This window comes from Talpa occidentalis, unplaced genomic scaffold (genome assembly GCF_014898055.3).
Source record: "Talpa occidentalis isolate TD23 unplaced genomic scaffold, MPIMG_talOcc4v2.1 talOcc4.9, whole genome shotgun sequence".
NCBI classification, from domain to species: domain Eukaryota; kingdom Metazoa; phylum Chordata; class Mammalia; order Eulipotyphla; family Talpidae; genus Talpa; species Talpa occidentalis.
Genome location: NW_023605305.1, coordinates 71,062,151 through 71,115,040, shown reverse-complemented (window position 1 = coordinate 71,115,040; position 52,890 = coordinate 71,062,151). Strand labels below are relative to the sequence as shown.

Here is a 52,890-nt window from a genome sequence, read left to right as displayed (position 1 = left end):
TGGGGGCTGCGGGCCAGCGGAGCGGCCCCTCCCCACCCCGCGATCCCCGGCGCCCCCACAGCCCCCCGCAGCCCGGTGCCGCCGCCCCGTCCTGGCCGCGGCTGTCCTGTCCCCGCAGACGGAGCCGGGAGGCGGAGGCGGCGGGACAGGGGCGCGGGGGACAGGCGGGCTCGGGCGGGGAAGCCGCCGACTCCTCCCGCGTAGCCCTAAACGTGGCGGCCCCCACCGGTGCCCCGCGGCCTCCTCAGACCCGGGAAACGCCGCCGGCGCCGCCTCCGACCAGGCCTCGGGCTTCCGACCCCGCGGCGCCCAGGCCTCCTGCGCGCCCCCCCCCCACGTCTGTCTTGGGGCGCCTTCGGACACCCCGTTCCCTTCCCGAGAGCTCGCGCCCCAACGCCCGGTCTCCCGACGGCCGCGGGCCTGGCCCTGGGGGGGCCGCGGGGAGCGCTGGTCTCGGGGGTCGCGGCCCTTTCGCGCCCACGGAGCCTCGTCCGGGGAGCGCGTCCTGCCCAGCGCGGCCCTCGGTGTCCAGGACCCCGCGCCAGGGCTGGGCTCCGGGAGGGGCTCCCCTGCCTTCCGGGCTGGGGGGAGCATGAGCCTCCCAGCCCCCACTATTGGCCCCGGAAAACTGTGCTGAGGGCGCGGCTGCCCCTTGTCCCCGTCGCAGCGCCCGCCTGGCCGAGGAGCCTGACCCGCCCGCCCGCCCCTGGCGCGTCTGGGGCGCGAGCTGCGCAGTTTATCAGGCCCCTGCGCCCCTCCGCGCCCCAACATGATCTGGTGACTGTGCCGAGAGCCCGCACGCGCCAGCGGCCCTTCCCTGCACCCCTCACCCTTCCCTGCCCGCCCTCCTGAGCCTGGGGGGGTCCCGCCCGGGGCCCTTCCCTGCTCTCCTCGCCCCCTCCTGAGCCTGGGGGGTCCCGCGTACTTGCTCAGGCTCCGGCCCCACTAGTGGACTCGGTCTGGGCGGCAGCGGCGGCTGCGCTCGTGTCCGTCAGTCCGTCTCGAGGGCGACCCCGGCCCGCCGGTGGCCTCGTCCCGTCAGTGGAGGCCCGCGGGGACCCTGGGACTCGCAGGGGAAGACGTTTCCCGGCGCAGACGCCGCGCTCCCCGCGTGGGCCAGTCCCTGATGGCGCCGCCCCGTCCCCAGGACAAACCCCGCGGCGGGGGCGGCGGGGCGAGAGCTCGCTGCGCATCAGGTCGGTTCCCGGGCACCCCTATTCTGCCCCCTCGGGGTCCCGCTGGCAGGGAGACAAGCGTGCAGGGCCACGGGCATCGGGGCACGGTCGGGGCTGTCATCGTCACCCGTGCTCGAACTAGGGAGCCCCCGACGTCTGCGGGGAAATCGCTCGGCCCTGCGGTGGGGGATCGGCCGAGCCCGCGAGGTGACCGGCGAGGGGTGGACGCGCGCGCGGTCCGCGTGTGTCGGGCTGAGGGTGCCCAGGGCCGCGATGTGGCCGGGGGTCGGCGCCTCCGCCTCTCTGGTGCTCGCGCCGGCCCCGCCCCGCGGGCACGCCCCGCCCCCAGCGTTGTAGTTCCCGGGCCAGGGCGCCTCCTGCATGCATCGCCCCGACCCCCCACCCCACCACATACCTCCACCCCCCACCCCCCACCCCCGCCCCGCGCCGAGGAGAAGCGGCCCGAACTCTCCGCGACCCGCGGAGGCCGCCCCTAGGCCCCGGACGGGGAGAGCGCGGCTGTGCGAGTGTGCCTCTGTTCCCTCGGGGTGCAGAGGCGGGGCGACCCCCGCGCCAGCCCCTTCCTCCCCTACCCCGCCCGCCCATCCTCTCCCGGACGCCCGCTGCATCCCCCGGGGGTGGAGGGGTGCAGCCCGAGGGCGCGGGGACCCCCAGCACTGGAGGGGGGGCCCACACCGGCCCGCGCCCGCAATGCCCGGGGCCCTGCACGATCTGACCCTCGCCCGCGTGGGCGGCGCCGGGTCTGGGCTCGCTCCCCTCGCCGCCCAGTCCCGCCTCGGCCAGGGCCCCGTCGCCCTGCGTGCGCCACCCCCCTCCGCCAGCTCCCCAGGAAGCCACTGCTCCTGGGACGAAGGGCACCGGCTCGGGTTTCCCTTTTCTGCCCTGCAGGTCCGGAACCGAGACTGCAGCGGAGCCGCCGAGAGCAGGACGCAGGGGCGGCGGCCCCGCCGCGGAGCGACTGGCCGCGCCGGCACCTCCCGCGGGCTGGAGGGCTGAGACAGCGCGGCGGCGGAGTCGGGGAGCCCTGGAGGCGCGGGGGGGCGGGCGGTCGGCCCTCCAGGCTCAGCGGCACCACGTACAGAAGGACCCCCTTCCAGAAGCCGCTGCCTTCAGGGCGCCCCGCTGCCGCAGCACCTGGTGGCCCACTGGGCGCCTCCCTCGGAGCCATAATCCCAGCAGGACCCCAACATCATCTCACCGGTCATGGCCCCGTGGTGGGCAACTTGTGCAGTCAAAAAATAACCAGCCACCCCTTTCCCGGGCACCAAGACCCCACCAGGCAGTAAGTCCCCCTCAGAGGCACCGTCCCCCTCAGAGGCACCGAGTACCCCCAGAGTCCTCCCAGGGGCCCCGCAGGGACCATTGTCTGTGGTCCCCTGGTCGCCTGTGCCCTATTTCCCCGTAAGTCCGGATAAAGGAGGGTTCTTGTGAATATTCGCTCATTTGCCTGAATGCGCCCCCACAGGGGCAGCCCCTGGGGATCCCGTTCATTCTCTTACACCCTACACATGGGGCACCCCGAGGTGCCCACAGTCTGGGTACAACGTCAAATAACGAACTGCCTGTGTCTAGGACAACAGGTCTACACAAAAATCCCACGTTTAAAAAAACGAGATTTTCCAATTATACTGAAAAGTGTAAAGTGTGGTGCATTCCCTAATCCAACACCTTTGAAATTTTAAACATCACCCAGAAAAACAAGAGTTTAGTAGGCTTTATAACAGATAACTGATTTTAAAATAGGTCATGGAAATGTCTGTTTCCAAATTTATTTTGAAATAAATTATAAGACCTGACCTCGCTTCGATGGTAAATACCTTTGCTTGCGTGTCTAAGCAAAATCAACTCCTAAACAACCGCAACATCATCCCCACAGAATGAATCTCTTCTTATCCCTGTACAATCCATACTCAGGTTCCCTTGTTCCACCCCTAAAAGTTTGAAAAACATGATTTATTTGAAAATAATTTAAGCACCAGGGATCTGCGGGTGTATAACTGGAGGAGGAGAGTCCAGACCGGGGAGGCTGCTCAGCTCAGCTCAGCTCTGCTCAGCCAAGGAACCAGGGACTGTTGGGCTTTTGGCTTCCGTTCTAGCATCACCTGCACTGGCTCTGGCACACAGTAGGTCCTCAGAAAACATCAGGGGAAATGAGTAAGTGGGGAAAGCCCTGGCCTGGCCCTTGTGCCCAGGGCCTGAATCTCCCCTGTACTCTGGATGTCACCCGGGCTTCAGCACACAGTAGGCCCTCAGGAAGAACGAGTCCTGGGGTGAAAGGATGCAGGTGAGCAGCCACAGCACTAGCCCTGGGGGCCCTCCAAGTCAGAAGGCAAGCGTTCCGGTTCTTTCCTGCGCCCAGCCATTGGCACACAGTAGCCCGCTGGGAGGGCCCCAAGGAGCTGCCCCGCCGCGGAGCCGCCCCAGGACGGTGCGCGCAGCGTCAGAAGAGGGTCCTGGTACCCCCAGCCGAGCCGAGCCTAGAGGACACCCGCGGGCGCAGAGGGCGTCCCTGTCCCCAGAGGCGCGCGCGCAAAGGTGGCCGCGCAGGCAGAGCGACCCTGGGGGAGGGCCCGAGGCCACCGCTGGCAGGAGGCCTGACCTTGGGGCCACCCCTGCACCCCCAGCCCCGAGGCGGGCGCTGGACACCCGCTCCCCAATTCCTGCCGACGGGGAAGGGACTCCCCGCTGCCTCCGCCCCCGCTTCCCAGGCCTGAGGCCATTGGGTCGTGTCACGCGTCCCGCGTCCCCGCGTGGCTCGTGCTGGTGCGCGCCGACCCCACCGCCTCGCCTCGGCCGCCGGGTCTCAGCGTCTCCCCGGAGCGCGGCCGCTGGGACCGGCTAGAGCCACGCGCGAGGCGGAGCCGGGTGGGGGGAGCGTGGGCGCCCCCTGACGGCCGCGTAGACGGCGCCTGCCCACCCACCACACCCACCCGCGAAGGGGGTGGGTTCCCGAAGGCCTGTGGTTCCCGGAGACGGGGCGCGCGGGCGGGCCGGGCGGGTCAGGCCGGCTGTGCGCGAGGCGTCCGACGCCCGGAGATTGTGAGCGCAGCTGTACAGGGGGCGGGCAGCGAGCTCGCAGCTGGGAGGGGGGGCAGGGGGCGGGCAGGGGCTACGCACAGCGCGGGTCGACCAGCTCTCCGCGGGGGCCACGCCTCCTCCCGCAGCCCGCCGGGACCTGCGCAGCGCGGGGCGCACCTCTGCGGGCGGGTACCGGGGAGGCAGCGGCTGTCCCGAGCCCGGGGCTGCATCTCCGTCCGCCCGACTGCCGCGTCCTGCCCCGGGAGAGCACCCCAGGGGTGCTCAGGGGGTGTAAGGGACCTCCGGGGTCCAGCCCCGCTGCCGCGCCAGGAGGTCGGAGATGCCGCCGCTGTTCACCCCAAGTCTCCCGCAGGAGCTGCGGGGTCGGGGGCCGCGAATCAAGCGGGATCCGTGACCCCGGGGTCGGGCCGGGGCTGGGGGCCGAGTGCTGCGGGTGGGGGGTGGCGCCTGAAAGGGGGCCGCGTGCCGCGAGCCTGGGGTGTCTGAAGCGGGAGCCGGCACAGCATCTGCGAGTGAGGGGGTCGGGGGGGCCGAGCCCCACCGTGAACTCGGCGCAGCCGGCCGGGCCAGGGCGGCTGAGCCCGGCCGAGGACATGGGGCAGGCGCTGTCGCGGGGGGCGGGGCGGGAGGCGGGCGCTGTCGCTGGGGGCTGGCGCCGGGGTCGCGGGGGGACCGGGCGAGACCCGCGAGATGCGGGCTTCGCGCCTAAGCCCGCGGAAAGGCCGAGGCCGGGGCCGCGAATCTGGGCCGGCGCATGGGCTGAAGCCTGGGGCCCGGGGCCGGATCCCAAGATCCCGGAGCCGCAGGACGCGGGTCTCCGGCGGGGTCAGGCCGGAGCTGCCCTCGGGGAGAGCCGCGGGGCAGCCGGGCCGGCAGCGCCCCAAGTGCGGAGAGGCCCCCCAGACGGCTGAGGCTGGGTGGCCCCGTCGCGGGGCCCCGGCTCGTTTTCTCGCCCGAGGTCGACCAGAAGCCCCGGCGCGCACCCGGGCGATGGAAAAGGGGTTGGGTGGGGGGTCGGGGTTCGTGCCGCAGCTCCAGGGGCCCGCGGGGACCTGTGGCTCAGCCCCGCCCCTGGGCGCTGCGGTTTTTCTGACCCAAAATCGGCGCTTTTTGCCGCCAGAGTATTGGCGGCTGCTCTCTCGGGGCAGAACCCCGCGAGCGCCCTCGCCCGTGTCTGCGTTTTCGGGCGTCTCCGCAAACCCGCGCCCTCGCTGTGGCGCCTCAGAGCTGCTCATCGCGCGCCGCCGCAGCAGCAGCAACAGCCCACCGCGGTGTACGCCGGCTGCCACACATGGTCTCCCAATGGGTGCTGCCTCTGTCCAAAGGCGCGCTGAGTGTGCCAAGAGGGCAACAGACGCCGTGGCTAGACCGGTGCTCAGCCTCTGAGAAGCCTCCGAGTCTGCAATAAGCGTCTCCGTCTTGGAGGAGCTGGGGGTGCTGCCCGGCAGGGCTGTGAGTTTCCTGCAGGTTCCCCAAGACCTGATCAGGGTAGTGGTGCCTCACACAGAATGCAAACACTGGACCCACAATGCACCCCACACCTCGAGCTGGTGAGGGGGGCACTCCCAGTGGGGTTGGACGTCTTGTTTCAAGACTAGGATAACACTTAGCACCCCAACCACTATGGTGAGCGCTGTGGCCTGCGCCAGCCCTTCCTGTGAGGGGCGCCCCGTCAGATGTGGACCCCTGTGCCCACAAGGTGGGCTCAAGCACAAACGGACATGTAGAGAAAATGCCCCTGGCCTGAGGGTGCTACTGGGTCAGATCCTGCGCCAACACCCAGGCTGGTGGCTGCTCCCCATGCTGTGAATGTGCAGCTCTGGGGCTGGGAGGAGGCAGGTGTCCTGGTGGGTGCATGTTTTCTGTGGCGATGCCTCCATGTGCTCCAGGGCCCTCAGCCCCTGCCTGTGGCCTCCGCTGTGTGCCTCAATGGCTCAGGACTTGCTCCTCTTCTGTGCTGCTGTTTGCTTGTCTACAGAGCCTGGCCCCCAGTGTGCCTTGCTGTCCTGATGCCCTGAAAGGAGCAGCAGGTGCTGCCCTGCCCTTGTGTCCCTGTGGCCCCCCCTGCTGTGGTGCTGGCCCCAGACCAAGTTGGGGTTGACCGTGTGTCCACAGCTGCACACCTCAGTGGTGTGTGTGTCTCCTTAGGGAGCTTGTCCTCCCCTCCTGGAGGGTCAGTCATGCAGTTGCCAGTGTCATGAGCTGACCCCACTGTGCACAGACACCCTCAGAGTTGGGCTCTCCGGGCCTCTGTGGCCTTTCTTGTCTCGGTCTTCTCTGGCCGTGCTCTGTGCTGCCCTGGCCACCACCAGACACCTGGCTCTTGGCTTACACTGTGCCAGGGTCTCTGGGCTCTCTCACAAGGCCACTACCCACCTGGGATGCAGTGACAGGGCCCTTGTGTTCTACAACTGATGTTCACCGAGCACTCAAGCTGTAGGGGGACCTGAGGTGAGTCTTGTGGTCAGTCTTTTTGGCCCTCAGGCTGTGGGTACCTGTGGCTGCTAGCTGGGCAGCTTATGGTTGGTGTGGCTGGTGGATACTGCCTAGTACCCTCAGTGGGGTGTCCTGCTACCTGGAGCCTTCACTTTGGAAAGAGCCAGTGTGTTGAGCCACCTGGGCCCATGGGGCTGTTTTGGGGCTAGAGGGCAGCCTTTGTGTGGTGCTGCTGGAGGAGGAGATGCCAGAGAAAGGAGGAGCCCCATGTTGCCAGCTCCAGTGTGCAAGAGAGGCCTGTGGGGGCAGCTGGTGCTAGTGGGGCTCTAGGAGTGCCTGCCTGTGAGCAGTGCCCAGGCCACCACAGCCCCATGGGGGTTATAATATCACAGTAGATCCAGCAAAGGTAGTAATTGGAGGTCCATGGGGGCCTGGGGTTGGCTGTCCCTGTGTTGCCTGCAAGTGTCAGAGGCCTGGAGTTCTGGGTGGTGGCCAGCAGCACCCCTCTCCCACATGGTACTGCTTGCCCCAGGAGCTGGGGCCCTTTGGTCCTATGTGGCTGGTTGTAGAGTGGAGCCCTCCAGGTGGGCCCTATAGGGGAGGTGCACCTGGTGGGCAGGTGGAGATCCAGCTCATGGTGACTGAGTGATGTGTTGCCTGATGGGTCACTGCCCCCATTACTGAGGTTTGCAGCCTCCCTGAGTTTGGGTGGGCAGTGGGGGTGCTTGAACTGCCAAAGGCTGTTGTCCAAGCAGTTGGCTGTGTGCTGAGCCCTGCCTTGTGTGCATGGGTCAGTGCTGCTGTCATGTGGTGGGGGCTGTTTGGTAAAGAGGAAGAGAAAGCTCTGAGCCCCCACATGGCTCTTCCTCCTCCCTGATGCACATCAAGTGCTGGCTGAGCCCTGTGTACAAGGGCCCCTGGGGTGGCATCTTCACCCCTGTGAGTGCTGCAGCTTGGACATGGGATTCCAGCTCTCAAGACAGTGGAGGGCCATGACAGGCAATGCCCCAGAGGTGCTGGGGCCAGCTTCAGGCTCCAACTGCCTTTAGAGTCTGGCCATCCAGGGGGTGGCTGTGGGAGCCCTTGCTTGTGCCTGCAGGGCTGGTGTTGCTGCAGCCTCCACAAGAGGACACCTGGGGTCATGGAGGGCTGATGCCCGGGCTTGACTCCATCCAGCTCAGTGGCTCTGTCCCCTGGTGCTGTGTACCCCAGGGGTTGTGCTGCCCTTACTGGACTGCCCCTGGAAGAGTGTTTAGCTTCAGCCCAATTGCAGTGGTGGCAGGGGTGCCTTGCCCATGTTGAGGGGGGCTGGGGGCCATGGCCTGGGCTGTCAGTGGTGGGCTCTGAGGGGTGGTGGTTCCTCTCTGCAGGCCCTTGCATCTCCTCTGGCACCTTAGAAAGTGTCCTTTTTGGAACTCTCCTGCACTGTTGGTGGGAGTGCAAACTGGTCCAACCACTATGGAGAGCTGTGTGGAGATTTCTGGACCTACTAAACATAGAGCTTCCATATGATCCAGCAATTCCACTCCTAGGTATTTACCCAAAGGACACAGAAACATCAATTCCAAAGAACACCTGCACCCCTATGTCTATAGCAGCACTGTTTACAATAGCTAAGCTTTGGAAACAACCCAAATGCCCAAAAATAGATGACTGGATCAAGAAGATGTGGTACATATACACCATGGAATATTATTCAGCATTCAAAAAAGATAAACACATGCAATTTGCAGCAACATGGATTGCGCTGGAAGGGATCATGCTCAGCGAAATAAGCCAGAAAAATAAAAAGAAAAAAACCAGATGGTCTCAGTCATAGCAGGAATCTAGAAAACTTAAATAAGGGACCAGGAAAATGAATAACTATAAGAAAGTGAAAATCAAAATCAACAAAAAACTATGAACCAGAGACAGTCTATGGGGGGTGGGGAGTGAGGAGTGGGGGGCGGGGAGGGGAGGGATTGGGGTCAAAATAAGGGGGGTGCAAGTGTATGGGGAATATAAAATAAAATTTATTTTAAAAAAATAAATAAAATACCACTTCAAAAAAAAAAAAAAAGAAAGAAAGTGTCCTTTTTTCTCACTATGATAACCCTGACCTCAACCAACGGTGTGGGCTGGGCTGACTCTGCTATGCCTGTGTGCTCCCTGTGGGGGTTGCCTCTGCTCATCAGTGGGGTGAGATTGTGCCAGGGCAGATGGACTCGTGGCAAGTGGGGAACAAGCACCGCGGCAAGCGTGGTCCAGGTGGCTCTGAGAGGCCACGGGGGCTGTGGGTGAGTGCTTTGGTCTGGGAGCAGCACTGGGGGCGGGTGCTTACGGGACAGCTCTCCATGTTACCTGCAGGCTCCCCAAGACCTGGTTGCGGGTGCAGTGGGTTGTGCCTACACTGTGCCCCACAGGTGGGGGGCCTGGTCAATACTAAGTGAGCCATGGGCTCCTGCCTGGAATGTAGCAAAGGGGCCTCGTGTTGTCCCAAGCTGCTGGGGCCTGAGCTGCAGCCCATACCACCACCCCTCTTAAGAGGGTGTGCTGTCTGGGGTGACCCCTGTGGGGCTACATGGTGTTCTCAAGCACAAATGCAGGTGCAGAACTGGCTCCCCTGAGCCCCGAGCTGTGGTGAGGCCAGGCCTCGTACCCAAGCCCATGGTGGGGGAGGGGGGGCTGTTCCCTGGGCTATGACTGTGGTGTAGCAGGGCTGGGAAGAGATGGGGGCTTGGGCTATCTGGGGTTAGAGGGGGGGCTTCCATGCCTCTGAGCTCCTGCCTGTGGCCTCCATGGCATTGCCCCAGTGGCTTGGGGCCTGGTCCCCTCATGTGTTCCTGTTGAGGGGGCCTGACTCCCTAGGTTCCCCCTGTCCTGATGCCTCCCTCCAAAGAGCAACATGTGGTTGGGGGTTGCTGACTGTGCCTATGCTACCAGGGGGCTTTGGCTGTACCTCCTGTTGGCGAGGTGCCCCACCACACTTGGCAGAGTGGGCCCTGGACTTGTCTGTTGTGGCCAAGGTGTGTGTGTGCCTGGAGCGCTCTGGACCCGCAGGCGATGCCTTAGGTCTACGCTGGGACACACGCTGCTCTTGTGAGTTGGCTGTTAAACCCTGGAGCCCCCAAAGCTGGGGTGGGGGGGGGTAACCCTGATCAGTGTGAGGGGAGCCTGTGCCCAGGTGCCCATGAGGAAACAAGGATCCACCCCAGTGTGGCGAGGGCTTGCCTTCAGTCAGGCCAGCAGCCCACTCGCCCCCTGGCCGGGGCTGCTCGCTAGGAACGCCCCCATCCTGCCGCTGCAGCTCTGGGGTGTCTTTGCCCCTTCCTGGATGGCAGGAGATGCCCCCGAGGGAGTGGGGTGTGGGCGCAGGCGGCCAGGTGTGTCGGTTCCTGAGGGAACCTACACGCAGCCGCTTGGGTCCCTGGCCCCTCCTCCTCCCTGGGTTGCTGGTGGGAAGGGGGCCGTGGCTGCTGCTGCGCCCTGCTGAGGTCGACCGGTTGGCCGGCCCGGGCCCTGCAGGTTTTCAGGTGGGTCGAATGATGGCCCGTTCCTGCCCGCCACCAGTTGGCGCTGCGGATGAGGCGGAGCCAACGGGGCACCCGGCAGGGCTCAGGGCTGGACGCATGCTGCAGGGCACCGCCACACGGGGCGGGGGCGGGGCGGGGCACGGCAGGGTTGGGGGATGGGCGACGCGATAGGGCGGGGCGGGGTGCAGCGGGAGCTACAGGACAAGGGGGCAGGACGCCGGGACGGGAGGGGGCGGGGTGGGACAGGACGCTATGCCACGCAGATACAGTGACCCTATTCAGATCTGTGTCCTTTCCCTTCAGATGCCCCTTTTTATTGGAGTGACTGCACCCCAGTAGCACGATGGGGAGAGACCCCCCCTTTCAAACCTGCATGTCTTCATTCCTCTAGCATAGCATTAAAAGGCCTTGGAATCCCTGTCAAGTGACATGAAGGGACTCACTTTCATCATTATTTGGGGTTTCTTGCGTGAATCCCATATTCTCAGCAGAGCGACACTCTATTTCCATGTCCAGTCACAGCTGCTGCGCTCAGAGAGCAAAAATTAGAAAAATAGACTCATCCTCACAGGTTTTCCCCATAATCTTCATGGGCTTGGGACAGGGGCGGGCCAAAATAAGGTGTGCGCAGTGTCATAAGCCAACTTTGGGATTCTACAAATGGAAAATCAGCCTCAAATGTCCACGACACACACACACACACACACACACACACACACACAGAGGTTGTGATCCAGGCAGGCCGCAGCCAAGACTTCCAGAAAGCTCGGGAAAGCGGCAGAGAGGCCACATTCCCTCACAGAGCCGGAAATCAAGAAAATGACTTTTTGAGTCAGTCCAGCCATTATGAGTTAGAAACAGGACGGTGTGACATAAAAAATACGGGGCATCCAACTTCAGGAAGCTGCCGAGGCTGCTTCTACCACAGGATAATTTGTAGTCAGAGAACACAAAGGATTCAACCTCTACATTGACACGAGGAGTAGAAACCCATTTTTTCAAACCCAAGAACTAATAATGGGAAACATCGCAAAACTGGATGGAAATGGACATAAATCCATCCTGATGCTGTTTCTTTGGAGAAGCGAGAATCAACTAATCCAACACTTAAAATCGACCAAAAATGGAAGGGTAACATGGTAAAATGAAGGAAAACATGGGAACAGCTGAGTGGGAGGATTTTCTAGCAACAAAATCCATCATGAGGATGAATAAAAAACAACGGATGCACGGGAGCCAAGAGTCGGCCCTCCCTGGCTCCAGGACATGATCCCTCAACGGAGGCCTCTTTCCAAATGTCAAGGAACCCACTCTTTACAAGCAGATAAAAGGGTGAGTGAGTCCTCACATGACCCCGAACTCAACAGACAAGAGACTCCTCCGGAAACAAGACGGGGGTTCAGTATCTGGAGAAATATCCTACGCCCCAAGGACATGGGTCAGGAAGCTACTAGCACTGTCCACCCCCAGAGCTACCTCCGTCTACCTTCTGTGCCGTCCGGCTGCACCTCCAGCTGGGGGCACAGGCGAATCCCTGGCCCCCTCCCGGTGGGATAGAAAACATCTGCATCGAGGATGACTTCGTTCAGGTTCACGGGTGCAAAGCCTCCCCAAAAGGTTAAACGCAACAAAAGTAATGTCCCGGGTGTTGGGAGGGCACTTGGTCAGCCTCAGTGGCCTGTCCTGCTGCCAGCTGGGTCACTTCCTCCCGGACACACAGAACCCTTGGCGGCAGTGGCACTATGGTCAGAGGAAAAGTGCCATGGGCATCCAGGTCAACACCAGAACAGAGAGAGCACACACACCACCAGGACGATGGCCGTCTGCTGGGGTGCTCTGGGCCACTCCAAGAAGCCCTGAGACAGAAGAGGGGGTGACAACGGCTGGGGGGGCCCCCAGCTTGCAGGACCGGATTAGGCCCAGGGATGGCTCGGTCTGGCACGTGCTGAGCTGTTGCGATTTCAGGGGGACGCGACCGGGTGACAGATAAATACACAAGCCTTGTCCAGGGTGCCTGGCCACACGGTCCTGCCACACCCACGCTGCCTGGGGGGGCCGAGGGTCACCCTATCGCCGGCGCCCTGGCAGAGGGAAGGGGAGACTGTCCCTGAGAGGCGTGTTTCCCCACTAGCAAGGGTTGTGGGGATAGAGGCAGTTCTGACCCCAAGTTTCTCCACCCAACCCTCTCCTGAGCTCCCTCTGGCTCCGCCTCTCCCTCTCCCCAGGGATGGCATGGGCCTCTTGCCATTTATGGAGCCCTACTAGCTCCAAATCCCTCCACCCCACACCAAATGCTCCCCGCAACTTCCCATCATCTCTGATTCGGGCCCTTCCAGGCTGCGCTCCACCTGTCGCTGCCCCCCCAACACACACCAGCCGAGGCTGCCCAGCTCCCCCACTCTCAATTCGGTGTTCTGCTCCCCGCCCTAAGGCCTCTCCCCAGTCACCGGGGTGCAGGAAACTCGCTTGTGCTCCGTGCGGCCTCGGCTGGGGGCGGGTGGGGAGAGAGGGGTCCGCCTTTCCCGCCACTGGCGTCGTGGCCCTGCGCCCCCCGCCTCGCCCCCCGCCCCGTCCCGGCCCCTCCCGCCGGCCGCGCGTCCCCGGGAAGACTCACCCTCCCCAGCCAGACCCAGGCCGGGTTCTGCGGAGCCGGTGCCACGGCCACCGCGGGTGCGCAGGCGCGGGGGAGGCGCGGGGCGGCAGGGGAGAGAGAGGCCGCGGCAGGGGAGGGGCGCCGTCCCCGCCCGGTCCCGGGGAGCGCGCGCTGGGACTGCAGGGCCTTCCGGTCCGCGGCTCCGCTTGGGGGACTGTGGTCCCAGCGCGCGGGCGCTGGGCCACGCTGGGGCGTGGCGCCAGGACCGCGCGCGCATGGACGCCCGCAGGGGCCGCCCGGGGCGGCTCTGGGGTCCGCTGCTGGGGCGGGGAGGGGGCGGGAGCAGGGGTGTGGCAGGCGGGCCCGCGAGGGAGGCGCAGACCGCCAGGTCAGGGGCCGGCTTCACCCATTGTTACTACTGCGCCCTCCCCTGGCATGTAGTCCCTCCGTGCCTCAGTTTCCCGTTCTGATGGCGGGGTGGGGGCAGGGGGCATCACACCCACCGCGCGCCCGGGCCAGGAAAGCCAGAGCCGCGGAGCCAGGACCTGAAGCGCGCCCGTCACTGCCCTTCCTTCTCCTAGCAGGGTCAGAGTCCCACAAAGCCATCTGTGGGGGGAAAGCCCCCCTTTCCTCCTGACGAGGAAGTGGAGCACGCGCTCCCTCCCGTGTCCCCACCCCTCACGCCCCCTCCCCCCGCGAGCCCAGGGGTTTCCACAGGGGCTTCCCTGGCCTGCTGCCCCCACAGGGCTTGGGTCTGGGGCCTTGGCAGAGGCCAAGGTCTGATTTCTTGTGCTCCCCCACCCCCCCATGTGCTCCGTTCCCATGCCGCCGCCTGTGTCCCAGCCTTGCGTTTAGGGGCTTGGCCCTTCCAGACGTTTTTGAATAGTTTGAGGCGAGGATGTAACTTTTTTTCGCAAATGGATAATTACTTGAGCCGTCCCAGTGATTCAGACAAGCAGCAAAACTGACCCACCGGCAGGGTCCAGCGCACGGCCCCTGTGGGCATCTCGGGGAACCCTAACAGCCGAAGGGCAGATGCCGCGGAAGGAGAAGGGAACGAGGCCTAAAGGACATCACTGTCCTGCCTGGGGGACACGTGCCAGGAAAGTGGGAGCCCTTGACGGGAGCTTACTGTTGGGGGCCAAACCCCTTTGTTGACAGGCATTTCCATACCTGGACCTGCCGGGTCGGCGTGGTGTGGAGCCAGGAGGAGCCTCCAGGAATGCTGTATCCGGAATGTTCTAGGAGGGACAGATAAAATAAGAAGATCTGTTAGGAGGCTGCTGCAACAAGCCAGGTGAGAAAGGACACGCCTGCAACGAGGAGGTGGTGGCGAGGATGCAGCTCAGGGGACAAATTCGGACTGGCCTTGGAGACGAAGCTGAGGACGCCCTCGTGGAGGACATGGCAGTGGGGAGTGGAGGGCAGGGGCTGTGGGAAGCGTTTGCACTTTTGAGTCCCAGCATCTGCGTGTCCTGTAGGGCCCTGTGTGGGGTAGAGATATATTTTTTAAAGATTTATTTATGCATCCAAGAGCTGGGGTGCAGGCTAGAGGTGTGGGGGTGAGAGGATTCACTGGAGACAGAGTAAGGAACAGAACAGCCAGACTGACTGAAATGCACTGCTGAGGGGAACAGTGGGCGGCTCAGGAGAGGTCTGCAGCGCCATGTGGATTACCTCCCTGGCCAGCCGGGGGATGGAACTTGTGCTGCTGAGGCTGCAGATTGCCTCATAGTGCTTAACCCCTGGCACCACAGGGAGGCCCTTCCATTGTCTTAATATTGACAGTCACATGAACATATCGGAAGGAGTGTGAGTGACTGCACGGTGCAGGACGCAGCCCTGACACGGAGCCTGCTGAGCAGGCCTCTGCCATGAGCCACTCCCTGGGCTGCGCATGTAGCCCCTGGCTCTGTCCCCCCACCCCTGGCTCTGCCCCCCCACCCCACTGTGGCCCAAAGGGCAGGGTTCTGAAACACCACCCTGGAATCCCATCAGTGAGCAGTAGCCCACAAAGGAAGACTCTGCCCTTCCTGTGGGCGAAGGGATTCGTCTCAGTGCTATGAAGCTGTCGGAGGCCACTGTGGCCTGAGTGCAATCCTGGGCCAGGAAGCATCGTTCCACCAAAAAAGGCAAACGATTAGAAAAGGTGAATCCAGTAAGATGACAACACAAAATCAATACATACACAAAACTCAGTTGTGTGTCTACACCCTCATTAAGACCCATCAGAAAGCATCCGTAGGAAAATTGTACAATTGCATCAAAAAGAATGAAATACCTGAGGAAACAGTTAATGAAAAAAAACCTGCACACTGAAAAACTAGAAAATGCCAGAAAAATAAATGAAAAGCAGAAATAAATGGAAAGATACTCTGTGCTGTGATGGGAATAGTTAATAGTACTGATACCGGAATTGTCAGGCCTAGTCTCCCAGCCAGGAACAGATCCCGGGCTGCAGGGGCAGCGCTGAGCCGCAGTCACTAGACCCCCATGGGTTGGTGTCTCACGAAGCCGCAGCAGGAACTTCGCAGATGCTCAGGCAAGCAAGCGAGAAGAGGCAGGTTGTTTGGAGAAAGAAAAAGTTTATTGAGGAGAAAAAGAACAGAAATAAAGTAGGACTCCCAGGCCAGGAAACCAGGCCTGGGAGGGGCAAGGAAGCCAAAGTGGAGTTGTGTCTCAGGGAATATATACCTTTTTTCCCTCATTATTCTACAGCTCCACCAGTCTCTCTGTGATTGGTTAGTTCTCGGCTGTGTCACTTAATTTGCTACTGAGCAGGGGTTGTTCACATTCCTTATCTAGCAGGTCTGTCTTTCCCCATTTGTTGCATCTTTATCTTTATGGCCCAGTCCTCTGGATGAGCATGCCTGCATTGAAGTTAAACAACTGCCCCTCTAAGTCCATAAATTAAACCATTCTCCATTTCCCCAATCTCTACCTCCCTTGATCACTTGAAGGAAACCAAGGCCAGCGTTAACAATGTTGTCCTTGGTCCTGGGATGTTTGTTTTTCCAGGTGGAATTAGTTACACTCCTCTTGCTGCCCTTATTTCTGAAGCCTTCCTCAATTCTCCGAGGTCCCCTCCTGCAATGTCCCTAAAACTGCCTAATTCCTAGCTTGCCCTGTGTCTCAGTACTGAAATGTTCAGACTTCCCAGAGCAAACCACAAGGTCAGCGCCGCCTGATCACAATCCCCAGGGCAGCTTTCCCAGAAACTAACCCTCCTGAAGCGCTGGGGTCTGGGGCGCCGAGGCCCAGAAGCACCAACTCCCCAGAGTGAAGCTGGTGGTGTCTTGCTCCCAGACTCAAACTGTGAACCAAACACAAAGTCTCCACTGGAGGTAATTTCCTAGATAACGAAAGTGAGGATCCGGACCCAGGAAGCGGTCAGGGTGATTCTGTGTGAACAACGCCAAACAACATATCTGAATTCAGCTTCTCCAGAAAGAGTTGCTGACATTAAGGATGTGCTTGTCCTGGGCAGGGGCTTCCATTCCAATAGGCCCAGCCTAAACAAACGCTGATGCAGGAGGATTTCTTCTTCCTGAAGGACGCCTGGAGAGAGGCAAAGGCTGAGCCCCCTCCTCACATTCTCTCCCCCGCCTCCAGGGCCACAGAGAGGTGAGAAGGGAGTGGGGGGGTGCTGCTCAGACCTGGCCTCAGGGGTAGCTTTGCCTCCTGCCAGCTAGACCCGGGCTAGACCGGGGCGGGAGGGGGTCGTCAGGCCCAGAAAAAACGCTCCCTGCTCCCCAAACTCCATGTAAACCCGCTGTGATAAACACACCCAGGCCAATGGTGCAGAAGTGCCCAGAGGGGTGGGGGTGAGGGTGGGGGTGGGGGGCGGCGCAGGAGGCTGTGCTTCAGCCCCTGGAGGTGGACATGGAGGGTCACGCTCAGGAACGAGCCCCAAACCCTCTATTCCTCCAGGCCCAGTACGAACCCCAAATACCCCCCAGTTCTCCACATCCAGCCCTCCCGCCCTGGGCCCTCCACTGCCCTCCGAGGTCAGCCGCCCTCAGGGAGATGTCCTCAGCTCCCCTCCTCCTCTGCCAACCCGAGGGGGCCCCAGATAAATGCACAGATGACAACTCCCGGCTGGGACTAGAGAGACCAGGTCCCAGCAGCCCCAACCCCACCCCAAAGTTGGGGAAGCCGGAGTGAGCAAAGCAGGCGCGACTGCACTGCCTGCATGCATGGTCTGGGGGGGCGGCCCAGGTGCGGCAGGTGGGGCGGGCAGGTGGGGCGGGCAGGTAGGCCACGCCCACTGTGCATGTCTGCTGCTGCCGGACAAGTTGGGAAATCAAACTCAAACAGAGGCAAATAGCCCTGTCTTCTCCAAAACTCTATCAACGAAAACTCCAGGAAGCCACTAAAATGGCAAAACGGTTCTACTTGGATTTAAAAACTTGCTCAGGGCCTCCCTGGTGGCACAAGGGGTGAAGACGCAAGCTATGAAGCATTCCATCGCCTCTGCAGCACGAGTTCGATGCCCAGCCGGCCAGGGCATCAGACCCACATGGCACAGCAGACCTCTCCTGTCTGCCTGCTGCTCCCCTCAGCAGTGTGTCTCAGTCAATCTGCCTGTTCTGTTCCTGGCTCTGTCTCTGGTGAATCTTCTCACCACCCAGAACTCTGGCCTGTACCCCACTTCTTGTAGGCATAAATAAATAAATCTTCAAAAAATTAAAAACTTGCTCAGGATTATTTAGCAGTGACCACAGATGCCTCCCAAACCCGCCCCTCCTCCCGGGAGACAGAATGGGGCGATCTCCCCAGCCCCTTCCAACAGTGCTACTATCAGTCTTGTGTGGAGCCAAAGCTCTTCGATCATATTTCTGTCATCATAATTAACACGATTACTTTTCTATTGAATGTAATAGAGCCTTCCACTTGATTTTAGAGACCAGGTGTACAGGGAAATGCTTTTGTGGCTATAAGTCACAGAAAAACCTGACTTCAACCATTAGGAAAATTCTAGTTTACTTAGAGAAGCTCGAGAAGGCTGGGACTGCTCCAGTCCCACATTCTTTCTGTCCCTCTACTCCGCTATCACTGGCTCTAGGCCAAGGGAGCACCCTGGGATGTGGCAGGATGGCTAGCCCAGTTGCAGGCATCATGGGGCAGCCCAATAGTCACAAAAGGAAGAGAGAAGCAAAAAGCCTCTTCTTACACCTTTCTTCCCTACCAGGAAGGGGACTATTTCTAAGTAGCACCAGCAGAATTCCTCTTACGCATGCTGCACAACACCGGGTCATATGTTTTCTCCTCGACCCACCTCTGGTAAGGGAATGGACTCCTGCACTTGGAGCCAATCGTGAGATGTTCCCTAGAGTTAATGTATTATTCAATGTAATTGGGGTTCCCTCAGGAAGGAAGAGAGGGAAATGTCCAGGCAGTCTTCTGTGTGGAGAAGATGCATGATGTGTCCTCAAACAAGTGAAAGGCAAGTGAAGAGTAGGAAGGAAGGAGAAGAGACAAGCAAAGAAGAGGCGGGAGGGAGAGAGGGAGGAAGGAAGGATGGAAAAAAGATGAATTTATTCTATAACTAAATCATATCTTTATGACTTACTACAGTGCAATAGTTTTAAAACTTTTTTCAGCAATCGAAACTTTCATATAAAAAACATAAAATCTTGGTTTTTGTCATTCTGTGGGTCAGCGTAAAACAAAGATAACCCATTTTCCATCTGTTATAAAAGTAACAGACACCAGATTTTTTTTTGTCTTATTCCTGTTTTACTTCTTGGGGAAAAAATATTCCTCGCCATTCTAGAGTGAAGACAAGCACTTTCTTTGGAGAATTTTAGGGAAACTGGACAAAACTAAATAATATGCTTTTGCAAACTTAATTTTTTCAAGGCAGTAGTGTCTCCCAGATCCTCCTTGTGGACTGCCCTGTGGACATGCTCTTTGGAATGCTTAGGCATTGTTGGTAGAATCTCAGGAACCATGTTCTGGAAGGCTCAGGTTGTGGAGGCTTCCTTCTGTGTATATGGATTCTAAGAAGCCAAGACAGGAGACGCACATCAGAAACCAAGAGACAAAGGTACAGAATTATACCCCTCCCCACGAAGTCTAAAAGTAGAAGTGCTCAGTTAAGCAGTGGATAGCAAGGTGTGGACCTATTTTCACCACCTTGCTACCAGGTGGATCCAAGCCAGTTTCAATGGTTTTTTTTTTTTTTTAAGATTTATTTAGAGGTGCAGGAGGGTGAGCAGATTCACCAGAGACAGAGCAGGGAACAGAACAGGCAGATGGACTGAAAACACTGCTGAGGGGGACAGCGGGCGAGGCAGGAGAGGTCTGCCATGCCATGGGTATCTCCCTGGCCAGCCGGGAATCGAACCCGTGCTGCAGAGGCTGCGGACAGCTTCATAGCACTGCAATCAACCCGCTGTACCACTGGGGAGGCCCCAGTTTCAATGGTTTTGACAATGAAACTCACCTGGGTATGTGTGGTTTGCTTTGTCAGGTGTAGATACTCCCCAAAGTTAAAATGAAACCCTTGAATTGGTGTCTTATAAAAAGGCTATACTGTAATATGTAATATACTGTAATGTGTGTTTCAGTTTCATGTCAACTGAAACCAACCTCACAGCCCAAAAGGACCTATCTCCCCAATCAAAGATCTCCTGGAGCTAAGGACTGAGTCAGAATGAAGGGCAATTTGACCCCAAAACAATCTCCATTCCCTTCAGACGCTTTCCCCTTAAAATTCCTTCTGATATATAGAGATGATTCTACACATCTTCAAATTCATACGCTCATGAAATTATTATCAGTATACACATATACACACAGAAATCCATAGCACACATGCATGCACATATATACCCACATCTGTGTTTCTGTGTGTCCGTGTGTGTGGCTTTGAATCTTGCTTTTTACTTAGTATTGCTTTGACTTGCAGAAGTTGCCATGTCAGCATGTATTGATCTATCTCATTCTGTTAATAACCGCAAAATATTCCATAATATGTATACACTTTAATTTATCTAGTCTCTTATTTATGGACAGTGGAGTTTTACTTAGCTCTCCCCCACTTTTTTTTTTTTTGCCTTAGAAGCAACGCTGCTATAAATATACTTAAGCACAGAAATAGGTAAGATTAGATGGATGATACAAATATTGATACAGATAGAGGATAGAGAGATAGACATAATGTACTTAAAAATATATCCATAAGATAAAATTGACTGGCAAAGGAAATGCATTTTACATCTTGACAGGTATCGTGCACCAAAATGTTGCGCAAATTTACCTTCCCATAAGACCTCAGGCAAACCTCACAAATATTAGATTGTGTCCATTTATTTGGTGTCATTTACACAGATGCATTTACACTGCACCATCATTTTGATTTGTATTTCTTTATGAATGTAACTGAGAGAGCAGTCCCATATTTGATATCTATTTGCATTTTTATTGTCATTTAACTGTTGATAATCTATTTTTCAATAGAACCATTTACCTCTTTCTTACTGATAGGACAAGCTCTTCGTAAAATAAGGAGAAGTCCCATGTTCAATTATGTGTTACCACACATGAAACTTTTCCTTTGTTTATATTTTGACTTTGCATTTTTTGTAAAAGTTAAAATTGAGGGGGGGCAAAATTAGTAATATTTTCCTTCATTACTTCCTTCATCAAGATTACTTTTTAAGTCGACTATCACCATCTATTCCTAGAACTTAAGTTATAACTTTTTTTTAAAGATTTAATTATTTATTTACACAAGCACTGGGTACAGTCAGAAGTGAGGGAGGGTGAGAGAATTCACCAGAGCCAGAGAGGGGATCAGAACAGGCAGACTGACGAAATACACTGCTGAGGGGAGCAGCGGGCGAGACAGGAGAGGTCTGCCACGCTATGTGATACCCTCGCTGGTGGCTGGGGATCGAACTGGTGCTGCAGAGGCTGCAGGCAGCTTCGTAGCCCAGCGCTCAACCGCTGCGCCACCAGGGGAGGCCCTATAACTATTTTCAATCTATATCATTGCTTTCGAAAGACGGTGGTTGTGCACTGTAGAAAGCTGTGTGGAGATTCTTTAATCTACTAAAGATAGAGCTTCCATAGGATCCAGCAATTCCACTCCTAGGTATTTACCCAAAGGCCACAGAAACATGAATTCCAAAGAGCACCACCAGCACCCCTGTGTTTATAGCAGCACTATTTACAATAGCTAAGCTTTGGAAACAACCCAAATGCCCAAAAATAGATGATAGGATCAAGAAGATGTGGTACATGGCCTCCCCGGTGGCGCAGCGGTTGAGCGCTGGGTTGTGAAGCTGCCTGCAGCCTCCGCAGCACTGGTTCGATCCCTGGCAGCTCCCCGGCCACTGGAGGAGGGTCCCACATGGTGTGCAGACCTCTCCTGCCACCCACTGCTCCCCTCAGCTGTGTACTTCAGTCCTGCCTGCTCTGCTCCCAGCTCTGGCTCTGGTGAATTCTCCCACCCTCCCGCGTTTCTGACTGTACCCATTGTTTGTATGAATAAATAAATAAATAAATCTGTGGGGAAAAAAAAAGAAGATGTGGTACATATACACAATGGAATATTACTCAGCATTCAAAAAAGATAAACACATGCAATTTGCAGCAACATGGATGGAGCTGGAAGGGATCATGCTCAGAGAAATAAGCCAGAAAGAAAAAGAAAAATACCGTGTGGTCTCACTCATAGCAGGAATCTAGAAAACCTAAATAAGGGACCAGGAAAAAGAATAACTATAAGAAGAAAAAAATCAAAATCAACAAACAACTACGAACCAGAGACACATATGGGGCGGGGAGGGGGGGGGCAGCGGGGAAAGGAGGGATTGGGGTCAAAATGAAAGGGAACTGCTAAGAAAAAGAAATCTTTCCCTATTATAGACCTGGAAATGTAAAGTAAATAATAAGTTTGCTTCCTTAATAAGCATATCTAAACAAGGTCTGGCAGCTGGCCATCCTGGAAGATCTGTGTCCTGCCCCTTTTCCTGTGTCAAGAATTTGTATGCTAACTAACCAACTTTATCAATATAAAGTGGTTGTGTATAAAACAAACTCTTTGTCTCTAGACCAGTGCTCAGACCTTATGGGACTACCCAGGTCTGAGACCTCATGCATGACCTGACCTCACCATTCCTAAAGTACCGCTTGTTCTTACCCTGCCTGGGTAAAGTCTAGAATTTATTTCTGCAACATTTTTTGGTTCCCTGACCGGGAAACAACAAGTGCGTTGGCCCTTTGAGCCACCGTGTCTGGAGGATGCAGAGTGGGGGATGGGAAAGAGAGCCAAGGAAGGGAAAGTGCGCTCAGCTGAGGAATGTTGGTGGTCTCCTGCCCAGCCCCCATGTCACCTTCCAGGCCAGACTTCCAAAGGGCTGAGTGAGGCCAGGACTTGGTGCTGACGTCCGATCAGGTAAGGTCCCGGGATCCTGGTTCCCATTTGGCCTACCCAGAGTGGTAGAAGGAGAGGCTGATCACCTCTCAGGGATGCCTCACTGGTCTCATTTGGTTTTGGTAGGGAACCTTGGAACTCCCAGAAAAGGAGGGATGGTATGGTTATATCCTTCGGTGTGTGTATGTGTGAGAGAGCGGTGTGTGTGTATGAAATCTCCACAGCTGCAGCTGCGGAGATAAATTGGCCTTTGCCTGTGGTTCTGTCGACAAGTCATATGGCTGATTGATACAGTTAGCAAGTTTGTCTTTTCCCCATTTCTTGCAATTCCCCCTTATCTAGCATTAACAGGATTTATAGCTTGTCTTTCCCATTTGTTGCAGCTTCCCCCTCCCCTTTGAGAAGAAAAACAAGCTGGCGCCCTCCGGTTTCCATGCAGACCCTTCCCCCTCCCGCTAATGAAAACAAGCTTGTGATCACCAGTCTCTGTGAAGACCCCTCCCCTTCCCCATCTCTGTGCTAACACTTTCCCCCTCCCCTTAATGAAAACCCATCCATCTCCTTGTTGAGCTGGCACCCACTTGTCTCCGTGCAGATCCCTTCCCCCTCCCCTCTCGGACCCCTACCCATCTCCCCCTTGTATAAACACCCCTGCCGGGACGGTGGTTTTTGGGACATGAGTCTGCCGCCCTCCTCATTTTTCGACAAATAAAACCGCTTTCCTTTTCCTCAAACTCGGTTTCCTTTTATTGGCTGAGGGAAACTGAGGCCCGCATTCCGTAACATGATCGGTGACTGGACTTGTCAAAATCTCAGAGGGGAAGGCCAGAAAAGCATCTGTGTGCTCCCCCTTCTCTTGCTGTAACATTGGATACAATAGGAGGGAATGGGAGCAAACAGAGGGTCCTGGAGACTGTGCTTTAAAAAATAAAAAAAAAAAGAGCAAGGAAACTGATAGGGAATTTTCTGCACCACTTTCTTTAGAACCTAAGGGGCATTCTTACAAATATAACTTGGGAAATAATGACTTATCTGAAAAAAATTAGTTAAAAAGAAATATTTGAAAGTAACTTAATAATTGTTGTCAGTGTTGTCAGAAATATTAGCAAAATAACTATCTCTAAAAAATTAGTGCAAATGGCCAAAATTCTAAATGAAAGAGATCTCTGTGTCTGTGTCTTTGCCTTTGTGTCTTTTGTCTCTGGAGGGTTGCTGTGTTAAATTTGTTATAAATGGCGCCTATAGAAATTCTAATAGAAATGAAACCAAATTTTGAAATAGCGATCTAAAATTTTTGGTAAACAAAAACTAATTTAAAATGTAATGGTTTAATTAAAGCATAAATGCCTTAAAATTATAATGTTAAAAAGTTAATAGCGTTATTGTATGTTTAAATGTGTTTAATTTGGGAAAGAAAGGAGCTTGGAGTAAACAGGAGTTATTGACCTGGTCTATGTCAACAGAGATAAATGTGGATAAATGTGGTTTTGTTCATACCTGGACTTCCCCAGGTGAGCATCTTAATTGATTTTTCCTTCCCTTGTCTTAGCTAAGAGAAACCTCCGCTATATAAAATTGTTTCACTTGTAACTCTGCAGTTTGAACTTCCTGTCCTAAGGGAAACTAAAGCTACAGTTGGTATCTCTATTTTAAATCTGTTCTTTTTATCATTATTTAAATGGTGGTATATTTCTCCTATAAGACTAAGGATATGCTGAGTTTAATAATGAAAATTTGTTGACTGCTTAATTAATGAGCTTTTTGTGTATTTTTGCTTCTTATTGTAGGAAAACTAAACTTTATTGTCATCATCTAAAATATATATATATGTAAAACAAACATGTTTATGTATAAGTTATCCATTACAAAGGAATAATAGTGAGACACAGGGCAAGGTAGGAATTTGGCAGTTTTAGGACACTGCAGGAGGGGACCTCAGAGAATTGAGGAAGGCTTCAGAGATAAGGGCAGCAAGAGGAGTGTAACTAATTCCACCTGGAAAAACAAACATCCCAGGACCAAGGACAACATTGTTAATGCTGGCCTTGGTTTCCTTCAAGTGATAAAGGGAGGTAGAGATTGGGGAAATGGAGAGTGGTTTAATTTATCGACAACTTGGAAGGGCAGCTGTTTAACTTTAATGCAGGCATGCTCATCCAGAGGACTGGGCCATAAAGATAAAGATGCAACAAATGGGGAAAGACAGACCTGCTAGATAAGGAATGTGAACATCCCCCACTCAGTAGCAAATTAAGTGACACAGCCAAGAACTAACCAATCACAAAGAGACTGGTGGAGTTTTAGAATAATGAAGGAAAGAAGGTATACACAACTGAGACACAACTCCACTTTGGCTTCCTTGCCCCTCCCAGGCCTGGTTTCATGGCCTGGGTGTCCCACTTTATTTGTTCCTTTTCTCCTCAATAAACTTTTTCTTTCTCAAAACAAACCTGCCTCTTCTCGCTTGCTTGCCTGAGCATCTGCGAAGTTCCTGCTGCGGCTTCGTGAGACACCAACCCGTGGGGTCTAGTGGCTGGGACTCAGCACTGCCCCTGCAGCCTGGGATCTGTTCCTGGCTGGGAGACTAGGCCTGACAATTCTTTTATCATTAGCATAACAACTCTTATGATGTCTTGAAGTGAAAAATGTAAGGCTGACCTCTTAATTACCTGAAATTAGGTTGGGACAAGGCCTCAGTGTGGACTAAAAGTTTCAGGGAGTAACTGATGGACTTTATCTGTCCAGGCGCCCGACTTGTGTGCCACAGATGTGGGTGAGAGACCCGTGGGGAGGTGACAATGGCAGTTTTTGTCTTGATTTTGATTTTGCTCTTTTCCTTTCTGACCTGTCTGGTTGTTTCTGACCCTTTTCTGTGGGTCCCCACTGGAAGATGCTTTAGACTTGTGGCAGGCTTCGGGGCCTTGCTCTGGGCCAATCCCATTTTGATGGAGTTTTACCCACGAGGGGATGGGTAACTTTGGGTACTTGATTTAGAAACTATATTCTTTGCCTTTCCTGTATTGTTTCCTAATTGTATTAAAGTTCCTTCCCTATAGCGTCAGATGTTTTGTGTTGATGCAGCAGATGGCAGAACCTATTTAGAACAGGCAGGTTTGCGGGGTCTTGGCTGCCCCTCTCCCTGCCCTATAACAGATTTGGTGCCCAACGTGATTTAGGACAGAGCCATCTGTGGTTAGTCAGCCCCATGGGGAACTTGGGCTTCCTTATGTCACTTGCTACCATAAGTGCAAATGTGATTTTTGGTTTCTCTAGTGTGTTTGTTTCTTATGTAGATTTGCTGTTAAAAAAATCTGCGTGGGCTTTGTGAAGATCTGTGTGTCTGTGTGTAATTTGCTTGTAATTGAGACACAGGGCAAGCTAGGAATTAGGCAGTTTTAGGGACACTGCAGGAGGGGACCTCGGAGAATTGAGGAAGGCTTCAGAGATAAGGGCAGCAAGAGGAGTGTAACTAATTCCACCTGGAAAAACAAACATCCCAGGACCAAGGACAACATTGTTAATGCTGGTCTTGGTTTCCTTCAAGTGATAAAGGGAGGTGGAGATTGGGGAAATGGAGGGTGGTTTAATTTATGGACAAACTTAGAAGGGCAGCTGTTTAACTTCAATGCAGGCATGCTCATCCAGAGGACTGGGCCATAAAGATAAAGATGCAACAAATGGGGAAAGACAGACCTGCTAGATAAGGAATGTGAACATCCCCTGCTCAGTAGCAAATTAAGTGACACAGCCAAGAACTAACCAATCACAGAGAGACTGGTGGAGCTTTAGAATAATTAGGGAAAGAAGGTATATATTCCCTGAGACAAAACTCCACTTTGGTTTCCTTACCCCTCCCAGGCCTGGTTTCCTGGCCTGGGAGTCCCACTTTATTTCTGCTCTTTTTCTCCTCAATAAACTTTTTATTTCTATAAACAAACCTGCTCTTCTTGCTTGCTTGCTCACGTCTGTGAAGTTCCTGCAGCGGCTTCGTGAGACACCAACCCATGGGGGTCTAGTGGCTGAAACTCAGCGCTGCCCCTACAGCCTGGGATCTGTTCCTGGCTGGGAGACTAGGCCTGACAATTCCGGTATCATTTTGGGGGCTCGTCCGGGATCTCACAAGATTTAAGGTAAGTGAGCCAAGAGGCATAAATTGTTTCTACCTTCAGCTTTCCTAAACTTCTCTTGCTAAACATTTTCTTTCTCTCAGAGCATCAAAGCGGCCATAAAAAGGGCACAGGACAGTCAGTAAATGCCAAAGGGCAACTGCCTTAAAATCTCCTGTGGAAGGATAAACTGGTGACCAGACCTGGTAAGGGGACTAGCCCATCTGCCAGTCAACCAATAAAAGTCTGGTTGTCGTCGTATGAGGGACTCCGGTCTCTGAAGAGCTAGGCACATACATCATGTAGGGGCCGTCCAGGTGCTGCACATAAGGGGCTGATCTCCCAGCAGCTCGGGCCATCCTCCCTTGCCTTCAGCAGAGGAGGAGTTGCCGAGACCCAGTAGAGGATGAATGATCCCAATGTGACAGTTGGGAAAGTCATTCCTCACTAGTCATTCCACACAGGATCCGACACAGAACCCTACCCTGGCCTCAGATCCCTGTTAGGATTATTTGAATGGGTCCTCTTGTTGTTCCTTGCTCTCTCTCTCTTTCCATTCTTCCTTCTCTTGCAATGCAACTGATTTACTTCTCTGTTACCTGTGGGCTCAGACAGGCAGTAGACATTTCACAAACTTTTTCTCTGTCCTTTATTTGATTGCAAAGAAAATTAATGGGTACCCGTCGGCCTGGTAAATGCGACTAGCGTGAGGCTGCCATTCTTAAAGTCTCGGGTGACAGGTTTCTCAGCTGGCAAGGCTTTCTGATCCCCCACTTGCTGAGTGGGAATGTCGGGATTCTCTTGTCACTGATTCCTTCTTTCCTCTATCATCCGTGGACTCTGAGGGTGCTCAGAACAACCAAGCTGTGACCCTTGGAACCCTGGACATCCAGGAGATCCGATGGCTCAGACAAGGTGTTCTGCTAGGTTGGCACCTAGGCGAGAGTCACGGAGGCCTAACAGTCTAAAAAAAAAAAAAGGACTTCCACCTTCTTCATCCCTCCCCTATAGGACGGACTTTTTTCAGCTTCTATCAAGGCAACTTATAAACATAAGGTACAAAATGGTCTTATAAAAATCTTGGGGCACCCCTGGGATCCTTTTCCCTGGTGTCTGTTTTAATCCTGCTGGTTGGCACAGGAAGGAGAGGCTGAGTTTCATATTATGACAGGAATGTATGTACAGTTTTACCTCAAATCCTAGGTCCAGCTAATTAATTATACCTTTGGTATTATAAATTTGTCTCATGACAGTTTTCCAAAAGGGAGTTTAAGACAAGTAAATATCAGGTTCTGGGCTACTGCCACTTCAAGGGCTATGACTTAAGAAAAAGAAATCAGTTTTGTTGTCTGGCATATGGACTTCATTAAAAGTTAGGTCGCAGCACTCGGTCTGTGGCTTGTGTTAAGTCTCTACTGTTCAGGTGTGTTCAGGGTCTTTCATCAGATGAGGACAATGGCTTACTATAAGCTTGCTAGAAGCTTGGAATAGATGCCCTTTGCACAAAGACTGGTTAGGGGTCGCCGGTAGGGTCCCACAAAGTCCGGCACCCCACACCTGTCTGTTTGGTGGGAGACTAGGCCTGACAATTTCGGTATCATAATGATTTGCTAAGACATTTGATTTGTGCAAATTGTTCTGTGCAACAGTTTTACTCAAAAGATTAGGTAGGTAGTACATTGGACCATGTGGCCAGATCAAAGATGGCATCTGAGGCCACTCGGCAGGATCCTGTAAAACTCAGAGGTTCCTGTTGCTAGGACTTTGGACTTTTTTTTTTTCTTTTTGTGATCTCTGCTGTCTCATCAGCATTTATAAAGGCAATAATGATTCTTCAGCAATATGTTGCTTTGTCTTCGACAACTTCCTGACCTCTTCCTGAGGGGTTTTGCTAGCCAATTGTGGAGCAATGGTGTTTAAATTAGCAAATGTATGCCTGGGTGCTAACAAAAATTAACTGGTAATTGCTGGTACCCTTGATGGATTCTTGGAGATAACTTGAATTTTTGCAAAGTCTGGATTAGAAAAATTAAAAAGATTTTGTCTGAGTCTCCAAGGATTTACTGCTATGAATTTTGTGTACACAATTTGTTTTGGACATGTTTGCCATTTTGAATCCTGGATTTGTTCAAAAACAAGATTCTAAGTTTCTGCTTCCTACTGAGGAAGGCCTGTTGTGGAAAGCACTCTTTATGCTGCATGATGTAACTGTATGAGGTTTTCATACCCGTGTTATTGCTGTGTTGTTTCTGTTGTCCCTCCCTAGTGTTGGGGAGGTGTAATCTGTGCTTAGATGTTGAATCTGCTCTTTCAGCTTCTGTCCCAGGAAACCCAAGTATTGCCTGCTTGGTGACTAACAAGAGATGACTCCTTTTGCTTAAAAGTTAACTGTTGCTTTTGCTCTTTCCAGCTGCTGTACAGGATACCCCCAGGATTGGCATCTAATAAAAAAAGTCTTCAATACTGAAAACAAGGTCATGTAACCCTTGCGATTAATACAACTTTTTCTTCCTATTTCCAAAGTCTTAGGTTTGTAGGATAACAACTGTAAACTGATTTCTGCCAGCAACATTCCACATATTTTTGGATTTTAACATTTTTTCTGAGCCTATGGAGTAAAACTGCAGTTAAATAAGATATTCCACATGGCATAAAAAAAATACTGTCTATATGTTGTATGTCTGTATGTCCTTTTGTCTAACTGTCTTGGTCTCTAGAGGTTGACAAATTGGTATACATGGTTGAAAGGTCCATGCAGGACGCCGAAATGCAAAACCCACCAGGAAGCCCACCTGGGGGCAGGAATGCAGATACCTGCCTGGAGGATTCAGACAATGAGCCTTCCCCCTCCCCCTAGGAGTCTCTTCTCAGACAAAGAACTTCTACCTGCCCCATGAACCTTTTCACGCCCTACAAACTTTTCCCGCCATATGAACCCAACTTCCCACCTGACCTCTCCTTACCCTATAAAACCCTGCTCCCCCCTAACAATGTGCGTGACTCCACTGACCCCCGCCTTTGGTCCATGGGGTCCGCCTAGGAGCAATAAACTTTCCCTTCCCCCGAGGAAGCTTGGCCTGGCTGTTCTTTATTGTGCCGTACCTTTCAATGGTGCCCACAGACACTGGAAAAAAAAAAAAGAGTCTCCAGCTATGAGAAAAACTAAAGGTTATGGTTTGATTGTCAACATTGTACTACTGAACTAAGCCGGTGCCTTCATAGTGAATCCAAGGGCAAGTTAGGGAGAATTAGGCAGTTTTAGGGACTGTGCAGGAGGGGACCTCTGAAGAATTTAGGAAGGCTTCAGAGATAAGGACAACTAGAGGAATGTACCTAATTCCATTGGGAAAAACAAACATCCCAGGACCAAGGACAACATTGTTAATGCTGGCCTTGGTTTCCTTCAGGTGATAAAGGATGGTGGAGTTTGGGAAAATGGAGAGTGGTTTAACTAGGGCAGCAGACTCATTTATGCAAAGAGGAGATGAAAAGGGGTCAGCACTAAGACAGGTGGGCACCAGCCTGTTTTTCTTCAATAGCTGATGTTTAACATTTTCTGAAATGCAGCGGTGCTCATCTGGGAGACTGGGCCATAAAGATAAATCTATCAAACAAGGGAGAAGATGAAACAAATGGGGAAAGACAAACCTGTTAGATAAGGAATGTAAAGATCTCCCCACCCCTCCAATCCCCATCCCCCCACCCCCATTCCTCACCCCTCCACCCCCTCAGTAGCAAATTAAGTGACACAGCCGAGAACTAACCAATCACAAAGAGACTGGTGGAGCTTTAGAATAATGAGGGAAAGGAGGTCTATATTCCCTGAGACACGGCTCCACTTTGGCTTCCTTGCCCCTCCCTGGCCTGATTTCATGGCCTGGGAGTCCCACTTCATTTCTGTTCCCTTTCTCCTCAATAAACTTTTTCTTTCTCTAAACAAACCTGCCTCTTTTCACTTGCTTGCCTGAAAGTCTGCGAAGTTCCTGCTGCAGCTTCGTGAGACACCAACCCGTGGGAGTGTAGTGGCTGGGACTCAGCACTGCCCCTGCAGCCTGGGATCTGTTCCTGGCTGGGAGACTAGGCCTGACAATTCCGTTATCAACAGAGACTGAATTTTGTTGTTTCTGTTATTTTTCTGATATTTATGGCAAAGCTTCCCAGAAATCTAAATTCAAGTACAAATTTGGTAGCCTGTCATTTGGCTGATGGAAGGAAATTTTGTGGAAACTCAGTAGAGCTCCTGAGACACTCCAAAAGTTTCTCCCTTTCCGCCTGGGAAAGGCGTTAGATGAATTTGTTCTATTTGGCTTACCTAGTGAAGTAAAACTGGAAGGGATGCACTGTCACTTGGGAAAATGGTAAAACTTCGGCATGTACAAAAATGTTAACACTGGTTTTCTAAAATGTGTATGAAACCTCAGTACCTGATATGTATGTAAACTGTCAATGGTGATTGGTGCCTTGTAATAGTGTATACTTCAATTGTTTATTGACAGAAATTGTTTCTGGAAAAATAGGGAAAAAAGACCTCAACAGATTCCTTTTTTTTTAAGATTTATTAATTTATTTATACAAGCACTGGGTACAGTCAGAAGCGCGGGAGGGTGAGAGAATTCACCAGAGCCAGAGTGGGGAGCAGAGCAGGCAGACTGAAGTACACTGCTGAGGGGAGCAGCGGACGGCAGGACAGGTCTGCTCACCATGTGGGACCCTCCTCCAGTGACCGGGGAGCAGCCGAGGATCGAACCAGCGCTGCAGAGGCTGCGGGCAGCTTCGCAACCCAGCACTCAACCGCTGAGCCACCAGGGAGGCCCAGGTTCTTGTTGTTATATTGAGGCACCTCTCTGGTTGAGGAAGAGTTGCTCTTGAAAGGAATAACTTGATTTTTAATCTTGATCTTCAGATAGTGGATGGTAGTAAGCAGATGTTCTGGGAGTTTCACTTTTGTCTTTGCCAGGGGTGTACACGCACATGTGTGCCCCAGTTCTCAGGTTGCTTTGTGGGTGTGATAATAACAGGTGTCTTGTGCCGAGCCCCTCTCTGCAGGCTGTGCCACCAGTCCTCTGCCCCAGCTACTCCACTTTCCTCTGGCCTTCGGCAAATTACATGTGGGCTTTGGTTTTCCCATCTTTAAAATCGTGCTGAAAGGAGTGTCTCTGGTCTCTGGTTTGTTTCGCGGTCTCAGCATGGATAGGAGAGGCTGGCATGTGGAGTGGGCGTGTCTCCTTTTTATAAGTAAAAGTGTCCAGAGCCGTCCAGAGAAGCGCCGTGTTGCGTATGCGTGCCATGAGTTAAGTTTCACTTTACCGTTTCGCTTTCGAAGAACCACAGGTTTTTCCTGTAAATCACATGAGACTGGGAGGTTACGGGGAGGAGTTACCAGGATATAAGAGGAGAATGTGGGAGAGAGAGGAAGAGAAGAAAAGAGATTTAAGAGGAGAACCACGAGAGAGGAGAGTGCTGTGAGAGGAACAGAGAGAAGGCCAGGGAAGTAAGAAAGACAGGGAAAAGAAAGACATGGAAAAGTAAGAGAAGGAAAAGGAAAAATAAAGAAGCATGTGCTAGCGTCAAGTTGTCTCAAGCCCCTCATTTCATCCTCAGCCCTTCTCTTTTCGTGCCTACGAATCCCGCGGTTTGGGACATAAAAGAACCTCAGAGCAGCGAGTGCCTCAAATGTCATTTGGGAGAATTAGTAAAATTAATCTGCCTAGACTCATGTGCTAATGAGTCATTTCTGTCAATACTTGTCCTTTATTTCAACCTGGCCTTAGATAATATCTCCCTTTGGTTTCTTGTAGGCACTGGGAAGTCCCTGGTTGGTGTGACGCAGCATGCATAGTCAGAAAACGCTGTCTGGTACTGGGCAACTCAGCGGTGTCTGTGGAGCAGTGGAAAGCCCTGTTCAAGATGTGGTCTGCCATAGATGACAGCCAGATCTGCCGCTTTACCTCTGACGCCAAGGACAAGCCCATTGGCTGCTCCATTGCCATGAGCACCTACTCCTTGTTGGGCCATACCACCAGAAGGTCCTGGGAGGCTGAGCGAGTCATGGAGTGGCTCAAAACTCAGGAATGGGGCCTGGTGATTCTAGATGAAGTTCACACCATCCCAGGTAAACAGACTGAGAGCTGAGCTGCTCACTCATTGTACACACAGAACTGTCTTCCAGCTATTGTGCTGAGGGAAGAATTACTGTGTGGTCTATCCATCTTGCTAGAAAGGCATGTTGGGTGGAGCTTTTAGATCATTAGTACCTGTGGGGTGAGGGTGACTGGTAGAAGGATGTCCATATTTACAGCCTCCTTAGCCACTGACTGATAGTCATTTAGGAAATGATATTTAAGTCCTTTCTCCAGCTTGCTGCTTATTACAGGTCAAACTAACCCTCAGTCCATTTTTTGATGACCCTGTGAAAACTGGGCTAGGAGTACTGAAAAATCTTTGAAATACAAATCGTTTCTAACTCTTGTTATTTTCACCCTTCTGTATGGGTCTAAAGTGATAGTTAAGCATTGTCATCTAGTCATCCTATCTAGAGCCAGATTTCTGTGGGCCAGAAACTTGGGGCTTAGTCCATGTGGTGTGAAGCAAGAGTGAAGTTCCAAGACTGTATGTGTTACTCGAGCATTGAAAATGTAATAGTGTGATTATTTGCCCAGCCAAGATGTTCCAGCGAGTGCTCACCATTGTGCAGGCCCACTGCAAGCTGGGTTTGACTGCAACCCTCGTCCGGGAAGATGACGAAATTGTGGATTTAAATTTTCTGATTGGGCCCAAGCTCTATGAGGCCAACTGGATGGAACTACAAAACAACGGCTAAATCGCCAAAGTCCAGTGTGCTGAGGTAACTGTCCCCTTCCCGGCACAGTCTCTAAGGGTTAAGGAGAAATGGACCAGGTCACTTCCTCTGGCACAGGTACACTGGTCAGGGCCAGAGCAGACTGCTGCCCCTTCATGTAGTTCCCAGGGGCCTCCCCACCTCACACACTTGTGAGCCATAGTTGATTGTCCAGGGGCACCAGTCAGTGAGCGCAAGTCAGTATGCTAATCCAGCCTGGCCCAACTGCAAAGTGCATTTGTCTCATCCTCTTCTCTGGGAGTGAGTGCCTCAGGGTGTTCTCGCCCACCCTCTCTGCTGTGAGGTTCTTGGTTGGTCTTGTGTGGGTGACCGTCCAAGCTATCTCTAGTGTCAAAGCCTGTTGGTTTTGATGCCTCTCAGTGATTACTTGTGGGTGTCGAGAATAGGTTATTTCTAAGAACACATTTTCCCAATTTTGCTCTGTAATGATTGCCTGTACAGGTATATGTTAAAAATATATGCTCAAAGGTAAGTCTTCTCAGAAGGAACAATTAAAATCATTTCTAGAGGCTGAAGTGGGTTGGCCTCTGTTTTGAAAGGATGGAAAGGAGCCTGTTGGTGAAATATAAACTTTCTTTGTTGAAAAAAATCCCTTAGCCTTCAGTTACAGCTTTTTAAGCAGTGCCCATCTTATGAAAGAGCCTGTCAGAATCATTGAGGCTCCTTGTTCCATCTAGAACACCTTCCCTTCCACCCCTCCAACCACTGCCTTAGAACTTAGTTTGTCATTCTATTGCCTTTTTGTTATTTTGCCTCCTGTGTGTATTTCCTGACCTAACATTGTTTCGCTTTAGCTGTTTTTTTCAGAATCTTTACATATATGCAAATAGAATCAGGTTTTATATGATCTTGTATGACTTCTGTCTTTGTGTGATATTTTTATTTTTTGCATAATATGTTGTGTTTTTTTTTTTACTGATGCATGTAGCTATAGTCCATTCCTTTGATTTGCTCTGCAGTGTCCCATTGTACGAATACACCACAGTTTAAATTACAATGGAATATTATACAACAGTTAAAAAGCAGCATTTCTAATGGTAGACATTTGGGTTGCAGTGTTGTTCTATTAACACCTTTATCAAGATTTAGTTTAAATTTCATTATATTCCCCTGTTGTAAGTGAATTCTATGCTTTCAGTCAATAGAAACAGTTGTGCAGCTGCCCTGCAATCAAGTTTTAGAATATTCCCACCCCTTTTCCTTATGCTCCTTCACAATGAATCAAATTTCTGACTCCCAGCCTTTGACAGTCACTGATTCTGTCCTTAAACTTAGATCTTTTTTTTTTGCTTTTACCATCATGATAATGTTGCTACAAATATTTTTGTATCTGTTTTTTTTTGTGTCAGAGTTTTTGTGAAGTCCTGTTGTTCACTGTGAACTGTGACCCCATAGTAGTGTGTCATGAACAGGATAGAGAATCTGCCAGCATGCAAAATATGTATTAAGGGAATAGTGTTTCAGAAAAACTGGTAAGTGTGATGTGGTATTCCTTTTGTCTTAATTGGTATCTTTTTGTTTACTAATATTAAGTATTTTTTCCTATATTTGGGCCATTTATGTTTCAGATCTATGAGATACAAGATTTTAAATATTGTGAAAAAATTGCTTTTGCTATAAAGAATTAAAAACTATAGTCATATGGTTTACAGAAAACCAGAAAATATAACAACAGCAAAACCTGTGGATTTGAGCGCAGCATAGGTTATGTGTAGGGTCAGGAATGGCCACGGAGCAGGTTTTCTGATCCAACAGACTGGGTAAAGGAGGAGTCAGAGTCCTCAGTGGCTTTTGCAGGTCTTTTATTTAGATTTATCAGGCACATGGCAGGCAGGGGTGCTGGGGGTCGGGAGGTTGGCTGTCCTCCCAGCCCCGGCAAATCCTCACTCTATCTGGGCTCTCTGGTGTTCTCTCTGCTTTTCCTCTTCTCTCAGCTTCTGTTCGTTCCTGGCTGCTTCTCGCGTCCCCGTGTCGCCACCCCTAAAAGTCCAGCCTTAGCCCAGGTGAATCCCATCTACATATGCCCACACCCTACTCCAGGTGCTGCCATCAGGCATGCATTCAGGACAGCAGGGTTCCGTCATCTATCCTAATAGTGGGAGGACAGAAAAGCCTGATACTTTGTTCCTTACCCTACAGGAGCCAAGGTGGATATGAGAGGGTGTTTGGAGTTTCAGGCCGAGTGAATGCTCCGGGTGAAGTTGGGGTTAGACTGTATGGGTCAAGGACCAGGAAGGCAGGGGAGACTAGGCCAGCATCTCACATATCATCCAGCATCTAGAAAGCTTTTCAGGAACACCCATCTGAATCCTCAGAAGCTCATAGCTCCACCCAGTACCTGTTGTTTAAGACCTGGCTATTGCTAATTCTCTGCCAAGTAAGAAGCCTGTGTTTCCCTCTAGTGATGCAGGGTTGTAGGTACTGTGAGTTAGCAAATGGTAAGGACCTTTTTTTTTAAAGATTTATTTATTTATGCATACAAGAGCTAGGGTACAGGCCAGAGGTCTGGGGTGGGGGTGAGAGGATTCACCAGAGACAGAGTGGGGGACAGAACAGGCTGATTGACCAAAGTACACTGCCGTGCTATGTGGGTTGCTCCCTGGCCAGCCGGGGATTGAACTCATGCTGCAGAGGCTGCGGACTGCTTCATAGTGCAATGCTTAACCCCTTGCGCCACCAGGGAGGCCCTAAAGGCAGACACTTTTGATTATTTTCTATATTTACTTTCATATTTCTAAGTAGTAACTCATATAGTAATTTCTTGGTGAATAATTGGAGAAATTGCCTATTAACTTTCTACTATGGGAATTGAGGATTTAGGTCTCTTGTTTATGCTGCCCCCACCCCCTTCCCCATCTTATTTTGAATCTATATATGTGTATATGTAGATTCAAACCACGTAGTGTACATGTAGTGTATGCTTAGTTTTTTTTTTGTAAACAAGTTTTTTTGTTTTTTTTGTTTTTTTTTTTTGTTTTTTTGCTGATGCTAATCATTGCCTTCTCGCTGCATTTACTGAATCCTCTCCACAGTCGCACCACTGTAGTCTCCCTCTCAGTTGTGTCACCCTTGTCAGGTAATTTTTCATTTCTCTTTTTTCTTACTTTCCCTAGTGGGATCCCTACCAGTACCTCATCCTCCTGCTCTGGCCTGCATGTGCTCGAGGATGAGAGCCACCCAGCTGTCATCTTTGGGCTTCCCTCTGACATCATCCCGTGTATTCCCTGTGCCTCTCCCCGGAATTACAGCCCATTCCATATTTCAAGTTTCTGTTTCTTTGTTACTCCTTTCAGTGGAACATATCCTTTTCCTGAGAGAACTTAAGTAGGAGGAACATTTTGTAAGACTTTGCTTACAGATATCTTTATTTAAACTCACCTTTGATGCTCTTCACATCGTATACATCTTTTACCCTTTACAGACTCACCCTTGACTAGTACTTTGCACCTGAGAACATTTGAGGACTCAGTTCGGGACTTCCAGCGCAGCTGTCGGAAGTCAAGTGCCCTCCTGAGTCCTCTTGCTGTGATCTGTTGTGGTGGTGATGTGTTTTCCTCCTCTCAGGAAGCTTTTAGGATCCTTTTTTTCAAAACAGTATGTTTAGTGTGATCTTTTTCCTTATGTTGGGCACTTAATAGACCCTTTTCATCTAGAAATTCATGTCCTTCATTTTTGAGAACTTTCATATTTCCTGTTATTCAGCTTTTGTTTTCTCTGTTCTCTTTTGCATCCTTGCTGGGCAGGTGTTAGATCTTCTGAACAGCATTCTGATTTTCTTTCTTTCCCCCTTTTTCATTCCTTTGTCTTCCAATCCATCTGTTAAAGCTTTTGCTACTTTCCAAGAGTTCTTTGTTGACAGTTATTCTTATTTCATGAGTAGATTGTCTTCTCTGAGGCTAATAAAGCTTTTGACACTTCTTTGGTTCCTGAAGAGTTTCTCTTTTCAAGTTTTTTTTTTGCTTTGATTGTTTCTCCTCTGTATTCAGAGCACTTCTTCTGATGTTCGGTATTAGCTGTATCTTCTTGTTCAAAAGTCTGTCACTGAAAAACTGATTAGTTTCTCTGAATAGCTTGGTGGGTTTGCTGACCTCTGGACCTCACCACAGCGTGATTAGGCGGGGACCCAGCTACTTTGTTAGAGGTTACTGAATGCCTGTTATTTCTAGGTCTTTTCTCTTGAGCTTGACAGTTTCTCTAGAGAAGGAACCTTCTGGTCTCCTGGTTACCAGTATGTAGTACAGGAGGGAGAAGTGAATCTCCTTCACCCTTCACTTGTAGCATTTGCTTTTGCTCTCAGCTCTGCTTGAGGTCTTTAACTATATGGGACATTCAGAATCTAGAGTCTTATGACAGGTGGGAGGAGAGACTGCCTGGTCAGCTTGCAACTCCTATTGTCTTGACTCTTGTGAGTTTGTGTCCTTTATCACATTAGTGTCTACTTGAGAGGGGCAGCAAAACAATGCATATATTTACCCTGTAGTTTAACAGCCATCTTCTCTCTTTGTTCATCTGCCCATTCTAGTACTCCTTCCAGATTCTCCCTGGTGCCTGCCTTGAGTGGCCTCATTGATACCTACCTGCAAACACACCTGGGGCTTGTGGTTGTGGCTTTCTGAGCATCTGCCTGGTTTGGACTTTGATGTTCTGGCTCAGTAGAGGGGGAAGGCTGTGCTTCCTATGGATGATAGAATTATGGCTACAACTTTTAATTATTAGTACCTCTGGCCTCTAAATGCTCAAAGTGCTTTTGTCTGTCTTGATTTCTTGATGTAAAATGTGTCTCTGGCGTTGCTGTATTTCGTAACTTGGGACTGTTGCAGGAAGTCTTTAAGTCTGCATGAGAAGAGTAGGTGTCGCTAAGCACTTTGCAGGAGATACTGTGAGTAATTTGTTAGTCCATGAGACTTGGAGCCAGACACACTGTATTTGAGTCCCAGCTCCTCTCTTTTGCTGTGTGTCCCAGGGAATGTTGTTTACGTCTCTGGACTTCATTTTGCTCTTCTTTTGCTTGAAGCTCTTATCACCTCAGAGAATTCTTGTGTCTGGCATCTGGTAGGTGTTCATCAGATGCTAGGTTCTCTTTCTGAAGGAAGATTATACTTCTGTTTTGTTTTTTTTGTGTGTGGGGGGAGCTTTCAGAAACAGAGAGCTTACCATTGCGTAAGGACTTTTTCTTGTGGATGGAGGAGGCGGGAAGGACCCACCTAAGACCTGGGTGTTGGGAGCGAGGCTGCTCTGGGCCTTCCCGGCCATTTTTACAGCATGATGCACAGAAAGGGTCACACTCGTGCTGTGCACTGGACGGCCAGATGACAAGTAAGGCAGCAGGTGGTTGGTGTGACCAGAGTCCTTCAGTATGGGGTGTCCAACTGACCCAGGCTTCACTCCCCCATAGGCAGGGGCTTTGCTTTCTCTGGCACTCCCATCACCGTTCCGTAGTTACTTGCTGATAGAGCTGTGTTGCAAAGTACTGTGTGGAGTATCAAGAGTGGTGCTTCCTGATTCTCCCAGGCACGGCCTTGGGGCAGCTTGGGACAGCCACACTCAGGGACAGCCTCCTCGGGTTCCTGACCCACAGCTCCCTGTGTGTTCAATGGGAACATGAAACTACCTTTTACCCTTTTAAGGAACATTGACGGGAATGGGTGCGTTTTTGTTTTGTTTTTTTTTTTTTAACCCCAATGTAATATCCAGCTCGGCGCTTCATGTGGGTGGGTCCTGTGTACCTGGGAGCTGTCCTCATTCATATTCTTGTCACTCATACTACTGATCCTTGGGAAGCCATGGAAACCGCTCACCAGATCACTTGAGAAGAGTAGAGGTGTGACATGGCCAGATGCCAACAGCTTACAATCAGTGAGATAGATAGGGTGGTGCTCCTTGGCAGAGAAGCAGAAGTTAAAGAGAAGTTTTTGGAGCGGAGTGTGACAGTAGGTCAGTGGAAACAGACTGAAAGGGGCTCTTCTCCGTCCTGCCCTTTTCTTGGAGAATGCCTTTGTCATTAGGAAATAATTGCTTCTGAACTTCTGTTCACACAGCATTTTTTGCTTCACCACTCCCATGGGGCTTCAAGGAATCCTTGAAGGGGGTCCTCCTTATGTGGGGACTAATCGTTGAGCAGGAGATCTTGAGGCAGAAATGAGGTAGGTTCAGAAACAAAGACAAAAGTAGAGGAGGAAGCCCGAAGGGACTACTCACCTGAAGTTGATCGTGGGAAAGGGGTGGCATGTGTGTTTTGGCAGGGGCTGGGGGAGAGTCTGTAGCCACTCCTTTTTACAGGTCTCCTCCTGATATTCTTGCCTGACAGAGAAAATCTTGCAGGAGCGCTTGTCCCCTCTGACATGATTTCTGGATGTTTTTTTTTTCTTTTTTAAAGATTTATTTATTTATTTATACAAGCACTGGGCACAGTCAGAAGCGCAGTAGGGTGAGAGAATTCACCAGAGCCAGAGTGGGGCGCAGAGCAGGCAGAAGGACTGAAGTACACTGCTGAGGGGAGCAGCAGGCGGCAGGAGAGGTCTGCTTGCCATGTGGGACCCTCCTCTGGTGGCCGGGAACAGCTGGGAATTGAACCGGTGCTGCTGGGGCTGTGGGTAGCTTCGCAACCCAGCGCTCAACTGCTGCACCACCGGGGAGGCCCCTGATTTCTGGATATTTATGGAGTAACGCTGTGGTTGTCCTATCACTGCTTTGTTCCTTTCTAGAACCTCTATCTATGGCCCTGCATCTCAGGGAGAAAGGGTGCATATTCTCCAGAATTTCAAGCACAATCCCAGAATCAACACCATCTTCATATCCAAGGTATGTGTGGCATGTAGGGTTTGGTGAGGCCTCGGAAGCCCATGGCTTGGGGGACACTGCATGATTCTGGACAGTGAGTTGGTATTTTGTTGTAGGAACACCACGCATCAGTTTTTATTCCCACACGCACATCTTATGTCTGGGGGCACAGGGAAGCTGCCTATTGGGTGGCAGAAGCAACAGATACTTTTTTTTTTTAATGTCTTATGGGTAATATCTAAAGTCTGCTTTTGGAATTTAGGAATTTTAAGTTGTGAGTCTTTATACAGTGGAAAAAAATCCATTACCTACTATGGCAAGGTGCTCTTTGTGGGCTTGGAGAATCCTTTGGTCACAGGCAGCCTTTGTTCTGCACCTGGTGTGCTTACTGGTGGGTGGTGTGAGCACAGTGTAAACTCCTGTAGGTCACTCAGTGATGATTATTTTTTAAATTTATTTTATTTATACAAGAACTGGGTTACAGGCCAGATGTGCAGGAGGGTGAGAGGATTCACCAGAGACAGAGTGGGGAACAGAACAGGCAGAATGACCGAAATACTGCTGATGGTAGCAGCGGGTGTGACAGGAGAGGTCTGCCGCACCATGTGGGTTTCTCTGAAGCCGGCGGGGATCCAACTGGCACTGCAGAAGCTGTGGGCAGCTTCACAGCGCTTGCTCAACCACCTGTGCCACCAAGGAGGCCCAATCAGTGATGATTTTGATCGGCACTTAGAAGCGATGGCCCAGCAACTTAGAACATTCATATTTGTATAAACCCAAAGTCCAAAAGAAGATTTACCTTTGAAGTATCACAAAGCACTAAATTTGGTGTCTGTGACTGGGAACCTTGATAGTAGGAACTCACCAGCAAAACTGGCTTTTCTGAGGCAGAATCCAGCGCCAGGCAGTCTCTGCACCAGACTATGTGTCGCTGTAAAGGCAGGACTGGCCACAATGCAGGTTTTCTGATCCCATGCAGACCGGGTAAAGGAGGAGTCAGAGTCCTCAGTAGTTTTGCAGGTTTTTTATTTGGGGTTCACCAGGCATATGGCAGGCAGGGGTGCTGGATGGGGGGCTGGGAGGCTGGCAGGCCTCCCAGCCCCCAGCAAGTCTTCACTCTATCTGGGCTCTCTGGCGTTCGTTCTGTTGCTTCTCGGCTTCTCTTTCGGCTTCGGCTTCTTCTGCTGCTGCTGCTCCTGCTGCTGGCGTCCCTATGACGCCGCCCTTAAAAAGCACAGTCTTAACTCAGCTGAATCCCATCTACCTATGCCCACACCCTATTCCAGGTGCCCGCCATCAGGCATGCATTCAGGACAAGGATCCATCATCTATCCTGTGGCGGAAGGGCAGAAAAGCCTGATATTTTCTTTACCCTACAGTCCACCCCCTCAGGGTTTTCTGCCATACAGTCTATACATATATATACAATTTTCTAAGCAAACAAACAATGCAGCCATGGCCCACAAAAGCAAATACATCAAATATAACAAAATACAATATAACAAAATACAACAGAACACAAATAAGTCCAGGCAGGGCCCCAACCTAGCGCAAAAGACAATTATTGGTACCAGCAGATGAGCCACCAAATCTGCTGCCGAAGGCACTGCTCATACGAGGGAGGGGAATCACTCACGACATCTACTGCAACACGCCAGGAGCCGTCAGACTTCCTGGCCTTCTCTGGCTGTAGTCTCGGCTACAAGTCACACACAGCATCCACCCCCAGGATGCACTCGCTCTGGGATTGGTAATTTTATTCTGTTGGGGGTAATCGCCAACCCTCAGGGTTTCTGTCTGCAGTCGCTCCAACACTCGGCCTTCATAGCCACCAATGTGACTCGCAGACCCCTGCACTCAAGCCAACCCACTGCACAAGCACATGGGTCGGGGATCCAAACTCTACATGCGGCTTGGGCTCCACCCCAAGCCACGTTCCCCACCCGTCCCCCAAGGACAGGTTCCTCAGCTCCTCACCCTCACTCAAGAATGAGCAGGGCATCACCCACAGGTGATTTTACGAGACTCACAGTTCTTCAGCATACCTAGGCTGCTTAACAGCCACTCAGGGCTTCTCAACTTAGCATCAGTACCAGCTTTTGCCTTCTCAGTTGGCTTTTCTCCTCCACCTGGCTGCTGGGCATGCACAGGCTGCTTTTGGCCATAAAGGCCCACTGGCCACCCCCAGATTCTCAAAACATATCAACCTGCAAGGTCCTCTGCCTTCTGGCGGGATTGTCAGTCCAAGTCCATCAGTCCATCAGTTCAAGTCCATTGGCCTCTCCCTGCTTCAGCAACGGCCTGCTGCCTCAGGGGTCATTGGCTGGTCCTTTCTGGTGTCGTTGGCTGGTCCTTTCCGGTGTCGTTGGCTGGTCCTCTCGGGCATCTCCTTCATGCCAGGTCTCGTCCTGTAGCTCGTGGACGTTGTCCACCTTCTGTGCCGCCATGGCGCCTCCAGCGTCATCACAGGCAGTCTGTTCTCCTTAGTCCCTCCAGGTCTTTGGAGGGCTCCAATACCCGTCTGCATGGATCTTGCTGACTTACGCCAATTGTAAAGGCAGGACTGGCCACAGTGCAGCTTTTCTGATCCCATGCAGACCGGGTAAAGGAGGAGTTAGGGTCCTCAGTAGTTTTTTGCAGGTTTTTTATTTGGGGTTCACCAGGCATATGGCAGGCAGTTGTGCTGGCTGGGGGGCTGGGAGGCTGGCAGGCTGGCAGGCCTCCCAGCCCCCAGCAAGTCTTCACTCTATCTGGGCTCTCTGGCGTTCGTTCTGTTGCTTCTCGGCTTCTCTTTCGGCTTCGGCTTCTTCTGCTGCTGCTGCTCCTGCTGCTGGCATCCCCATGACGCCGCCCTTAACAGCACAGTCTTAACTCAGTTGAATCTCATTTACCTATGCCCACACCCTATTCCAGGTGCCCGCCATCAGGCATGCATTCAGGACAAGGATCCATCATCTATCCTGATGGCGGGAGGGCAGAAAAGCCTGATATTTTCTTTACCTTACAGTCGCTCATGTCATTACAGGTTCTGCAGGCCTCCCTGCATCCAAAGTACCCAAAGAGAGGAGGGTAGTCATTGTTTTCCTGTATTATTTATTTAAATTTGAGGTTGGCTGATTTTTTTTCTCTTTTTTTTCCATATATGAAAACCTTCCCATATCCACAATGCTGTATTTCTGTAGGTGGGTGACACGTCGTTTGATCTGCCAGAAGCAAATGTCCTCATTCAGATATCATCTCATGGTGGCTCCTGGTGGCAGGAGGCGCAGAGGTTTGGGCGAGTGCTCTGAGCAAAAAAAGGTAATGGTGGTCATCTCCCTTCGGCCTGGGAGGTCTCCTTTCAGACAGGCTGCTTGTGTTTTTATGGCGAGCTTGTGTTTCTGGGTGAGGTGGACTGCAAGGGGCAAGGTCTTTCTGCCCCTGGTTACTTCTCATGCCCCCGGGTGACTCTATGAGTGGTTATTCTGGCAGCTGTTTGGAATTCACACAGATGTCCTTTAACCTGAACAGTTGTGTTGGCCGACAGCAGGAGCCAGGAATCAGTGCTTAATGTTGTAGAAATAGAAGGGAGGACAAAACTTTCTCCTAGCCTCGACTCAGGAGTAAGGGAAGGTCTTGGTAGGCATAGCATAGGGAGCCAGCAGACTGACACCTCACTTGGAACCTTGCAGAATGCTGCCCTGGATGGTAGCCTGCAGCAGTATGAGCTCAGTGATCGAGAACACAACAGGGAAGGCATCTGCTTGACACCTGTGGTAAAAGAGCCCGAGCCCCTATCATGGGGCTGTGGTAGGAAGTGGCATTGCTGCTGAGATGGCCATGGCTCTTTTGGACCACTCAGGTCCTATGACAGGGACACAGGCCCTGTCCTCAAAGAATTAGCTTACCTTAGCATGTAGATTGCTAGGGTGTTTGAAGAGGACAAGGTTAGTGGACATCTGTTGGAATTATGCTATATTCAAATATGCTTAAGAGGCAACTGTTTGGTTGTTAGAGGCATTTTGATAGAAATATCATGGACTTGGGCACCAGATCAGCCATGCCACCTTGGGCAGTTGAATCTCCCTGCTGAACATTTGCTTTGCCATCCAGAGTAGGAACAGCAGTACTATCTTGCAGGAAAAAGACTTACACAACAGAATATAGTAGGCTGTTGAGGAAATTGTAGCTTTTCTAAACTGACAAGAATATAATCTGATAAGTGTATGTGATGCTATTCATTACTTATTCTTTACTCTTCATCATAAGAAAAAGAAAACCTAATTTGAAAGCTTCTTTGGATTTAATTAAAGTTTTGTCTTTATTATAAGCTATTTTATTGCTTTCTTTGCATCTCTGAGCTCCTATAAGACTAAGAAATGGTTGGATCCAGAGGCAGTACACAGATACTTAACCTACTAACACTTGAACTGTGAAATAGAACTATTCAGATTTTTCCAGAAGGATTAGGTTTAACAGGTATATTTCCTGTCCTAGTTTTTGTGATAATGCTCTTCTAGAATTCTCTTATTCTAGAATTTCTTGGGGATTTTTTTTTCTTTAAGCCCCTTTATTGAGATATAATTCACATACCATACAAGTGATCCATTTAAAGTATGTAATTCAGTAGTTTTTAGTATATTCACAAATTTGTATAATCATAACTAAATCTGTATTTAGAATATTGTCATTACCACAATAAAGAAATCCTTACCCATTAACAGTAACTCTCATTTTTCCGTTGCCTCCCAATCTGCAACTCCAGTAGACACAAATCTACTTTTGTTGTTATAAACATGACTGTTGTAGACATTTCATATGTATCGAATTATATAATTTGGGCATTTTATGAATGGCTTTTTTGACTTAGTGTACATGTTTTCAAAAGGATTATACAAAAGGATTGTTCTTTTTAAATGCTGAATAATAATTCTACTGCATGGACATAACACTTTATCCATTCATCTGTTTTTTTTTTTTTTTTTTTTTTAAATATTAAATTTTATTTTTATATTCTCCCATACAATTGCAAATGCCCCATTCTGACCCCAATCCTTCCCCTCCCGCCCCCCACCCCCCAAAAAGTGTCTCTGGTTCATAGTTTTTTGTTGATTTTGATTTTCACTTTCTTATATTCATTTTCCTGGTCCCTTATTTAAGTTTTCTAGATTCCTGCTATGAGTGAGACCATCCGGTATTTTTCTTTTTCTTTTGGCTTATTTCGCTGAGCATGATCCCTTCCAGCGCCATCCATGTTGCTGCAAATTGCATGTGTTTATCTTTTTTGAATGCTGAGTAATATTCCATGGTATATATGTACCACATCTTCTTGATCCAGTCATCTATTTTTGGGCATTTGGGTTGTTTCCAAAGCTTAGCTATTGTAAACAGTGCTGCTATAAACATAGGAGTGCAGGTGCTCTTTGGAATTGATGTTTCTGTGTCCTTTGGGTAAATACCTAGGAGTGGAATTGCTGGATCATATGGAAGCTCTATGTTTAGTAGGTCCAGAAATCTCCACACAGCTCTCCATAGTGGTTGGACCACTTTGCACTCCCACCAACAGTGCACAAGAGTTCCTTTTTCTCCACATCCTCGCCAACATTTGTTGTTGCTAGTTTTTTTAATATGTGCCATTCTCACTGGTGTGAGATGGTATCTCATGGTAGTTTTGATTTGCATTTCCCTGATTACAAGTGATGTTGAACATTTTTTCATATGTCTGTTGGCCATTTGCATTTCCTCTTCAGAGAAGTTTCTTTTTAGCTCTTCTGCCCATTTTTTGACTGGATTATTTTCTTTGTTGTTGCTGAGTCTCATCAGCTCTTTGTAGATTTTTGTGATCAGTCCTTTATCATTAGTGTCATGTGCAAAAATGTTCTCCCAGTTGGTGGGGTTTCTCTTTGGTTTTGTTATTGTCTCTTTTGCTGTGCAGAAGCTCTTTAATTTGATGTAGTCCCAGCTGTTTATCTTTGTCTTCACTATCACTGCTTTGGGTGATGTGTCTGTAAAGATGTCTTTGATGTGCAAATCACGTAGTGTTTCGCCTATATTTCCTTCTATGTATTTTATGGTTTCAGGTCTTATGTCTAGTTCTTTAATCCATTTTGAGTTGATTTTTGTGTATGGTGTGAGGTAGTGGTCAAGCTTCATTCTTTTGCATGTAGCGACCCAGTTTTCCCAGCACCATTTATTGAACAAACTTTCTTTGCTCCAATGCATAGTCTTTGCTCCTTTGTCAAAGATTAGTTGACCATAAATCTGTGGGTTTATTTCTGGATTTTCTATTCGATTCCATTGGTCTGTATGTCTGTTCTTGTTCCAATACCATGCAGTTTTGATGATTATGGCTTTGTAGTATAGTTTGAAGTCTGAGAGTGTGATGCCTCCATTTCCTTCTTTTTTTTTCAGGAGAGCTTTGGCTATTCGGGGTTTTTGGTGATTCCATATGAATTTCATCAATAATTGTTCTATTTCTTTGAAGAATGCCATTGAGATTTTGATTGGAATAGCATTGAATCTGTATATTGCTTTTGGTAGGATGGCCATTTTAATAATGTTTATTCTTCCAATCCATGAGCAGGGGATGTCTTTCCATTTCTTTGTGTCTTCTTCTATTTCTTTTAACAGTGTTTTATAGTTTTCTTTGTATAGGTCCTTTACCTCTATGTTAGATTTATTCCCAAATATTTGATTTTTTTTGTTTCGATAATAAAAGGGGTGGTTTTTTGATTTCTTCTTCTTCAGATTTATTGTTTGTGTATAGGAAGGCTACTGACTTTTGCGTGTTGATTTTGTATCCTGCCACTTTACTGAATTGATTGATGAGTTGAATTAGTTTTTCTGTGGAGATTTTGGGGTTCTCTATGTATATTATCATATCATCTGCAAATAGTGATAGTTTGACTTCTTCTTTTCCTATTTGGATTCCTTGGATGTCTTTCTCTTGTCTTATTGCTCTGGCTAGGACTTCCAGTATTATATTGAAAAGCAGTGGTGAGAGTGGACATCCTTGTCTTGTTCCAGATCTTAATGGAATTGCTTTCAGCTTTTCACCATTGAGAATGATACTGGCTGTTGGCTTGTCATAGATGGCCTTTATGATGTTGAGGTATGTTCCTTGTATCCAAGAATTTCAAGGGCTTTTATCATGAATGGGTGTTGCACTTTGTCGAAAGCTTTCTCAGCATCTATTGATATTATCATATGGTTTTTATATTTCTTTTTGTTGATGTTTGGATAACGTTGATTGATTTTCGGATGTTAAACCATCCTTGTGCCCCTGGAATGAATCCAACTTGGTCGTGGTGAATTATCTTATGAATACATTGTTGGATTCTGATAGCTAAAATTTTATTGAGGATTTTTGCATCAGTGTTCATTAGGGAGATTGGCCTATAGTTTTCCTTTTTTGTGTTGTCCTTATTCGGTTTTGGTATTAGTGTAATATTGGCTTCATAGAACGTGTTTGGTATTGCCCCTTCCTTCTCAATTTTTTGGAAGAGTTTGTGAAGGATAGGCACTAATTCGTCTCTGAATGTTTGGTAGAATTCATTTGTAAATCCATCAGGTCCTGGGCTTTTGTTTTTGGGGAGGTTTTTGATTACCATTTCAATTTCGCTAATTGTAATTGGTCTGTTTAGGTGTTCTATTTCTTCTTTATCTAGCTTTGGGTGATTGTAGAGTTGTAGGAATTTGTCCATCTCCTCTAGATTGTTGAACTTGTTTCCATATAACTGTTCATAGTAGTTACTGATTATTCTTTTGATTTCTGCTGTGTCCGTTGTGATTTCTCCTCTTTCATTTATGATTCTGTGTATTTGTGCTTTCTCCCTTTTTTCCTTTGTGAGCCTGGCTAGGGGTTTGTCTATTTATTTATTTTTTTCAAAGAACCAGCTCTTGGTTTCATTGATCTTTTGGATTGTTTTTTTAGTTTCAATTTCATTTATTTCTGCTTTGGTTTTTATTATTTCTTTTCTTCTACTGGTTCTGGGGTTTTTTTGTTGTTCTTTTTCTAGATCTTTGAGCTTCGAGATTAGGTTGTTTCTTTGAGTTCTTTCTTGTTTTTTGATGTGAGCTTCTATTGCTATATATTTTCCTCTTATTACTGCTTTTGCTGCATCCCATACATTTAGGATATTGGTGTCCTCCTTGTCATTCAATTCAAAGAATTTTTTAATTTCTTCTTTGATCTCCTCGTTAGTCCAGTGGTCTTCCAGTAGTGTGGCTTTTAATCTCCATGAGGTAGGATAGTTCCTTGCCTTCTTTTTATGATTTATTTCTAGTTTGATGCCTTCGTGGTCAGAAAAGATGGTTGGTATGATTTCAATCTTGGTGTATCTGTTGATGTTTGTCTTGTGCCCCAGTATGTGATCGATCCTGGAGAATGATCCGTGTGCGCTTGAGAAAAATGTGTACTCCGTTTTTTTTGGGTTTAGTGTTCTATAGATGTCTGTTAAGCCCAAATGCTCTAGGTCCTTATTTAGAGCTTTAGTTTCTTTACTTATTTTTTGTCTTGTTGATCTATCCATTGTTGATAGTGGTGTGTTGAAGTCTCCCACTACATATGTGTTTTCTCTGATGTCTGTTTTCAGAGAGGACAACAGTTGTCTGATATATTTTGGTGCCCTTTCGTTTGGTGAGTATATGTTAATGAGTGTTATTTCTTCTTGAAGTATTGTCCCCTTAATCATAATGTAGTGACCATTGGGGTCTCTTTTTATTTTTTTGAGTTTGAAGTCTGTTTTATCTGATATAAGTATAGCTGTTCCTGCTTTCTTTTTTGGCCCATTTGCTTGTAGGATTGTTTTCCATCCTTTGACTTTGAGCCTATTTTTATCTTTTGTAGCTAAATGTGTTTCCTGGAGACAGCAAAAGGTTGGGTTTTGTTTCTTAATCCAGGCTGCAAACTCTGTGTCTTTTTATTGAAGAGTTTAGTCCATTTACATTTAGAGTTAATATTGATATGTTAGCATCTGTATTTGCCATTGTTTGTCTTTCCTTTGATTTTATTTATTTATTCTTTTAATAACTTTTTTTTTTTTTTGGTCTTCTTTCGTTGTTATTCGTCCCTCTGAGGTTCTGGCTTTAGGATTCCTTGTAGTATTTTTTGGAGTGGGGGTTTAGTCGCAATGAAACTCCGGAGTTTCTCTTTGTCTGGGAAGGTCCATATTCTTTCTTCATGGAGGAAAGAGAGCTTTGCGGGATAGAGTATTCTTGGTTGGCATCTGTTTTCTTGGAGTCTGTTGACTATGTCCCTCCACTCTCTCCTTGCCCGTAGTGTTTCTTCAGAGAAGTCTGATGTCAGCCTGATTGGTTTTCCTTTGAATGTTATCTGTCTCTTCCCTCTTGTCAGCTTCATTATTTTTTCCTTGTCCTGGATTCTTGGGAGCTTTACTATTATGTGTCTTGCTGTGTTTTTCCTTTCGTCGTGGAAGTTTGGTGTTCTTCTTGCTTCTTGTATATCAATTTTCAGCTCCTTCTTCTCATTTGGGAAGTTCTCTTCAATTATATCCATGAATATTTTCTCTGTTCCTACATCTCTCTCCTCTCCTTCTGGAATTCCTATAACTCTTATATTTCCTTTCCTCATGGAGTCAGATAGTTCCCGAAGTCTTCTTCATTCTTTTTCCTTCGTACTTCTCTTTCCTTTTCTGTTTTGGTTCTTTTTATTTCTGTGTCTTCAAGATTACTTATTCGTTCTTCCATTTCATCTATTCTGCTTTCATTGCTTTTCCCAGAGTTCTTTAGTTCCTCCATTAATTCTTTGATCTCCCGCATTTCTCTTACTTCCCTCTTTAGGGACTCAATTTCCTTCTTCTGATCTATCACTTTTTAATCATGGCAATTTTAAATTCTCTTTCTGGAAGGCTCAGAAGTTCTTCCAAGTTGCTGTCGTTGCAATCTGGGGAGTGGTTTTCTTTTGTGGTATGCTTCTTTCCTGAGGAGTTTTTAGGTTGCGTGTGGTTCTTCTACTCCCTACTGTCTGTTTTCTAATTTGTCGTATGCGTTGGGACACTGTGTCTTGCTGGACTGACTGACATCTTGGGTGAACTTCTCCGCTCCCTCTGGCTCTTCCAGGAGCCATCTCTGTCTTCTGGGGGAGCTTTCTGCTGGTTTTAGGCAGTTTTTACTGAAGAAATGTCCCTGTTCTCAAATGGCGAAGCGGGATGCAGTCCCTGCGCCTCCGGTTTTCAGGCACACTCTTCTGCGCACCCGGTCTGCCCCGGACGTGGGTGCCTGCTCCCTCTGTGGGCTCAGACTGCTGGTCAGAAGGGGCCTGGCGTGGAATAACTTCCCGGCTGGCCACTGGGTCCTCCAGAAACCTTCTGTCCTTTTCAAGCAGTCTTAAGAAATGTCCTGTTTTATAGGGTGTTAGTGACTTTTTTTTTTCCTGGTCGCTAGGTGGCGCCAGAGATCTCTCCTATTGTCCTTGGGGGGCTGTTTTTCGCCTCCCCCCACCCCGTGGGACAGAGAACAGAGCGGGAATGGTAGGGTTCACCTCAACAGCTTTGGGGTGCTGTGTCTGCCTTGTGCCCCACCGTCGTGGAGAAACCACGCCCCGAATTTTCGTGCCCCAGGTCTCAGTTCAAAGCCCTCAGTTCCAGGACGCGGGCTGTAGCCCAGTTCAGTGGCGCTGGAATGGCGCCTTTTGCACAGCTCCCGTGCCTGGGCGCCTGGTTCCTGCTCACTCAGGGAGGGACCTTCACCTCAGTGAGGACCTCCGCGCGTCTCCCCGCAAGCCTAGGTCGTCTCCCCGCAAGCCTAGGTCGCAGGCGCGGGGACCTGGGCAGCCGCGATCCAGGTCTGCACTTGCTTTTCAAGTGCACCGAGCGCGCCGCGTTTCCGCGCCAGCTTACCGGCAGCCTGGGCTGTGTGCGCGTCTCCCGGGGTCTTTGTTCTTCTCTAATGGCGCCCGGAGCCGGTTCGCTCACCGCCGCGACGGATCCTGCAGGGTTCGCCTCAGCTCCCGTTCACGGGGTGTGGTGGCTGCAATAGTTCCTTTCCACTCACAGTCCCGCTTGCTGTGTCGTTTGTTCTTGTGGGTCGTTTTGGTTTGTTGTTTCCTCCTCTCTGCCGGGCGGAGAGTGCCGCCTCTGTGGGCGGGGGAGGGGAGCAGGGTTCTGCGCTTCCCTCCCTTCTAGTCCTCTTTTATGGCCACTTTCTTCTTCGGGCAGTTCGCTGGCGTCACCCGTTTATCTTCCGTGTCCCAGTTCTCACTGGGACCTGCCGCTTTTCCTCCCTATTAACTTTTTTTAATGGGAGATCTTACTCGCAGCGTCTCCTTGCCGCCATGTTGCTCCGCCCCCTCCAGCATCATCCATTCATCTGTTGATGGACGTTGAATTGTTTCCATTTTTAGCGCTAGCGCTCTTGGGATAATGCTGTTACAAAAATTTTGTATGGATGTATACTTTCAGTTCTCTTGGGTATGCATTTAGGAGTAGAATTGTTAGCTCACAAGGTAACTTTACACTTTTCATTTAGAGAATCTGCCAGACTGTTTTTAAATCTGCTGCACCACTTCACATGCTCACCAGTAATGTATTATGAGGCTTCCAATTTTTCCACATTCTTGACACTTATAGTAATCTGTCTTTATTGTAGCCATTCTAGAGGGTGCCAAGTGGTGTCTTGTTGTGGTTTTGGTTTATATTTCCCTGGTTATTGATGTTGAACTCTTTGTCCTTAGTGTCGATTTTTATATTTACTTTGGAGAAACATCTGGCCAGATCCTTTGGTCTTTTTATGTTTGTGTTATTTGTCTTCACTAGTTGAAATATACAGGTTTATTAAGCTGCAGGGCTAGGATTTAAACCCAGATTTCCTGGATGTCAGAGCTAATGACCATTTTGTTCCATTTTCCCTGGGACTGTAATAATTTTTTTACAAATACACATCCCTTATCAGAAGGGATGACTCATATAGTAAGTTTGTGTCAGGATTTGTATATTTTTCTCCAATCTATGGTCTTTTCATTTTCTTGATGGTGTCCTTTGAAGCACTGAAGTCCTTAATTTTGATGATGTCCTCATGCAGGATTAGGATGATCACTCCCTGACACAAAACTCTCCAACTGCAAGATGTGTCTTTTGCCTTTACTTTCTACCTTAACAACAGCTGATACCCTATTTCCTGCCTCTTCTCCAGGGATGGTTGCAGAGGAATACAAAGCTTCTTTTACTCACTGGTGTCCCAGGATACACATGAGATGACTTACTCAACTAAGCATCAGAGATTCTTGATAGATCAGTGGTATAGCTTTAAGGTATGTATCCATTTTGGTCTCTTGTCAGAGTGGAGCCAAGGCTTATTTTGTACCCAGGCCTCCAGAAATGGGGGCCACCAGCATGGGACAGAGCTCAGGCAGACACTGGAGACTTTGCAAAAACTGATGTGTGGTGGTGCCGGTAGTAGGGAGGTTTGAGGGACAGTATCATGCAGGACTCCTGTCTGCCCTCAGCTTCTCAGAGTGAATAGTCAGAATGGGACCTTAGAAGCACAAGGCGTGGAATTTCTGCTTATTGACTTTTTACCGTTGTGAACAGATGGTTGGTTAGATGTTGGTGGAAAGCGTGCCTGCCTTAAGCAAAATAGTTTAGGAGAAATGCAAACACCACTTGATTTTACTCATAATGTGAAAGAAACAAAGCAAAGGAACAAGCCAAGCTGAACCGAAACAAACCCTTGGATTCTGATTGTAGAATTGATTCTTAGATTCTGACCTCATAACCGAGGTTTCTAGAGGGGACCTGGGAGGTAAAAGCAAAGGGGGGAGGTGCCGGTCCTGCCTGCAGGCCGACAGGGTTCAGGAACACGGTGGAGGGGCTGGGGATGAAAAGACGCGTGCACTCTCTTGGCTGGAAGCAGGAACTCTCTTTATTCGAGGGGAGGGGCTATAGCTCGGAAAGCCTGCGCATGCGCTTTAAGTGGATTTTCAACATCCGGTTACTGTTGCATCAGCCTCCGCTTTGGGCGGAAGTGACTCATCCTTGGGCGGAAGCG

General features: G+C 50.1%; 1 protein-coding gene across 1 annotated transcript; it reads left to right on the top strand.

Annotated features, from left to right (window-relative positions):
- Nucleotides 1-32,064: 32,064 nt before the first annotated feature.
- Nucleotides 32,065-52,046, top strand: LOC119235419 (general transcription and DNA repair factor IIH helicase subunit XPB-like). Its single transcript, XM_054691334.1, has 3 exons — nt 32,065-32,379; nt 32,927-33,111; nt 52,036-52,046. The coding sequence occupies exons 1-2, from the start codon at nt 32,175-32,177 to the stop codon at nt 33,085-33,087; spliced, it is 366 nt and encodes a 121-aa protein (XP_054547309.1). The 5' UTR covers nt 32,065-32,174; the 3' UTR covers nt 33,088-33,111; nt 52,036-52,046.
- Nucleotides 52,047-52,890: the final 844 nt, after the last annotated feature.

What these genes read in the sequence shown, in the direction of transcription:
- LOC119235419 (XM_054691334.1), top strand. Translation starts at nt 32,175, where the DNA reads ATGTGGTCTGCCATAGATGACAGCCAGATCTGCCGCTTTACCTCTGAC. An exon ending in TGAAGTTCACACCATCCCAG is followed by an intron (nt 32,380 to 32,926) that starts GTAAACAGACTG and finishes TTATTTGCCCAG; the next exon opens with CCAAGATGTTCCAGCGAGTG.